The 72,089-nt window shown below is 44.0% G+C and overlaps 2 protein-coding genes across 3 annotated transcripts; both read left to right on the plus strand.

Moving 5' to 3' along the window:
* Window positions 1–3,305: 3,305 nt before the first annotated feature.
* LOC122934944 (apolipoprotein L3-like) lies at window positions 3,306–11,012 on the plus strand. The gene is made up of 3 exons (XM_044290620.1): window positions 3,306–3,336; window positions 8,836–8,883; window positions 8,975–11,012. Exons 2-3 carry the CDS (start codon window positions 8,860–8,862, stop codon window positions 9,746–9,748), a joined length of 798 nt encoding a protein of 265 aa, XP_044146555.1. The 5' UTR covers window positions 3,306–3,336; window positions 8,836–8,859; the 3' UTR covers window positions 9,749–11,012.
* A 35,874-nt stretch (window positions 11,013–46,886) lies between these two features.
* LOC122935025 (apolipoprotein L3-like) lies at window positions 46,887–53,408 on the plus strand. 2 transcript variants are annotated; one of them, XM_044290744.1, is made up of 4 exons: window positions 46,887–46,938; window positions 49,225–49,288; window positions 51,597–51,672; window positions 51,753–53,408. In XM_044290744.1, exons 3-4 carry the CDS (start codon window positions 51,604–51,606, stop codon window positions 52,509–52,511), a joined length of 828 nt encoding a protein of 275 aa, XP_044146679.1. In that variant the 5' UTR covers window positions 46,887–46,938; window positions 49,225–49,288; window positions 51,597–51,603; the 3' UTR covers window positions 52,512–53,408. The 2 variants fall into 2 exon arrangements, with proteins under 2 accessions (XP_044146679.1, XP_044146680.1); XM_044290745.1 differs by having other exon boundaries at window positions 46,895–46,934.
* The last annotated feature ends 18,681 nt before the right edge of the window (window positions 53,409–72,089 follow it).

The following is a 72,089-nucleotide window of genomic DNA, read 5'->3' on the forward strand; positions in this document are numbered from 1 at the left end:
CAGGAACCAGAAGGGTAGTCAGACGAAGCCTGGATCAGGAACCAGCAGGGTAGTCAGACGAAGCCTGGATCAGGAACCAGCAGGGTAGTCAGACGAAGCCAGGATCAGGAACCAGCAGGGTAGTCAGACGAAGCCAGGATCAGGAACCAGAAGCAGCAGCAGTCTTAGAAGCATGTGAACACAGGAGGACCAAGCAAGGAACTGAAGCCACAGACCTCCTATATATATGAGCTAGGCATCCAGCTCCTCCCAGTGGGAAGGAGAAGCCGCAGGGTGGGAGGCTACAAGAAACCCAGAAACCAAGATGGCCGCCAGCACATGTCAAACGAAGGAGAACAGCAAGAAGGTAAGACCATGACACTTTTTTCTTATTGGCCGATGCTGGGGAACGCCTCCGTTGCCTAGATGCTGTGGCATGTCCTTGAGCATGCGCATTGTGAAGGAGGGGACGCCAGTGTCTGGCATGTTACCGGGACTAGCGTGGAGTGCAGGGATAGCATGGAGATCCTCATACACAGGTGATATATAGGGGAATATGTCGACTTCATCACTTTATATGCTGTTTAATTACTTGATGACAATGAAGTATTTGTTGAATGTTCAGTTAATTGAATCATGTTTTGTGTAAATGGAAGTATACTCCCACTGGGGGGCGGAATTATATACACCCATTACTGTATCCACCCATACACACTATTTAAGGCACACTGGGATATGGTCACTCACTGCTTGATAAAGACCAACTGAGGTCGAAACATCGCTGTATACTGGCTGCTTGAGTGAATAAATCACCACTATTTTCATCATTTACCGGCGAGTGCTGCGGATTATTGAATTGTCTGGATGAGTTGGGACCCCCAGCCAGGATCCCTATCTGCGCGCACCATTTGGCTTGTAAGCCATTTCCTGGTCAGTACTCAAATGAGTGGGATGAGTAGTGCTGCCAACCCCTGAATTTTCTATATTTAGGAAAACATAGGATACAAATTGGGTGATTTCTCTTTTATTACCTTTTATCCTGTGAAAATAAAAAATTTGGGGCTAAAGCAACACTTTCTTAGAAGTAATGACATGTTTAATTTTCACAGCAAAGTGTTTCTGAATTCTTTAAAAGCACTTACTATACCTCTTGATAAATTCCTTGAGGGGAATAGTTTCCAGAATGAGGTCACTTATTGAGGGTTTCCTCTGTACAGGTACCTCAGGATCTCCTCAAATGCAACATGAGGTCCAAAAACCATTCCAGCAAAATCTGCCCTCCAAAAAAACATATGGCGCTCCTTTCCTTCTGAGCCCTGACACATATGTGCCCATACAGCAGTTTATGACCATATATAAGAAGAATCAGGGAAATATTGACGTTTGTTTCGCTGTTAACCATTGCTGTGTTACAGTACAAAATGATTAAATTGGATAGTTTAAATACATTAAAGCTTTTAATTTCACCTTAATTTTTATGGAACACATAAGGGGTTAACAAAGTTTCTAAAAATCAATTTTTGAATCATTTGAGGGGTATAGCTCAGTTATAGGTGGTTGCTATCATGTAAGTCCCTCAAAGTCACTTCAAAACTGAATTGGTCATTAGAAGAGCAACAGTTTGTACCTATTAAATTGGCGGACCTGTTACATGTGTGCTTGGCAGCTGATGGCATTGGTCTTGGTCCCATGTTGATATGTGCTCACATTACTGAAAAAAATGATGCTTTAGTATATGCAAATGGCCCACTGGGAGCAACAGGGGTGTTGTCATTACACCTAGAGGTTCGGCTCACTCTGCAACTGCCGCGTCCTCTTCACTTTGACACGTCTAGGCATTATGTTGTTCTAACTGCCTGGACCTGTCATCTAAAGTGGAGGGGGCATGGAAGTTGCAGAGGGAGCAGATCCTCTAGGTGTAATGGCAATGCCCCCATTGGTCCTAGAGTCTTATTTGCATATATTAAAACTTAATTTTTGTTAGCAATGCGGGCACATATGAAGATGGGACTAACACAGATGACTTTAGCACATGTAGCAGGTCAGCCAGTTAGGTGCAAACCTTTGACACATGCCTTTTAAAAAAGGTTTTGGAAATTTTCCGGAAATTAAAAAAATTGTCTTTTAACCTCCTAAAATAATATGACATTAACAAAACGATGTCAACATAAAGTATACATATGATGAAGGTATCACTATCTGTCTTAAGAGCAGAGAAATTCAGATTTAGAAAATTGCAAGTTTTGCAGATTTTTTGTGTGTAAATTTTTGATTTTTTTTTTCAATTTTTTTTAAATAACATTTGCCACTAACATAAAGTACAACATGTCACAAAAAACATTCTCAGAATTGCTTGGATAAGTAAAAGTATTCAACAAAATTAGGCTTGGTCAGGAAAGTGAAAGCCTGTTTTTCTGAAAGTGGTTAAATATTCTTCTTTGGTAGCGCCCCCTGCTGTTCATCCTTGTGGTCCACCTCGCACATTTAGAGGTAGACTAACACGCTCAGTATCTTTACTGAACGCTTCCTCCTACAGGTGTAATGATCTCTTAGGCTATATGCACACGACAGTGCAGTTTTTTGCAGTCCACAACCCACGGATCCCCAAAAAACGGAAGCCGCCCGTGTGCCTTCCGCAATTTGCAGAACGGGCAGCCCATTGTAGAAATGCCTATTCTTGTGCGCAAAACGGACAAGAATAGGACCTGATTTTTTATTTTTTTTGCCGGGGCCACGGAACGGAGCAACGGATGCGGACAGCGCACAGAGTGCTGTCCGCATCTTTTGCGGCACCATTGAAGTGACTGGGTCCCCATTCAAGCTGCAAAAACTACGGTCATGTGCATGAGGCCTTAGTAAAATAGCACACAGACTTTTCATTTATTCGTTCCTAGTTCTAAATTCATAGAAACATATGGCCATATCTCTAGAAAGTGGTGAAGCAAAAATCATTGCCTGTGGGACATAGCTGGATTAAAACCTCTGAAGTAGAATTTAAGTAAATACCTAATTTAATTACATGAGCCCAAAAAAATAGCATGAGCCAAAACTCATTTATGTTCATAGATTTTATTTTGAGATTGGCTAATCGGCTGGGGTGCAGAGTGTTGGACCCCCGCCAATCAGGGCTATCCTGAAGATGGGCCTTCTCTAACCAAGGCTGGAAAATCCCTCTAATGTAAGCTGGATGTTTAGATACCAAACGTGAAAATTTTGAGGCTATTAGCACTTTTAAAAGTGGGCAGTAATAAAATGAAGGGTGGAGTACTAATGTTTTTATTACAAGCACATTATACTTTCATTTTCAGTTTACAAGGACGCTCCAAGCAGCTCAAATCTCTTTTTGACCAAGTCTCAGTAAGTAACGTACTGTGTATTTAATATACTGTACCTATTATGTGCGCACTTATTATATTGTACTTATTATGTATTCCCATATAATATTGTATGTATTTATTGTCAGTCACTTATATAGGAATGCTTTTTGAGTAAGACATATTCATGGTTTCATTTTGTACAGAAGGATTGTTTCCGATCAAATCTACTTCTTTGTGGTTACCAGAGTACAGATATTTAATACCTTCCTCGGTGTTCTCCCACAGATTCATAAGAAAATTTTGACTAGAACCTTCAGAATCACAGGTGCATATCCATGAAGCAAGCATGATTATAAAAAGAAAATGGCTGCACACCATTATACTGTACATACAAACAATAGAGCTAAGAAATGGGGATCATTCTAAATAAAAGTGGTATTATACCTACTATAAATGGATCAATGGAAGCTCTTAGTGCACATTTTGATCAAATGTGTGTCGGGCCCATCTACCAGGCATCAAGGTGGCTTTTGCAGATGGGTCCCTAAAACTAATATACTGCCTCTCTTTGGACTTACCTAAGCCTACAATATCCAGGGCAGTGTAGCAACCAGCTACATACCTACTCTGCTTGGAAGTCCCAGGTAGATGGGCCCATCTGATGCCACTGATGGGTTCAGTGCAGTTGCACTGTTCGCTCTCTGATTAATGTGGCCCCCTTATTAATGTGGCCCTATGTATAATTCCTAGATAGATGGAAATAAAGTTGTTTTCCACTGCTGGTTGTTTTGTGAAGTCTGTCTCTAGCAGCAGAGAAATTAAATTAACCCCTTAAGGAGCCTGCACTTTTTCACCTTAAGGACCAGGCCATTTTTAGCAAATCTGACAGGTGTCACTTTATGTGGTAATAACTTTAAAACGCTTTTGCTTATCCAGACCATTCTGAGATTGTTTTCTCATCACATATTTTACTTCATGACAGTGGTAAATTTGAGTCAAAATATTTCATTTTCATTTATAAAAGAATACCAAATTTACAAACAATTTTGAAAAATTAGCAATTTCCAAAATTTCAATTTCTCTGCTTTTAAAATAGATAGTGATACCTCCTAAATAGTTATTACTGGATCATTTTGTAAATGACATTTTCTTTTTTTTGGGACGTTAAAAGGCTTAGAAGTTTGGAAGCAAATCTTGAAATTTTTCAGTAAATTTCCAAAACCCACTTTTCAAGGACCAGATCAGGTCTGAAGTCATTTTGTGAGGCTTACATAATAGAAACCACCCATAAATAGCCCCATTTTAGAAACTACACCCCTCAAGGTATTCAAAACTGATTTTACTAACCTTCTTAACCCTTTTGGTGTTTCACAACAATTAAAGGAAAATGAAATTACATCTACAATATTTCACTTTTTTGGCAGATTTTCCATTTTAATCAATTTTTCCAGTAGCAAAGCAAGGGTTAACTGCCAAACAAAACTCAATATTTATTGCCCTGATTCTGTAGTTTACAGAAACACCCCATATGTGGTCGTAAACTGCTGTATGGGCACACGGCAGGGCACAGAAGGAAAGGAACGCATATGATTTTTGGAAGGCAGATTTCACTGGGATAATTTTAAGTTGCCATGTCACATTTGAAGACCCCTCTAATGCACCTCTACCGTAGAAACTCCAAAACAGTGACCCCATTTTGGAAAATACACCCCTTAAGATTTCTGCTGTACACTGCCCCTCCAAATGAAATCCACTATGGCTCTGACTTCACTCTGCACATACAGTACATTCAGAAGTATAGCCTACTTGGGAGTGATGGATATGTCCAGAAAAGAAACTAGAGCAATGAACTGAGATAATGAAGTGGAGGATCTGGGGGAGAGAGCTGTAGAGAAGACAGTGGTTAGTGATCTCACACACTGACAGCATAGAATAACTGCTAGCAACCAATAGGAAAGTTGCCAACCCTTTACTATATAAGAAACTCCCCAGCAGCCATTTTCTGCAGTTTTTTGCAGTTGTGAAAGAGTGAGAAGTGTCATTATTGTGCTCTGTGCATTGCTGAGTCATTTACATTGCTGAGTCAATTACATTATATAGTTAGATCATATATATAATACAGATAGTTAGTGGGAGATAGTCAGTGTAGGTTAGATAGTGATATAGTGTAGCTGTCCATACATACATGCTACAGACATAGTGCTGTGATGTCACAACAATACTTAGTGCACCAATCAGTAATATCTACTCAGACCTGATAAAATGCGAAGTTGCACGTATTGCGTAAAAATATGCGCATCATTAGTGCCGATTTTATATTGGAGCACAGTGCTGTAATATAAAATTACTTATAGTCATCAGGAGTCCCGAAAGTTGCTGCCAACCATTTTCTCCAGTCTCAGGAAACTTCTAGCAGTTTGAAAAATGTAGAGAAAGTGAGCCACGCCAGTATTGCCCGCGTAATATGACTGGAGAATCCGGGAATTTATGGCGAATATTCGCCCAAAAATTTGTGAGATATTGCAAATTCAAATATTGCCTCTGACGCTCATCAATACTGAATACTTGTGTAATTGCATGTAATTAAAAATTTCGTATAGCCACTGAGTTATTCAGTAAACTGTATGTTTGTAGTGCCACTTAATTTCTTATTTCTTTGACCTGCTCACTGAGAAGGCCGCACATGCTCAGTTTCATCTATCAGCTACCTCCTGAGCTGTGATAGGGAGAGCTTAGACACGCCTCCTGAGCTGTGATAGGGAGAGCATAGACACGCCCCCTTAGCTGCAGCAGAAAAGACACTCCCCTTGAGCTGTCAGCTTGATATAAATCTAGCAGAGCATTGAATGGGGAGATCTCTGGATCCACTGTGGATTGTACGGGATCTGCTCCTGAGCCCAAGCCATCCCTGAGTCATACATGTGTGACACTAGTCATTAAGTATACTATAGTAAAAAGGCACCAGCCTATGCGCACTTCCACTATCCCAGCCACCAGAAAGGCTAGTGCTTCTTCCTATAGTGTGCAAGCATGTCCACTGCTGCTGAATTGGAGAGTGGTAGTAACCCCTGGATACAAGCAGTTTATAATGTGATGGAAAAATGAATCAAGCCAGCAAAGGACACAATATGGACAATCACAATACATTAGTAAGTGCCTTGTATTAACTTTGTCTACATGATAAATGCCAATTGCTGAAGTGAGACAACCCCTTTAAGGTCTCATGTCCACAGCAGAGTCCCTATGAAAGAACAGAGTCTCTGTGCTTCTGTACTGTAAGCTGTAGGCACTCAGTGTGCCCCCATATAGTGTGTCCGTACAGCAGGTTTATTTTTAAATCCTATCCCAACATTTGACGCACATGTACAGTACAGACCAAAAGTTTGGACACACCTTCTCATTCAAAGAGTTTTCTTTATTTTCATGACTAGGAAAATGTGGAATTATATACATAACAAAAAAGTGTGAAACAACTGAAAATATGTCATATTCTAGGTTCTTCAAAGTAGCCACCTTTTGCTTTGATTACTGCTTTGCACACTCTTGGCATTCTCTTGATGAGCTTCAAGAGGTAGTCACCTGAAATGGTTTTCACTTCACAGGTGTGCCCTGTCAGGTTTAATAAGTGGGATTTCTTGCCTTATAAATGGGGTTGGGACCATCAGTTGCGTTGTGGAGAAGTCAGGTGGATACACAGCTGATAGTCCTACTGAATAGACTGTTAGAATTTGTATTATGGCAAGAAAAAAGCAGCTAAGTAAAGAAAAACTAGTGGCCATCATTACTTTAAGAAATGAAGGTCAGTCAGTCTGAAAAATTGGGAAAACTTTGAAAGTGTCCCCAAGTGCAGTCACAAAAACCATCTAGCGCTACAAAGAAACTGGCTCACATGCGGACCACCCCAGGAAAGGAAGACCAAGAGTCACCTCTGCTGCGGAGGATAAGTTCATCCGAGTCACCAGCCTCAGAAATCACAGGTTAACAGCAGCTCAGATTAGAGACCAGGTCAATGCCACATAGAGTTCTAGCAGCAGACACATCTCTAGAACAACTGTTAAGAGGAGACTGTGTGAATCAGGCCTTCATAGTAGAATATCTGCTAGGAAACCACTGCTAAGGACAGGCAACAAGCAGAAGAGACTTGTTTGGGCTAAAGAACACAAGGAATGGACATTAGACCAGTGGAAATCTGTGCTTTATTCTGAGTCCAAATCTGAGATCTTTGGTTCCAACCACCGTGTCTTTGTGCGACGCAGAAAAGGTCAACGGATGGACTCTACATGCCTGGTTCCCACCGTGAAGCATGGAGGAGGAGGTGTGATGGTGTGGGGGTGCTTTGCTGGTGACACTGTTGGGGATTTATTCAAAATTGAAGGCATACTGAACCAGCATGGCTACCACAGCATCTTGCAGCGGCATGCTATGCCATCTGGTTTGCGTTTAGTTGGACCATCATTTATTTTTCAACAGGACAATGACCCCAAACACACTTCCAGGCTGTGTAAGGGCTATTTGAGAATGAAGGAGAGTGATGGGGTGCTGCGCCAGATGAAGAACCTAGAATATGACATATTTTCAGTTGTTTCACACTTTTTTATGTATATAATTCCACATGTGTTAATTCATAGTTTTGATGCCTTCAGTGTGAATCTACAATTTTCATAGTCATGAAAATAAAGAAAACTCTTTGAATGAGAAGGTGTGTCCAAACTTTTGGTCTGTACTGTATGTCATCAGTGGGAGGTAATTCCCGCAAAATTCTGCACATCATAATGACTGCATAGAGCCCGGCTGTAACCATCTGACATTATTCCGATTCTGTGAATTTACTGTAAATCCTTAGATGCCAGGGTCAATAGTGATCGTGGCATCTAAACATTTAGGGGTTCTTTTTGTTAACCAATGGTCCTAACTAGTCCAGGAGAGAGTTTGAAATTCTTAGTAGCTAGGCAACAATAACATCCTTAGATATCTTAGCTTTGTGAGGATATTGACTACCTGACTCATGGGATTTGTCCAGCAACCATATTGATTTCATTAGTTTCTAGTCTGTATTAAAGGCGTTATCCAGCCCATAATATTGATGACCTATACTCACAATAGGTCGTCAATATCTGATCGGCAGGTGTCCGACACCTGGGACTCCCACCGGTCAGCTTTGAGACGAGGAGGCGGTGCTCCATGTGAGCATGAGCACTGCTTCCTCGTCATCACACTATGTCTTGTCTCCAACAGAGCGGTGGCATAGTGTAATTACAAGCACCCTCTCGATTCACTTGAATGGAGTGTATTACACCACACTTCCAAGACGAAGTGCAGTGTCCCGAAGAGGAAGCAGGGCTCATACAAAGCGCCACCTCCTCTTCAAGCATCTGATCGGCGGGGGTGCCGGGTGTCAGACCTAAGGATATTAAGGGCTGGATAACACCTCTAATATTTCCTAAAACTCATGGCATAATGAAAAATAGGCTTATGTAAGTAGAATAATTGCTGCTTGATATTTTTGTTCTAAAGATTTTTCTTGAATGCTTGTTTCCAGAGACTGAGTAACACTTTAAAAGCTATGGACGTGGGTCAATTTAAAAAGGTACAGTATTTATTAATTTTTTTGTCAATATGTAAATAAAAATGTTTTTTTCAAGTGTACTAAAAAGTATATTATTTACGATTGTGAACAGGTAAAAGAATATCTTCCTGATTTTATAGACACAGTGGGACTATTAATTGGAATAATTGGAAGCTGCATCACAGAAATGACCACGATTGCAGATGAGTTGGACAAATTCCACCGAGGAGCCACCATTGCCAGTGTTACAGGAAGTTCATTTGGCATCGCTGGAGGCATCACTACTATTGTCGGCCTGGCGCTGGCCCCTTTTACACTTGGTGCATCATTGATTGTCAGTGGTGTCGGTATTGGTGTTGCTGTAGCTGGAGGAGTCACGGGGGCATCGGCTTCTATCGCTGATATTATCAATACAAAAAATAAATGCAACAGAGTGCAAGAGATTGTAGATCAGATTGATGAAAAGATGAAAGAATTGAAGGAGCTTTCTGATAATATTAATTTAGTAATTGTAAACCTTCAGAGTTGTTTAGATGCGGAAGAAATCTTTAATTTGACAAGACTATTGGTAAGAGGTACAATGAGTTCAGTAGAGATCAGCAGATTGGCTCAGCTGGGCAAAATAACGACAATGACTTCTCGAGGGGCCCAGTTAGCTGCTCGGGGGATCCAAGCAGCTGGAGTCATTTCTGGGGTTTTAGCAGCCCTGTTTATTATACTAGATGCAACTTTTGTTGTTAAGGGAGCAATGGACCTGCACAAGGGGAGTAAGACTGAGGAAGCCGCAAGGATAAGAGCATGTGTTAAGGACCTGCAAACAATTTATCAAGAATTGCAGGAGATTTATAACCTATTTGAAGAGTTGAGTGATTTTGTTAAATACTGAATAGCGGCCCAGATTTACTAGTCCTGTCTCATTTGTAGACAGAGAAAACTTAGAGGCCGTCCTAAAATGTGCCAAATTTGTTATAGTAACTGATGTTGCACATCTTTAGCCTATCTGGTGTAGTTTATACCACCTATTTGTTGGCTTAGCTTACTCCTAAAATCTTCCATATACCCTGAAAATGTGTCCCAGTGCCCAAACAATCTGTCTCAAAAATCAGTCCCAATGCACCAGTGTTCTGTCCACCAAAACTTGAAACCATCTCTAAATTGGTCTAATCTGCTCCCCTTTCAATGGGACCTATGCTTCTATTATTCTCATACAATGGAGCAGAACAACGGAAATAAAAGCACTGATGCTAATGTGACCTAAGACATGCAAGTTTCTTGTCATAATAATTTTTTACTGGAGCTGCTGTTATCCTAGATCAGGGATGCCCAACCTGCGGCCCTCCAGATGTTGCAAAACTACAGCTCCCAGCATGCCTGGACAGCCTACAGCTATCAGTCTACAGCAGGGCATTGTGGGAGTTGTAGTTTTACAACAGCTGGAGGGGTGCAGGTTGAGCATCCCTGCTCTAGATACTTCATCTATAAGATTATTTTAACAAAATTACAGTTATTTCTCACTAAGTCTTTATGGCAGGACTCCATTTATGACCCTATGCACATGGAGGCTATACGGCATCATACTAAGTCACATTGCTACCATATTATATACCTGTACAGCAATAGGCAATTTCTTTGAAATGGGAGATGCAGTGATTAAATCAAAGGTACACAGAGTTACAGTATAGACCCTAAGATGTGATTATAGAGTAGAACCGCCTTTCAGCACCATCCATTTTACAAACAGATGAAAATTTCACCAAATTACAGGCATAGCATGTTTATAGACAATTCATATCTATAATCACAATTCTGCAGTATCTTACTATAGCTCAAAATATCTAATATTCTGTCTGTTCATGGTCTGCATGTAGAAGCCTGAGAGGTGGGTCAAAGTTGTTCAATCATTTGACACAAATTATTAGTGTACTGTATATAAACTATTATATAATGTGATGAAGAAGATCAGTCTGCACTTAGTAGAACTATCATGATATATTAGAATACCGTTGCGTTATCTCTACTAGATCATTGGCACCTAGGGTCATGCACACGACCTAATGTATTTTACGGTCTGCAAAAAACTGATCCGCAAAAAATATGGATGACGTCCGTGTGCATTCCGTATTTTGCGGAACGGAACAGCTTGCCCCTAATAGAACAGTCCTATCCTTGTCCGTAATGTGGACAATATAATAGGACATGTTCTATAATGTGGACAATAATAGGACATGTTCTATTATTTTTGAGGAACGGACATACAGAAACGGAAAGCACACAGAATAACTTCCGTTTCTTTTGCGGACTCATTGAAATGAATGGTTCCGCCTACGGTCCGTAAATAAGAACGGAACAAGCACGGAAACTAAATACATTTGTGTGCATGAGCATAGGATGCATGGAATTTTTATGCATGGGATGGGGTATCATGTACAGGTCATACTGTATGAATTGCATTATAAATGTCACAATATAAAACGCGCTGCCTTACCAGACCAATAGTTTAATAGTCGCTGCTGGGTTCCTGCCTATAATCCCCCTTTTTAAAGTGTAAACTATATGTATATAGATAGGGACCCGTGCTGACTCCTACACAGGCTGGCTATCTGCCTTGAGTTTGATCCTAGCTATGTGACTGACCCCCTATTGATTTAATGCATTAACTCTTTCTACCCTGCATGTTTTTTTGTTTTTGCGTTATCGTTTTGCGGTCCCTGCCTTCCCAGAGCCATAACTTTTTTATTTTTCCATTGACATAGCTGTATGAGGGCTTTTTTTTTTTTTTTTTGAGGGACAAGTTGTACTTTCCAACACCACCATTTAATATTGCATATGATGTAGTGGGAAGCAGGAAAAAAATTGGGTGGAATTGGAAAAAAGCTATTCCGCCACAGTTTTACAGGTTTTTTATTTATGACTTTCGATGTGCAATAAAACTGACCAGTTACTTTCATTCTACAGGTCAGTACAAATCCATCGATACCTTATATGTATAGTTTTTCTTGTATTTTTATACTGATAAAAAAATTAAAAACTTGGGGGGAAAAAAATCTGTTTTAGTTGCCATATTCTGACCCTTATAGCTTGTTTGTGTATGGAGCTGTGTGAGCATTCGTTTTTTTGCGGCGAAATCTGTACTTTTCATTGATACCATTCTGGAGTGTATACAGCTTTTTGATCACTTTTTTTTTTTTTTTTGGTGGGAAATGAAGTGACCAAAAACAGCGAATTGACCATATTGAATATTTTTTTCCGTTTCGACGTTTGCCATATGGGAAAAATATTCTTATAGTGTATGCGTTTTTGGACGTGGCGATACCCATGATGTACCGTATTTTTCACTTTATAAGACGCACTTTTTGTGTTGTGTCCTCCACAGATCCCCCATAAGAGTGCGCCACCCACAGACCTCCCATTAGTTCAAAACCCACCAAAAGCACACCATTTGGTCAAAATATTTTATTTTCTTAATTTCCTCCACAAAAACATCATCATCAGGTGCGTCTTATAAAGCGAAAAATACGGTATATTTTATTTTATTTTTGTGGGGAAAAGGGGTGATTTGAATTTTTATATTTTTAAAAAAGGTTGTTTTAAAAAATAAAATTATAGTTCCCATAGGGAACTATAACAGGCAATCATTAGATTGCTATTCTAATAGACTCCAATGCATTAGCACTGGAATCTATGAAAAATGTACTAGTTTCCTATGGAGCCCGGCTACAGACAAGGGCTCCATAGGAAACACTATGCAGCAGTCTCTTGTTATTCTCTATGACAGGGGATGCTGCATACAAGCTCCAACTTTTCCAATCTTAGAGTCTCTGGATTCCTTTGTTGCAGAAAGGTGTCATGTTGATCCTCCAATGTTAAATAGGCTCCAGTTCCGGTTTACATGGTTACCCGAAAGGGGGACCAGGTTTGCACCATGTTTTGCTAATTTATAAATGGGTAGGTGGGAGTGGGAGGACCTTTCCATCTACCCTCAAGGGGTGCTTCAGGTGAACCTGGTTCTCTGGAAACGTTTTATATATGACATTATGTTTATTTGGGATGGGAGAGAAGATTCATTGCTGGAATTTTTAAAAGGAACTCAATAAACTTTTAGCAGAAAACAAATAAACTCTCTGGATTTAAACATTTTTATGAAAGATGGACAATTACAAACCAAAAATATTTAAAAAAAACAACAGATAGTAATGCACACACAGCTAGGAGTGTGGAATATGTCTGGGACTTGGACACTGTAAAGTAACGTGAATTCAAAAGATATGAGAACAAATAAACTTACTCAGGCTAAGTGAATAAATATATTTACTAAGTGTGATTAAATATACCATAACACAAACAAATCACATACAGAATAATAAATAAAGAAACATCCCTTGCTTAATATGTGGTAGGAATCCGGTCGATCATGCTATACCACATGGCTGTCTACCACATTATAACACATGACTAACACCTCAGGGTGAACAAGAGATAGGGCAAATCAATACTTACATCCTACCTAGGATGAAGTGCCTGGTGGAATCCCAATTAATTGTTACTGCAGACCATAGTTATTTTCATTAGCCCCTCCTCCAGTGTACATCATGCATGTCTTTGAGATCACTCAGGAATGTGTTCTTATCAGCACAATGGGGGATCGGTTCTATCTCTAACCCACATTACAAGGGACATCATTACAAAGAATGGTAATAATAAAAGGGAACAGAATTAAAGAGACAGAACCAATCAGTACTTAAAAAATACCCTTACACTACAGACACACAAACCGGCCACGGAAAGTAACACACAAGTATGCTGTGTACTAACAACGGTGCCTTAATGCATTAGATCAATTGGGGGTCAGTCACATAGCTAGGATCCTACTCAAGCCAGATAGGCAGCCTGTCTAGGAGTCAGCACGGGTCCCTATCTATATACATATGTATTATAAATGTGGCAACAGACTGCTCACTCTCTTGCACCTTGATTTGAAGTTGTATTTTATATATTCAGTTTACAGTTCTATGTATCCAGTTACTAGAAATAATCTGTAATATATTGGTTGATGGAACACTGTATTCTGTAACCATCACTGGAAATTACAGTACTATCAATAAAATGTTCTTAAATTACACAAAAATCTTTAGAAATTCTTTATAATAATATTCTGTAAAATACTGTACTTAATCACCAACTCACAAAGATTCTTGCATTTTCACGACACTCCCTGGTGGGCAATGTAGATAACTGCAGAACAACCATCTTAAAGGGAATAAGTCACCAAAAATTTGTTTTTATTTTCTGATTACAGATTCATTTATTCAATTTTCTGAACATGATTATGGGGGCGGCCATCTTCCCTGACCTGATCTTAACAGCATTTAGAAAGCATTAAGAAAATTATTTTACGGCAGCCCCCATGGGCCATAGACACATTGGTCAGTGGGAGACCTCATTGACTTCTATGGGAGAGTTTTCTAGGCAGCTCTGTGACCCGTGCAGAGGACATTGTACAAGGAAAGAATTGATGTGACAATCACCTATTGTGAATGGCGGATCCTGTCTTATCTATACACAGAGGTGATATCATTACAGGCAGGATTCGAGTTAACTGCAGTAAAGTGATCTGTACTGACCAAAAATTGGCACCTATTATTAGGCAGTGGGCAGTGCAAAAAATGATGGATTTTAATCGTTTTTGTTTAAATATATGGAGTACATGGAAAATTAAAAACATCATGAAAAATTATTTAAAAATATGTTAAACATAAAAAAAAAATATTTAAACGGGTCATTTTCTGATGATACATCTCCTTTAAATAAAATGGTAAAATACTGTGACTGAATCACAAAGAAGAGCAGGGGGCGCCATAACAAGTACAGTCATGTGAAAAAATTAGGACACCCTTTGAAAGCATGTGGTTTTTTGTAACATTTTTAATAAAAGGTTATTTCATCTCTGTTTCAACAATACAGAGAGATTAAAGTAATCCAACTAAACAAAGAAAACTGAAGAAAAGTCTTTTCAAGATCTTCTGTAAATGTCATTCTACAAAAATGCCTATTCTAACTGAGGAAAAAGATAGGACACCCTCACATGTATTCCCTCTTAAATTGGCTCAGATCTCACACAGGTATATCACACCAGGTGCACATAATTAGTAGATCGTTACTCTGCATGTTGAATGAGGCTTGCCCTATTTAAACCTCAGACATTTAGTTTGGTGTGCTCCTGACTGTTGAAGTGAGAGTGAGCACCATGGTGAGAGCAAAAGAGCTGTCAGAGGACTTCAGAAAAAAGATTGTAGCAGCCTATGAGTCTGGGAAGGGATTTAAAAAGATCTCAAAAGATTTTGAAATCAGCCATTCCACTGTCCGGAAGATAGTCTACAAGTGGAGGGCTTTCAAAACAACTGCCAACATGCCCAGGACTGGTCGCCCCAGCAAGTTCACCCCAAGAGCAGACCGCAAGATGCTAAAAGAGGTCTCCAAAAACCCTAAAGTGTCATCTCGAGAACTACAGCAGGCTCTGGCTACTGTTGATGTAGAAGTACATGCCTCTGCAATCAGAAAGAGACTGTACAAGTTTAACTTGCATGGGAGGTGTGCAAGGAGGAAACCTTTGCTTTCCAAGAGAAACATCGAGGCCAGACTGACATTTGCCAGAGATAAAGTTGACAAAGACCAGGACTTCTGGAATAATGTTCTTTGGACAGATGAGTCCAAAATTGAATTATTTGGACACAACAGCAGAGGACATGTTTGGCGTAAACCAAACACAGCATTCCAAGAAAAGAACCTCATACCAACTGTGAAGCATGGAGGTGGAAGTGTCATGGTTTGGGGCTGCTTTGCTGCAGCAGGACCTGGTCAGCTCACCATCATAGAATCCACGATGAATTCTACTGTGTATCAGAAGGTGCTTGAAGAACATGTGAGACCATCAGTTAGAAAATTAAAGCTGAAGCGGAACTGGACCATGCAACATGACAATGACCCAAAACATACTAGTAAATCAACCAAAGATTGGCTGAAAAAGAAGAAATGGAGAGTCCTGGAATGGCCAAGTCAAAGTCCAGATTTGAATCCCATTGAGATGCTGTGGGGTGACTTGAAAAGGGCTGTACGTGCAAGAAACCCCTCAAACATCTCACAGCTGAAAAAGTTCTGCATTGAGGAGTGGGGTAAAATTTCCTCAGACCGATGTCGAAGACTGGTAGATGGCTACAAGAACCGTCTCACTGCAGTTATTTCAGCCAAAGGAGGTAACACTCGCTATTAGGGGCAAGGGTGTCCTATCTTTTTCCTCAGTTAGAATAGGCATTTTTGTAGAATGACATTTACAGAAGATCTTGAAAAGACTTTTCTTCAGTTTTCTTTGTTTAGTTGGATTACTTTAATCTCTCTGTATTGTTGAAACGGAGATGAAATAACCTTTTATTAAAAATGTTACAAAAAACCACATGCTTTCAAAGGGTGTCCTAATTTTTTCACATGACTGTATATAGCAGAAATATCCAGACACAGGTGAATTATCCGAATTGATGGAATGGAGACCTCGTTCTCGTGATAGATGAGGATTCCAGCGGTTGGACCTCCAACAATCTAACAGTTATCCTCTAACTAGAATACTCCATTTAATCATGAGACTCCCCTTTCATACCTCCCAACTTTGAAAATAATTAAAGAGGGACACATTGTGCGGTGCACCCAAAACATAACCATACACCTAATCCCACCCAGTCCCCTTAATGCCCCACATAGTAATTATTCCCCCTTCATGCCACCGAACAGTATTTATGCCCAAATTGTGCCTCCTTCGCAGAATTATGCCTAGCTGTGCTCCCAGTAATATGCCCAGCTGTGCCCCCAGTAATATGCCCACATTGTGTCCCCAGTAATATGCACACATTGTTCACATTGTGCCCCCCAGTAATATGCCCACATTGTGCCTCCTTCGCAGAATTATGCCTAGCTGTGCCCCCAGTAATATGCCAAGCTGTGCCCCCAGTAATATGCCCACATTGTGTCCCCAGTAATATGCACACATTGTTCACATTGTGCCCCCCAGTAATATGCCCACATTGTGCCCCCCAGTAATATGCCCACATTGTGCCCCCCAGTAATATGCCCACATTGTGCCCCCAGTAATATGCCTACATTGTGCCCCCCGGTAATATGCCCACATTATGCCCCCCAGTAATATGTCCACATTGTGCCCCCCAGTAATATGCCCACATTGTGCCCCCAGTAATATGCCCAAATTGTGCCACCCAGTAGTATGCCCGCATTGTGCCCCTCACAGAATGTAAAAAAATATGTACCTCCTTCTTAGCAGCAGCATGACATCGGCTGCTCTAGTCTGTGAAGGAGGCAGAGCCGAGGCCGCACAGACCAGAGGTGTGGAGAGCTGGCCGGAGGGAAGGAATGATGAAGCAGGGAGCTGATGCTGGCTCTCTGCTTCATTATGGCAACTGTTTCTGCGTCCTATGGACGCAGAGACAGCTACCAGGAAGCAGGACATACCGGGACAGCGGGACACCCACTGAAATCTAGGACTGTCCCGCCGGATCTGGGACGGTTGGGAGGTATGCCCTTTTAAATGCAGCAGTCATTATTTGTTGCATTTATCTCTGACTTTTCTGGGTAAAACACATAAGAAACAATTAGTAAAGAAACCGGTGCACCTTGTGAGATGGATTCAGATGACTCCTGTTCTAGAGATAAGGGTGGGTCCCAAAGATAGCCCCATCTATTAGACATTTAACCGCTTCAGGAGATCTTCATTTTTCATTTGTTTTTGTCTTTTACTCCCAGCCTTCCCAAAGCCATAACTTTTTTATTTTTCCATTCACAAGCCGTATGAGGGCTTGTTCTTTGTGGGACAAGTTGTACTTTCTAGTGGCTCCATTTACGATTGCATTCATTGTAGTGAGAAGCAGGAAAATTCCAAATGAGGTGGGATTATTAAAAAAAAACACAATTCCGCCAGTTTTATGGGTTTTGTTTTTACAGCATTTCATATGCGGTAAAACTGTTTATACTTTAGTTTCAGTACAATTGACACAACTATAACACATATGTACATTTTGTCTTGCGTTTTTATACTGAAAAAAAAATAAAAAGTTTGGCAATTTTTTTTTTTCTTTGCGTCACCATATTCTGACCCACATAACTTTTTTTATGCTACATGTACGGAGCTGTGTGAGAGCTCATTTTTTGCAGGGCAATCTGTACTTCTTATTGATATCATGTGCAAGACTTTTTGATAACTTTTTATTCTTTTTTTTTTTTTTTGAGGTGAAGCGACCAAAAAACAGCAAATTGTCTGTTTCGCCATTTGCCATATAGGATAAATATTATATATTTTAATAGTACAGGCGTTTTCAAATTCAGCAATACCCACAATATTTTATTTCGTATATAATTATTTATGTATTTTTTTTATTTTGGGGAAAAGGGGGTATCTGAATTTTTATATTTTTTTAAATGTTTAAAGGGAACCTGTCCCCGGGATTTTGTGTATAGAGCTGAGGACATGGATTGTTAGATGGCCTGCTAGCATATCCGCAATACCCAGTCCCCATAGCTCTGTGTGCTTTTATTGTATAAAAAAAACTATTTGATACATATGCAAATTAACCTGAGATGAGTCCTGTCCCTGAAATGAGTCCTGTCCCTGAGATGAGTCATATCTTACTAGTGTGACCAGAGAAGAGTCATATTTTCAAGCTCTGACTCATCTCAGGTTAATTTGCATATGTATCAAATCGGTTTTTTTTTACACAATAAAAGCACACAGAGCTATGGGGACTGGGTATTGTGGATATGCTAGAGGCCATCTAGCAATCCATGTCCTCTGCTCTATACACAAAATCCTGGTGACAGGTTCCCTTTAATTTTATTTACTTTTTTAGTTTTTAAAAGTACCCTTAGGGATCTTGAACAAGCAATCATTAGATTGGTTCTCTTCTAGACTTCAATGCATTCGGCAGGCAGATAGGCTCTCCATAGGAACCTAAGTGCCGCAGCCTCAGATCATTCAGGAGGACCGAAGCTGCACACTACATCTGGCTCCCCTGATCCTTGGTAGGAGGAGCCAGTGCACCTCACAGATGCATTTTACCACAGCATCTGAGGGGTTAAATGTGTGCAATCGACTCATCTTTAAATACCCGACCACTAACATAAATTTACGTCAGGTGGTCAGGAAAGGACTAAAGGGGCTATTCCAGCTAATAATAATTATGACCTATCCTCAGAATCTATAGGGTATTGTCAAGAGGAAGATGAGAGCTACCAGACACAACAATGCAGACAAGCTGAAGGTCGCTATCACCTTATGCGCAACACTGCATTATGAGCTAGAGAAGGAGGAACGGAAAGAAATACCTATCAGAACCCACTGTTAAAGATTATAGGTAGGAAAGCTGCATTGACAAGTGACTTATGTGGTTAACAGTAAGTACGCAGGTTATACGGTATGTGCCTATTGGATCTAGTGGGGACCAGAAATAGTGTGCTTTAATTAAAACAGGAAAGCGTATGGTAATACTCATACAAACAGCTAGAGCGGTAGCACCAATGTATATTGGAGATGAAGATATATTTATTTCCACTGATTATTTCATGTAATAATGTTTTCTTTAATTTATTGCCCCATGTACCAATAATTGGTAATTTGATGGTTTGAAATGTTTATCCATCTCAAGTCATGATGCTAATTGTTATAGTTATGATCGTGATTCCATGGACATGTTACTCTTATCAATTCTCTCACATACTTTACATTACTGGTCTTTCTACATACTCCTTAATAACACAAAAGATGAAGGAAAAGCAGTGCTATTTTTAAAACAAAACAACCAAAGAATGCCAAGTATTACCACACACAGTACATTACTAGGTATGCGCCAAAAATACAGCCATCTGACGGTAAAACAAGAAATGTTATTCTTATCCACTACTTACAAAAAGTTAGGGATATATGACTTGTGGGTGAAATTTCAGGATGAACCTAAAATGCACTCTAACCTTTACAGGTGAACTTAATGCGACCTTCTCTAAACTTTTGAATGCGCATGACCTACTGTTCAATGTTTCAGTACTTTTTGCACAACTTGCTGTTCTCTAACAAGGAGCTTAACAGCAAAATTCAGAACAGGTGTTTGATCCATGAATCGCCTCAATAAATTTCCTGGTTCAATTAGAATTGGTATTTTAACAGTCCTCCTCATCATGCTGTTCACATTTTGACATTGTGAGACCAAGACGACACCTAACAATTGATCGAAATTGCAAGGCTTCAGTAGGATGTTCTCAGACGGAAGTGGCCACTGAGCTTAGAGTGTCAAAGAGTTGCAACAGAGATACAGAGAGACTGGAATGCCCCGTGGAACTGAATGATGAATGCCACACAACTCCAGGCACATTTAAGGGAGGTGAGAGGAGCCCAAGTGTCACATGAGACCATTTAAAACCATTTACATCAGCATGGTCTGCGTGCTAGACGACCTGCAAGGGTACCTGACCACAGGTCTTGCATGGGCCAGGGAGCATCTACGCTGGATGAGGGACCAGTGGGCCTCAGTGCTGAAAGTCGATTCAAGCTGAGCAGAAATGATGGCCGCCAACAATGTTGAAGTCAAGGAGAGCGCTATGCATCAGCCACTGTTGTCACCAGATAAGCCTTTGGTGATGGTGGTGTTACAGTGTGGGCAGTTGTGTCTAGTCAATACAAAACCGCCCTACACTTTGTGAATGGTATAGTGACAAGCCCATACTACTTGAATAACATCATTAATCCAGTCATAGTGCCTCTTCATGAACAACACAGGCCTAATTTCATTTTCATGGATGACAATGTGCCTGAGCTATAGACCTCTGCAGCTCCTCCTGAGTGACCATGGGCCTATTGGCTGCTTCTCTAATTAGTGCACTCCTTGCCTGGACTGTCAGTTTAGGTGGACGGCCATAGTCTTGGTAGGTTTGCAGGTGTGCCGTACTCCGTCCATTTTAAGATGGATTGAAAAGTGCTCTGTGAGATGTTCAGAACTATTTTTTGTAACCTAACTTTAACCTAACTTTAAACTTCTTCATAACTTTATCCCTGACCTGTCTGATGTGTTCCTTGGTTTTCATGATGCTGTTTGATTACTAAAGTTCTCTAACAAACTTTGGAGGTCTTCACAGAACAGCTGTAGTTATACTGAGAATAAATTACACACATGTGGACTCTATTTACTAACTAGGTGACTTCTGAAGCCAATTGGTCACACTGGAATTTATTTCAGGGGTATCAGAGTAGAGGGACTGAATACAAACGAACATCACACTTTTCAGATTTTTAGTTATTAATAATTTTGAAAGCCATGTACATACTACATTTTCAACTATACACTGTGATGCAGTATGCCTTCACTTTTGTGTAATGTGCATTACAGATGTAAAATGCGGTACAATTATTAAATTCTTTTTTTCACAGAATAACACACGTTTACTAAAACTCATGCAATATATTTGCAGGGATGATACACGACACGTCTTTTCAACTGGACAGTGTGATTCAGTATGCCTTCACTAACACAGTTCCAAAAAATTTACTGTTTTGGCAAGAATTTGTAATGTAGAACTAGTTGCCAGAAGATGAGCTGACAGTAGCCTGCCAGCAAATATTCCTGATAGTGACCAGTTCTCACCCCTCCCCTGATTACACCCAAACATTCTCCTCCTATAATCTTATACTGTACTTCCCTATATATAAATATTTATATATATATATATATATATATATACATATACACACAGTGGAATGCAAAATGATGGGCACCAGTGGTCCTAATTACAGTTAGGCCTCATGCACACGACAGTTTTTGTGGCTCGGGTGCGGACCCATTCACTTCAATGGGGCTGCAAAAGATGCAGACAGCACTCCGTGTGATGTCCGCATCCTTTGCTCCGTTCCGTGGCCCCTCAAAACAAATATAACATGTCCTGTCTTGTTCAGTTTTGCGGACAAGAATAGGTATTTCTACAATGGGCCGCCCGTTCTGTTCCGCAAATTGTGGAAGCCACACGGGCGGCTTCGGTTTTTTAGTGGATCCAGGGTTTACGGATCGCAAAAAACGGTACATTTGTGTGCATGTAGCCTTACTGTGAATAGTTGTTCAAGTTGAAGATGAAATGATCTCCAAAAGGCATAAAGTTGAAGATGACACATTTCATTTGTATTTTAAGAAATCATATTTTTTTTATCTATTACATTTTCTAAATAACAATAAAGGAAAAGGGCCCGAAACTATTTTGGGAACCCTGCATGGTGAGTACCAATTTAGCACCCTCTCTGGCCAGTGTCACAGCTTGTAAATGCTTTTTGCAGCCAGCCAAGAGGCTTTTAATTCTTATTTAAGGGATTTTTATCCATTCTTCCTTGCAAAAGTCTTCCAGTTTTGTGAGATTCCTGGGCCTATGGGGCAGACAGGCTAGTCAGGGGTGCAAGATCACCAGGAGTCAGCCACACCTCTAGCTTCAGTACAACCTCCTGTTGGTCTTCCACCCCTGACCAGCCTGTCTGCCCCATAGGCTGATTTTAAGTAGAGTAAGTATAAAGCTCTAGCCTGCTCTCATTGTATTTATTGGAAGCCATCTGGCACCATGAGAAGTGTAGAGTAGGCTCAGCATGCATGTTGGTATGGATGTTGTAGGACTCATGTTTTATGAGATGTGTTAACTAAACTAAAGTTAACTAAACGCTTTAAGCAATTGCTATTCAATGTCTTTTGTTTCAATATAACGTGATGAGATAATGAAATTTGAGTTACCCCTGCTACATCTGTACCTCCATCCCTGGCCGTTATGGCACCAAAAGTGGTAAAAAGCAGAGTGGCCCCAGCATGCATGTGGAACCTGCACTCCCTGAATTTTTTGCTGGCAATGAGGCACACAACAGGTAGGATTTAGTGTTAGGTTCCCGCCTGATAAGAGATCGCCTTGACGTTTGGGAGATGGGCACAAATAATTTTGTACAAAATGTATTTGCCAAGAATCTCAAATTTGCTAAATGAGCGTAGCATTGGCACCGAATTTTTTTTATAGTTATGGCATTGCTGTACTTTATTTGTGTTTACAGAGTGCTGTTGCATTGTCTTTTTTCTTTGTGTTTCTAGCCATGGCGCCGTGCACCTGCACATTGGGATGTGCTGGCTGCCCCCATTTTATTCCTTGAAGGCTATATCTGTACAGATATTGCTGAAGAGTAGAACAATGTACCACAACTCCGGAGTCAGCAAAATCGTCCTGAACATCTTTTGCAGCCAAGTGAGGGTCTGATTTGCCTTTCTAGTAATCCTATGAGCAGCTGTCTCAAAAAATGTTCTTGGTCTTCCTCCACTGTTCCTGTTAACTGCCATTTCTTAATTACAGTTCGAACTGAGGTACACTGCTTTGTGGGCCTCCACCATTTTCGAGTGTTATGCAACAGCTTAGAAGAAACCATGGCTGCTGTTTTTTTAGAAAAGGTTAGAGAAGACTAGGTATTTATAAAGCTTTAAAATTTGCATCTCCTGGCCTTTCCTAAGGATGACTGTGAACAAGCCTTAACCCTAACAGGCTCTTTAAGGTCTAAGACCTCAGTCAAAGTTATCTAAGCTCTCACATCTCTTTGGGTTCCCACAGTTTTGCAGGGTACTCCTTTCCTTTTGTTCACTCTAAAATTAAACAAAAACCAAAATATACTGTTATATTGCTTAAAATGTTGAAAACTGCTCATTTTCAACATGCTTAGCATTTGACATTGCCACTGTGTGTATACATACATATATATATATATTGTGAGGTAGTGATCGGCCTCATGGCTGCTAGGGGAGATTCATGGCAGAAGTTTCCTCAATTTTGAGGCAGCACCAGGTGACACAATCAGTCTGGGATAAGTGCCCAGCCCAGACTGTCAGTCAAGGGAGAGATTCTTGGTGCAACAGAGTCCTGCTGGAGGCTCTGTAAGAGTGGTCTCAGACGGGCTGGCTGAGGGACCACAGGGCTAGGTGATAGCCTAAACATTGGGGGACTCCGCGAGGTCAGGGAATTAATGGTCGCTAGGCCAGAGTCAGGCAGACTTCTGGGCCACAATCCCCCAAAAGTACTGGACTTTGTTACAGCCTGGAAGTGCTGAAGTATAGGCTGGAAAAGCTGTATGTTGGTAACGCGTGTGAACGAGTGCTACAAGTGAGGTAGGATTATTCCTGTTTAGTTAGAGCCCAGATGGATAAGTTTTTTTTTTTTGTTTGGCTGTTGTGAAAATAAACCTGACGTTTGGACCTGCAAACCGGCTGTTGTGAAGATAATTGTGAGAATGACCCCTGGAAAAGAGCTAATCCCTCACAATTGGTTGAGGATGTGGTCAGGCGTTCGTGCGGAAAAGTAAAAAGTAGCGTTGTTGCTAGAGGCAACGACAACTCAGGAGCCTGTTTGTTCGTGGAGCAGGTGCTGCTGGTGATAATCTGGACTTTTTTTTCTGTGGTGTAAACTGTGTGGGATTTGAAGGGCCAGTAGCCCTAATTTACAGAGACTGACCAGTGGAAATTTTTTGTCAAAATGGCGACCTGGGTGAAAGATGGTCCGGTGTGGCGGAAACCGCTCATATCAAAAGGGAAGTGGCCCTGTTTGGCGTTAAATCAATGCCACAGAGGAAGTAATGGAGCAGCTGGTGGAAACTAATTCTGTGTTGAGGAAGCCGAGTGCTGCACTTAGAGAGGCTGCTCTGAACTTGGCTGAGAGTCGAGTGCTGGAGGAAAAGCAGATGTATGCCGTTGTCGGGTAGACAAGAAGATGGAGAACAGTGCAGTTTTCCGGAGTTTCTATATTACCTGCGACTGTGCACAGAGTCCTAAAGGGTGCGGCTGGAGTGACCGTCCAGGAAAAGTCAGGACTCCAGGTCATGCGTTTCCGGTGGCAACGGTTGCAGTAATGAGTCTGCCGGTGTTCGGGATACCAGGAACCAAGAGAAGGCTGGTGATCTTGGTAGAGATGTCCTGGGAATATCATTGTCTCCCGAATCCAGGACGTCAGGTAATAGTTTGTGGCAGTCCCAGTGACGGTGAGCCGGCCGCAGTGGAAACCGGCTGGGTCGGTGACTGAAAAATCACTAAGGCGAGAAACCGTCTCCGAAGTGTATGACATTGGGAAAAACGCAAAGTCTGAACAGGCGGGCAAGCCTGTAGCAGTTACTCCCTCGCAGGAACCTGCGGGGGAGAAGTTTTTTTCACCCAAAGAGCCTGTGATCAAGCTAGATTTGGGGTGGTGAAAGTCAGAAATCCCATGCTATCCCGGGTAAGAGGTAGCATGATAGCCGTCCGAGAGACTGATAGAATGTTAAATGTTCGGGACAATTATGTGGATAATACAGACTATCAGGTGGTTCTCACTGAGGGAGAGTCTCCAGTGAGAACTGGGACTTGTGAACCTGATGTTACAAATACGCTCATACATGAGGGAATCGTGGGCCGTAATTTTCCCTTATGCTTGGAGGTTTTGAGTAATGGAGACACTTTTGCAGTGACAAAACTCCTGCAGAACCTGTATCTGTCCCTTTAAATGATAATCTGAAGGAAGCTGCACATTGAGAACAAGGGTGCAGATAAGATGCAAAGTGAAAGTGTCAAGTTACTTGTACAGCATAATGACAATGTGGATTTTTGCAAAAGATGTGAACTTGATACATGAGGTGAAATGGGGCTGTGGTTTCCTTTTGGTATGGGGACTATAGGGAAACTCCTGCAGAAGTGGTTTCTAGCCCTTTAAATAAAGTGACCATTAGAAACAATGGTCCTGATAAAGTGCAAAATAAAATGTGACGTCTTGTGAAATAGGTGATGATAATGACAAGCCTTTTCCGTTGCAGGATGTGGTTGTCACGGATGGTGTACAGAAAACTAGAAGACACAAAATGAAGATCCGACTGACTGGATCCAAAACTAAGGAACAAAAGGGAGAGCCCTGCATCAGACCTGGCTCTCTCCCTAACTGCTCAGCCTATGGGAAAATCCCAATGGTAGATGATCGCATATCCTCGTACCTCGACTGTATAACACCTGAACACCCTATAATAGTGAGGGGACACGACCACCGGCTCCCTACACTTGATACGGAGGGAGTCAGGGTCACCTGGGATCCAGCAAACAGGAAAACACAAATGAACAAACAAAACTTATCTGTAGAAGACTCACTAGTAGCATCAGCATGCACACACTCCAGGAAGTAATATAAACCGCAAAGTGATGCAGTATGGGGAGGGATTTAAAGGCATGCAATCAGTGCAACTACATGACAGCTGAGAGAGGCTAACGAGATGAGAAAATGAAAGCAAAACAAAAGGAACCTCAAGAAGGAGGTTCTGAAGGACGTCTGTCAGAGCTTCTCAGATGTCTGGTGGTGACAGTGGTCAGGGGAATAGCGCCCCCTGGAGGCAGAAGGGTTAATAAATATTGTGAGCACAGAGTGGAGCAATCCTACTCTGGTGAAAGAGCAAAAAAGGGGTGCAGTCCTCACGTGCCAGAGGTGGATATGCAGTCTCCACAGTGTTCTATGGTCAATAAGGTAATGTCCCAGGTAGGGATTAACTCATCAGTGCCCCTAGAGGTCAGCGTTAATAATAACACGAGCAGCATAGGTGACGTATGTGCTGTGACCATTAGCAACTCTGAGAGGCAAGCTACTAGGTCGAAGTCTTGCGAAGTTGAGGTGGTTACTAGTAGCGACCAGATAACAGTTGTTTCTGACATGACGAGAATTAGGTGGGGAGACGTCAGCCTAGTGTCTGAGACCCATACCCAGGCCGTGGTAAATGACCTGCCAGGACAGTACAGCTACAAACTTAAAGATGTTTTCGCTCGCTCCACACAGTCCCTAGATACACTAAAGAAGGGACTAGCTGGTTTTGCAGAGCAACTGGAGAAAGCTCCGGAGGAGTCAAAGAAGGAGACTCAGAAAGAGATGAATGAACTGGAGGATCTAGAGTCACAAATAGAAGCGTAAATTCTCCAACTTCAAGAGGAACTTGCAGCTTCATGCGGAGCCGGAAAGGGATGAGCTGGCTGATGAGGTCTCAAACAGCATTTCTGGAAAATCGGCTCTTGTGAAGGAAAAAAGACTTTTGGAAGCCAGGATTGCTCAACTTAACCAAGAGTTACGTGATTGAATGGTGGACCTGGACCACCAGAGACAAATTGTGTCTAAGTTAGAGAATAAACAGAAGAAGTTTGACCAGCTCCTGGCTAATGAGAAATACATCTCGGCTCGATATGCCGAAGAACGTGACCGAGCGGAGGCTGATGCTCGGGAAAAGGAGATCAAGGCTCTTTCCTTGGCTAGAGCCCTTGAAGAAGCGCTTGAGGAGTGAGAAGAGTTTGAGAGGCTGAACAAGTAACTTATAGCAGAGATGGAGGGTCTCATGGGTACAAAGGATGACATCGGGAAGAACGTCTATGAGCTGGAGAAGTCTAAGACAGATCCTGTTAAGAATGGGTCTGGAGATGGTGGTGTTGCAGTGCCGACCGAGTCAGAGAAGATGGAAGAGCTTTCTGCTGAACCCATTGATGGGGCTAACATGTATGCAGAGGCCAAGAGGCTCATGGCAGTGTGTAGCCAGGACCTGGCAGGAAAGACGTCCCCTTCCGCCTATAAGCCTTCCAAGTAGCTAGCAGCATGCTGGAGAAGAAGTATGAGGAGATGGACGACCAGTATGTGGATCCTGTTTACTACGATGGGCCGCCTCTCCTGAATGCTTCCTGAAAGGAGAACTATGTCCTAAGTGAGAAGGAGATCAAGGCTCTTTCCTTGGCTAGAGCCCTTGAAGAAGCGCTTGAGGAGTGAGAAGAGTTTGAGAGGCCGAACAAGTAACTTATAGCAGAGATGGAGGGTCTCATGGGTACAAAGGATGACATCGGGAAGAACGTCTATGAGCTGGAGAAGTCTAAGACAGATCCTGTTAAGAATGGGTCTGGAGATGGTGGTGTTGCAGTGCCGACCGAGTCAGAGAAGATGGAAGAGCTTTCTGCTGAACCCATTGATGGGGCTAACATGTATGCAGAGGCCAAGAGGCTCATGGCAGTGTGTAGCCAGGACCTGGCAGGAAAGACGTCCCCTTCCGCCTATAAGCCTTCCAAGTAGCTAGCAGCATGCTGGAGAAGAAGTATGAGGAGATGGACGACCAGTATGTGGATCCTGTTTACTACGATGGGCCGCCTCTCCTGAATGCTTCCTGAAAGGAGAACTATGTCCTAAGTGAGACTCTGGAGAAAATGCCAGAAGTCGACGTGTCTGGTGAAGTCCTTGGGGTCCCCGGTACCTCCTAACTCAGTGAGAAAGAGAAAAAGGACTTAAGAGGGCAAGTATAAGATGCCAGGTCCAAGAAAACCAAGGCTGAAGAAGTTAAGGCCGAGGTGTGGGAGGACGTGTAGTCCTCGGGTGCTGCAGTGACCGAAGGAACGGCTACAGACGTGGAAAAGACCACTAAATAAGCAGAGGTCTCTGAAACTGCCGCCAAAGTGGGAGAAACCACTAATGGAAAAAAGGAAGATGTGAATCGGATGCACGTAAAAGAAGCGAGTGCGGATAAGCCTGCTCTATGACCATGACTGGATCTGTTTGGTCCAGAGTTGCAGTAGCCTAAGAAAGGACATGAGGAGCATGTGCAGAAGCCAGAAAATCTACAAAGAGAGTATCGGCTCATGAGATGGGCAAGAAAAGCTCATTGGTCTTTTCGGCTCTGTAATAAATTCATGAGGGTGACAAACCAAGCACAGGGCTAGGTGATAGCCTGAACTTTGGGGGACTCCGTGAGGTCAGGGAATCGACGGTCCCTAGGCCAGAGTCAGGCAGACTTCTGGGCCACAATCCCCCAAAGGTACTGGACTTTGTTACAGCCTGGAAGTGCTGGAGTATAGGCGAGAATAGCCGTATGTTGGTACCGTGTGTGAAAGGGTGCTACAAGTGAGGTTGGATTATTCCCTGTTTAGTTAGAGCCCAAACGGGTAAGGTTCTTTTTATTTTTTTGTTTGGCTGTTGTGAAAATAAATCTGACGTTTGGACCTGCAAACCGGCTGTTGTGGAGATAATTGTGAGAATTACCCCTGGAAAAGAGCTAATCCCTCACAATATATATATATATATATATATATATATTTGTGGGAGGAGCTAAGCAAGGAACAGAATAGGCATGCCTACGGACTGTCCTAACCCAACTGGCTGGAGTGTGCCCGGCGCCAGTGACGAGGTAAGGCCTGAATAGTGGGCCACCTAGGAGGAGAGTATGAGAAAAGGGGATGGGAGGGAGGGGCAACAACGGGCGCCCTCCTGCTTGTAGGAGGGGGTTTATAAGGGTGAGCACGCTCCTCCCACAATTACAGGCTGCAAGCAGCCTTCAACATTTGTGGGAGGAGCTAAGCGAGGAACAGAATAGGCATGCCTACGGACTGTCCTAACCCAACTGGCTGGAGTGTGCCCGGCGCCAGTGACGAGGTAAGGCCTGAATAGTGGCCAAAAGAGAACCGGTACGTAGCAGGGAGTGAAGCATTTATGGAAATATAGTGTGACCTGATAATGCCAGGAGATCTCCGCCCGTGGACTCGGAATGTACCTTGTGAAGCAGGACGACCGCCCACGACCCATCTTGCGGATGACATGCGCCGGAACCTGGTGACTTGATGCTGCGGATGCGGCCCCTATGCGGAAGGAGTGCCCGAATATCGTGCTAGGGTTGAAACACAGCCCTGCGGCCAGGGTACGGATGTTGGACATGAACAGGGTTGAAGACAGGGGCCTACCGTTGATCGGGAGCAACGGGTCGTCTAGGTCGGAAGATTGAAGGGAGGCCGTGAGCTCCGTGAGCACCTTGATAGGACATCAGCGGTGGCCGTAGGGAAAATTCCACCTCTGTGGGAGGACCGGTCTGACTGGTCTTGAGGATGGGATGGATAGGATGAAGTGATCAGAGTGCCAGGTGAGATGTCGCCTGAGCAGGGTTTGTGCGGGAGATGGCGCTGCAGGTGAACTCCCCGGGCCTGAGGAACCCATGGAGTAGGGTGCAATGTGTCATTGGAGCATCGCGGACCCATGAAGCCCAGAGAACGAAAGGCTCTGACAATCTCAATTCGCGGATTGGGGATGTGCCTAGCGTAGCAGGACGACCGCTAATGACCCATGCGGATGACGTGGCCGATACCTGATGACTGGATGCTGCGGGAGCGGCCCCTACGTGGGGGGAGTGCCCGGATGCCGTGATCGGGAGCAACGGGTCGTCTAACGCGGGAGACTGGAGTGAGGCCAGGAGCTCTTGGAGCGCCTTGACGGGACACCAACAGTTGGCCGTAGGGAAGAACTACCTCGGTGGGAGGACCAGCCTGATTGGACTTGGTGGCTGGGATGGACAGCATAAGGTGGACCGAATGCCAGACGAGATGTCGCCTGAGCAGGGTTGCCCGGTTGACCGTGCCGCACGTGAACTCCCCGGGTCTAAGAATCCATAGGACCCTAGGTACATGGCTGCTTTGGTGATGATGCTTGCTGAGTGCCCAAAAAGGGAGACCGTCTAGGGCTACGGACAATCTGCGGACGCTCGCCTGACACGGGTTGCCTACGCACCTGGACCGCCGCGCTAACCCTGAGGGTGGCTTTGAGGCCTGATGGCCTCGTCCACCTCCCCCTGAGGATGATCGTAACTGCACAGTTGAGGAACCCTAACAGGGACTGGAGCTCCCACTGGACAGGACCCTGGAAGAAGTTTGCGGAAGAACGGCGGCCTGGATCTTAGCCAGCTTGGCGGCCGCCACGGGGGCCTCAAGCCTGGCGAAAAGCTGGAGCAACTAGCCCAGACCAAGGGGACGCCCTGAGGTCCCCTGACGATCAGGAATCAGGGTGCAGACTGCCCAGGTGAGACTGAGCAAACCATGACGTGGCAAAGAACAGGAGAATGCCGCTTGAGTGGGAGCAGAGTACAATACCTGATGTAATAACAACTGTCAAGATAATGGGTGACTATGTCCAACCCCCGTGGTGCACCCGGATCCCATGCAATCAGGGATTCACACATGCGGAACCCGAACCGGGTAAAACAGGAACCACTGGATACTGCTGGAAAAACCCAGAGCGTTTCAGGCAAATATAACGGATCCAGAGTGATTCAGGCAAATGTGTACCACCAGTGGAAAAAGACCTGAGCGATTCAGGCAAATGCGAACAACCTGCGGGAAAAAGACCTGAGCGATTCAGGCAAATGCGAACAACCTGTGGAAAAAGAGCTGAGTGATTCAGACCCATGCGACCAACCTGTGGGAAGAAAGACCTGAGCGATTCAGGGAATACGTAACCTGAGCGAATCAAGAAAAACACACAACCTGGAAATACCGCCAACCTGAAAGAGACAGGAAAATACAAAACCTGAGTGATTCAGGGAAATACGTAACCTGGGTGAATCAGAAAACATACCACCTGGAAATACCGCCAACCTGACAGACAGGAAAATACAAAACCTGAGCGATTCAGGGAAATACATGGACCTGAGTGTTTCTAGGGAAATGCATGAACCCGAGCGATCCAGGAAACACGTGAACCCGCGCGACTCCGGGGAATTAGACCTGGGTGAATGGGTAAATACGTGAATTTTTGAGCTAATCCGGGAAATACATGAACCTGAGAATCAGAAGGAAACAGGAATGAACATGGTATAGAAAGGATCGCAACCTAACCGAATCAACGGACAGCGCTGCCGACTCCGGCGATACTGAAGACCTAGGAATGGCGGCTCGTGAAGAACGAAGGAAGGCTCTGAGCTGCGGAGAAGCGTCACGCCGCTACTCGGCTGGAACTTACCTGAAACCCAGCCCGTGGAGTGACCGGGCATGGAGGAGCCCTGCGACACAATTGATGATGGATCGAAATTCTGGTGGCCTGAGGCCTTGCTTACCCGAAAATAAGCTGGCGTTAGTACGAGTCCCGGAGAGAGGTGCGATCTGGTGGCACTGGAAAGAGGCGACGGAGAACCGGGATGCAGCCTGGGCGCCACGGCCAACTGCTGGGTAACCCTGGACAGCCAGAATAAGAGCCCGAAGTCGCGCTGCATGCAACAAACCTGCGGAAAACAGAAATCCAGGGAACACACAAGACCCGAGCAATCCAGGGAACATTACCCCTAAGTGAGTAAGGGGAGGCATGACACCAGAGCAATCCAGGGAACCTGGCCCCTGAGTCACTTAGGGAAGACATGACACATGCAATTTGGGAACATGACACCTGTGAATTGGAGAAAAACATAACCCTGAGCGATTCAGGGAAGACATGACACATGCGATTTTTGGGAACATGACACCTGCGATTTGGAGAGAAAAAAAAAAAAAAAACATGACGCCTGAGCGGATCCGGGAAGAGAACCACGCTACTGACTTCTGCAGTAAGATGAAGACCTATGAACGGGAGCTCGTGAAGACGAATACTTAACGCAGTGACAGGGTGTAACAGCAGCCTCGTGGCTGGATCTTACCTGGACAAGGAGGAAACTTTGGCGCAACGACAGTGGCTTGCTTGCAGCTCTGGTGGCCGAGGCCCTGTTTATGTGAAGAAATAAGCTGTGTTCGGACCGATACCCGGCGAGGGATGCGAACAGCTAGTCCCTCATGCAGCGAACGGGTGCGTGACCCTGACCCATACAAACCTGGACCGGAACCGTGCCCGAGGGACTCAGGGAACACATGACACCCGGGTTTATACTGCACATGACACCTGACCAACACGGGGAACACATGCCCCCCGAATGAACAGGGAACGCATGACCCCCGAACGCACAGGAAACACAAGACGCCTGGCCAACCAAGGGGATCCATGATACCCGAGCGAACAGGGAACACCCGCCCCCTGAATGAACAAGGGACACATGACCCCCGAGTGACCCAGCGAACACGCAACACCAACACGAAGCCGGGCAGACGCCGCACCTGAATGACTTGAGGGAAAACACGATATCTGAGCGATTCAGGGAAGACATCAACGCCAGAGCGAATCAGGGCGGATACCACCTGAGCAAACCAGAGAAGACATTACACCCGCGCGAACCAGAAAGACATTACACCCGCGCGAACCAGAAAAGACATTACACCAGCGCGAACCAGAAAAGACATTACACCAGCGCGAACCAGAAAAGACATTACACCAGCGCGAACCAGAAAAGACATTACACCAGAGCGAACCAGAAAAGACATTACACCTGAGCGAACCAGAAAAGACATTACACCTGAGCGAACCAGAAAAGACATTACACCTGAGCGATTCAGGGAGACATTGCACCTGAGCGATTCAGGGAGACATTGCACCTGAGCGATTCAGGGAGACATTGCACCTGAGCGATTCAGGGAGACATTGCACTCGAGCGATTCAGGGAGACATTGCACTCGAGCGATTCAGGGAGAGATTGCACCCGAGCGATTCCGGGAGACATTGCACCTGAGCGATTCAGGGAGACATTGCACCTGAGCGATTCAGGGAGACATTGCACCTGAGCGATTCAGGGAGACATTGCACCTGAGCGATTCAGGGAGACATTGCACCTGAGCGATTCAGGGAGACATTGCACCTGAGCGATTCAGGGAGACATTACACCTGAGCGATTCAGGGAGACATTGCACCTGAGCGATTCAGGGAGACATTGCACCTGAGCGATTCAGGGAGACATTACACCTGAGCGATTCAGGAAGACATTACACCTGAGCGATCCCGGAAAACATTACACCTGAGCGATCCCGGAAGACATTACACCTGAGCGATTCCAGAAGACGTTACACCTGAGCGATTCCAGAAGACATTACACCTGAGCGATTCCGGAAGACATTACACCTGAGCGATTCCAGAAGACATTACACCTGAGCGATTCAGGAAGACATTACACCTGAGCGATTCAGGAAGACATTACACCTGAGCGATTCCGGAAGACATTACACCTAAGCAAACCAGGAAGACACTGCACCTGAGCGATTCAGGAAGACGTACAACCAGAGCGAATCAGGGAGACATTACACCAGCGCGAACCAGAAAAGACATTACACCAGAGCGAACCAGAAAAGACATTACACCTGAGCGAACCAGAAAAGACATTACACCTGAGCGAACCAGAAAAGACATTACACCTGAGCGATTCAGGGAGACATTGCACCTGAGCGATTCAGGGAGACATTGCACCTGAGCGATTCAGGGAGACATTGCACCTGAGCGATTCAGGGAGACATTGCACTTGAGCGATTCAGGGAGACATTGCACCCGAGCGATTCAGGGAGAGATTGCACCCGAGCGATTCCGGGAGACATTGCACCTGAGCGATTCAGGGAGACATTGCACCTGAGCGATTCAGGGAGACATTGCACCTGAGCGATTCAGGGAGACATTGCACCTGAGCGATTCAGGGAGACATTGCACCTGAGCGATTCAGGGAGACATTGCACCTGAGCGATTCAGGGAGACATTGCACCTGAGCGATTCAGGGAGACATTGCACCTGAGCGATTCAGGGAGACATTGCACCTGAGCGATTCAGGGAGACATTACACCTGAGCGATTCAGGAAGACATTACACCTGAGCGATCCCGGAAAACATTACACCTGAGCGATCCCGGAAGACGTTACACCTGAGCGATTCCAGAAGACGTTACACCTGAGCGATTCCAGAAGACATTACACCTGAGCGATTCCAGAAGACATTACACCTGAGCGATTCCAGAAGACATTACACCTGAGCGATTCAGGAAGACATTACACCTGAGCGATTCAGGAAGACATTACACCTGAGCGATTCCGGAAGACATTACACCTAAGCAAACCAGGAAGACACTGCACCTGAGCGATTCAGGAAGACGTACAACCAGAGCGAATCAGGGAGACATTACAACCAGAGCGAACAGGGAGAAATTACACCCAGAGCGAATCGGGGAGGCATTACACCTGAGCGACCCGGGAGACCCGTACTGGAGAGATGCAGGAATCAGGGAAACGGCCCCCCCCCCCTATCCTCCCCTGGGTGACTTAAGGGCGGCCGCACCGGCGGGAGGGCCAGGCACCGCTGGACCCCTGACCCCAGGAATGACCGTCCCCGATCACCCAGGGGGTGAGACCGGACAATGCACTGGTGTGGGCGGCAGTTGGCCGGCCTGGCATTAGAACAATTAAGCTGTTTAATTCCTTTTTTTTTTTTTTTTTTTTTTGGCCTTGCGGGGGTTAACACGAGCAACCACCTGCTAAAACATCCTTACTCCATTTTTTTTTTTTTTTTTTTTTTTTTCAGCAGCGCGAGGGTTAATGCAGCCGGCCGGCACCCGGCGCCCCCGACCCCCGCAATGGGCTCCTGGCGCCATTGGGATAGAATTTCAGCATTGCATTATACCAGCCTCAACGTACTTATGGTGAAATTGGCCAGGGTTTAGGCATCTCTTGCAGCTTGCTGCTTCTCATCGGTAAGCATTGCTGATGCATTAGAGTGTTTTACTAGTGCTCCACAAATAACCTTGTCCTGTGCTGTAACTCGCCTCGGCTGGGGGAGCGATTCCCCAATACAGTACAACAACACAGAGGAAGCATCGGCCAGCATGGTTAAACACCGCGTGGATGCATGGGCCCAGTTGCCGTGAGCCGTCTCCGCCAGCCGGCCAGCCTCCCCGCCCTCCCCCCGCCCCCAGGCGGCGCGTCATCTCGCGACGCCAAGCGCCGGAGGAACAGCGCAGGGGGCGGGGAGCCCCGCAATGAGCACGGACCGGGGCTGCAGCGGCGGGCAGAGCGGGGCTTGACGGGCAGGGCGCTGCCGACCCAGGGGACGAGGTGCCGGAGGAGGCGCGCCTGGCCAGCCGCAGAGCGGCTATACTTACCACAGGGAGTGCGGCTGGTTGTATGAAGACACGCCGACGAGACGACCGGAAGTGATGTCAGGCGCTGGGCTGCTGCTGCTGCTCAATCAATGAAAAAGTAAGCAACAACGGGCGCCCTCCTGCTTGTAGGAGGGGGTTTATAAGGGTGAGCACGCTCCTCCCACAATTACAGGCTGCAAGCAGCCTTCAACATATATATATATATATATATATATATATTTATTAGAGTTGAGTGAAATGAGCTTCAGATGCTTAATCCGAAGTCGCTTCATTCAAAACTTCGGAATAATATTGTATAGAGATTTGTGTCCGTATAGTATTAGTAGTATTAGAATATATGGGCTCCGATGTGCCGAAGTAAGTTATTCACAAAGACGCACGTGACTTCGTTAAATAACTTCGGTAGTTGATTTTTAAAGTGGAAAACTTCAGTTCCGACTAGTACCTCGGAACCAAAGCAGAGTTCCCTTTTCAAGTTTCTTTTTGTGTCTAAGAAAACGGATCCAGCACAATTGACTTACATTGTGTGTCATGCCAGATCCGTCTTGCTCCGCATCCCATGCTGGACGTAAAAACGCTGCTTGCAGAGGTTTTCTGTCCGGTATGGGAATGTAAAAAAATTGAATAGAATCGTTGGTGGACAGCTATTTTTAAGGTCTCTCCAGAGATGTTAAATTGGGTTCCAGTCAGGGCTCTGGCTGGGCCACACAAGGACATTCACAGAGCTGTCCCTAAGCCACTCCTGTGTTGTCTTGGCTGTGTGCTTAACATCATTGACTTGTAAACCTTCAGCCCAGTCTGAGGTCCAGAGAACTCTAGTTCAAGTTTTTATTAAGAATATCTCTCTACTTTGCTACATTCAGTTTTCCCTCAACACTAACCACTCTCCCCGTCCCAAACATGTCACTTAGCACTGAGGACAAAACAGTTCAATCTTGGTTTCATCAAACCAAATAATCTTGTTTTCTCACAGTCCCAGTCCATTAGGTGCTTTTTTGCAAACCTTCATGTGTCTTTTACTGAGGAGAAGCTTCTTTTTGACCACTCTGCTATGAAGCCCAGATTGGTGGAATGCTGCAGTGATGGTTGACCTTCTGGAATTTTCTCCCATCTGCACAGAGAGTCTTCAAAAAAATATCTGTTTTTACTCTCTCACTATGGGGTACTGAGTGCAGATTTATGGGGGGCAAACTTGATTTTTTTTTCACTTCAGCACAAGGCTACAACATAAAATATATAAAAATTAAATGGTCTGAAGATTTTCCAAATGTATTGTTCACATATATGTGAAAGGGGCCAGCCTTTTTTTAAGAATGTTGATTAGTTCTGTCGAGCCATTGACATACCACTGTAACTGGAATATATATTGTTGGAGTTGGAGGTCTATAGAATAGAATGGTTTGAGTGACTTGAATCAGAATATTATTGAGTAGCCTCTGGGGTTCATTATTGTATTATGGGCGTTCCGCAAGTCAAATAAGAATGAAATTCTTTTTTATTTTTATTGATGTAATTGATATTGATATAATTATTCTCATGTGCTGTTTGGTCTACAGAGCTTAATCCTCTTAAGGGGCCGAGAGGTAGTAGCTAATTAGTGTTGAGCACGAATATTCGAATAGCAAATTTTTTGCTCGAATATTGGAACTTCGAGAATTCACGGGCCAATAAGTCATTTGCCCACAAGTAACTTAAGCAAGGAGGAATAATGACTTTAGATGGAAAATTAAGAATATTCTAAAAAAAACAAATATATAGCACTAAATCGAATATATTAGTTTTTTTTTTGATATTCGTTTTTAATATTTTTTTTAATATTCGTTCAATCTGTACAGTTGTTCCACTTTGGCATACTCCTCCCCGACAAGCATCCCTATCACCATGGGAACGCCTGGGGTTTAGAATATACTATCGGATCTGAGTTTTCACGATCTACTGAGATCGTGAACTCTCATATCCGATGGTATATTCTAATTCCCAGGCGTTCCCATGGTGACGGGGACACTTGTCTGGGAGGAGTATGCCAAAGTGGAACAACTGTACAGATTGAAAAAAAAAGATGAATATTCTAAAAAACTAATATATTCGATATAGTGCTACATTCTAAAACAAGAATATATAGCAATATTGCGAATATTTAAAAAAAAAACTAATGTAGAGCAATTTAGCTAATATAGTGCTATGATCTTCTTTGTCTAATAGTCGTAATTTTTTTTCTCATCATAGAAGTGCAGATTTTAAAAAAATTACTACTATAAAAAAAAAGATTATAGCACTATATTAGCTAAATTGCTCTATATTCGTTTTTTCGAATATTCGCTATATTGCTATACATTCTTCTTTTAGAATATTACGAATATTCTGAAAAACGAATATAGCACTATATTAGCTATATTATATATATAGTCACTATATTGGTATATTTTTTTTAACATATTAGGAATTTCCTAATATTTTATTATAAGGATATATACCAATATAGCGAATATTATAAAAAAAATAAAGGACTTCCGGTTCCGGCGCTGGGATGCTAGCAGCGGAGTGAAAGAGCTCCGGCACCCGCTCGTCTGCAGACCGATTCCCTGCTGCTACATATACGCAGGGAGCATCAGAACAGAGTGCCTAAGGCTTGCCGTGGAACCCTGAGCTCCGTACATGGAGCGGTACCTTCTGCGGAGCGGCAGCAGTAAACCTACGACGGGGGTCAGCGCGGGAGAGCTGCGCAGTAAGATGGCGGAGACGGGCGTCCCTGTGCAATGTCCTGTAGCTGAATCGCAGGCGGCACATGAAGAGGGTGAGTCCCATACAGTTCACCAGGCGGTGATATCGACTACAAGTCGCTGGCAATCGAGGTGGCTACCTACCTGGCTCCTGATATCAGGGACACGCTGCAGAAGACGTTGTCAGCGTCCCTGCAACAGATACACGAGGCAATCCACCAGCATGATGCCAAGCTAGAAGAATTAGAACAGAGGGCTCAGCTGCTGGAAAACGAGAATGCTAATCAAGCGCGCACCCTGAGCGAGCTGTCCAAGCAGAATATGATATTGTTTGACAGGGTGGAAGACCTGGAAAATAGGTCGCGGCGGAGCAATCTCCGTTTGATTGGTTTGCCAGAATCAGTGAAAGCAATTGAGTTAAAAGAACTCTGTGAGGTGGATCTGCCGAGAGCCCTGGGCCTGGATGGCCGGCACAAAGTTGAGAGGGCTCATAGAATTGGCCCTCAGGAAGATTCAAATCTGAGAAGAGCGGGAGGGCCTCATAACCCGACCGCAAAGCCGCGCCAAGTGATCATGAAATATTTGGACTACTGTGATAAGGAAGCCATATTGAGAGCTTTCAGGAATAGGAAAAGTCCTCTTAAACTACGTGGAAACACTATACTGTTGTTTGCGGATTACTCGGCGGCAGTGGCCAAGAAGAGGAAGGAGTTCAGCCATGTCTGCTCTCTGCTGCACCAAAGACATATCAGATTCCAACTAATGTATCCGGCGAAATTGCGAGTCACGCATACCGATGGATCGGTGGTCATTTTTCATGAGTCGGCGGAGGAAATGGTGGAGACCTTGCAGAACAGAAGACAGGAGAGGGAAATAGAGAGCAGTCAGAGGCCTATATCGCCGCGCCAGAACAGGAATGAAGGAGAGAGGCGAAGGGCGGATTCGCAAGATCCTGATCGGGAACGACAAGAGAGAGGGCCGATCAAGGATGACGGCCAATCATTCTTCCAAGAGAGAAGTGCAGTCATACCCGAGAAGGTGACATTTTCGTATGATAATAGGCGCTGAGACGCAGCGCGTGTACTGGCCATATGCAAGGGACTCAAAAGTTACTGGAGAGAGTTTCCCTTAATGCGCCACTGATAAAGAGGAATTAGGGGGGTTGGTGAGATGGAAGTTAACGGTTCATGATTGTGACCAGTTGATATTGTTAATGTTTGATCAGTGTTACAGGCGGCTTTAGGCCCATAAGGCCATTGTTTAGGAAGGTGAGCGGGTGTCGCAACCCAGAAAAAAGGAAGTCTAAACAGAATTAACATAGTTAGAGGCTGCTCTAACAGTTGGGGAAAGGGTGTGGGGGGTTTGGGAGGGGATTTTTTGGTCAGAAGTATTGTAGTTTACTTATTCTGCTATTTTTGTCTAATCTGAACATCTATCTTTGCCGGTTACAGGGATAGTTTCTTGTGAGACAACAAGATGAGAGTCATTTCTTAGAACATAAAAGGTCTGAGGTCGCCCCACAAAAGATGGATGATCCTTAGGCACTTAAAAAAACTCAAGCCTGACATTGTTCTCCTTCAGGAAACCCACCTGGAGGAGAAGGATTTCGATAGAATGAAAAAATTATGGGTGGGCTCAGTTTTCGGGGCACCAGCCTGTAATAGGAAAGCGGGTGTTATAACGATGATAAACAAACAACTTAGCTGTACTGTTGTGAGTCACACTGCAGATACACAGGGCAGGTGGGTAGAAGTACTCATTCAGGTCCAGGACACTCAGTATAGCATTTATAATGTCTATGGTCCTAACACGAATAATGGTCCATTTTTTAAAGAATTGGAGACCAAGATGTTGGGAGATGCAAACCCTCACAAGATTGTTGGGGGGGATTTCAACTCTGTGGTCAGGGGTGGTGAGGACAGAAGACGAGTAGGAGACAGGACTGGGATTGACGGACCCCAAGATAAAAAGATGCAACCTCTTATGGGAGGGGCTGGTCTGGTAGACCCATGGCGCCAATTACATCCGGATGATCGGAGTTTCACTTTTTACTCAAACTCACAGTCCTCATGGTCACGGATTGATTATATTCTTATTTCTCACTCACTGTCACAGAGGGTGGAGGGGGCCGAGATTGGTGCTGTGGTTATATCAGATCATGCTCCTATAACACTAGATCTTGCTGAGACATTTCCAAAAGGAGTAGACTATATCTGGCGCTTCCCCTCGTATTTGTGTACGAGAGAGGACTTTGTGGAGAAGTTGTCTATTTGGTGGGAGGAATTCAAATCTGATGAGGGACATTTGGGAGACCCGCAGTTGTTTTGGAACACGGCAAAAGTGGTGATAAGAGGAAGGATTATGGGATATGTGAGCAATTTTAAGAAACAGGCACATCTTTCCTTTAAGGAAGCGAGCCAGAAGGTCAGGGAGGCCTATTCGGAATTTTTGAGTAGCCCGTCGGAGGCTCACAAACAAAAATGGGTCACTGAGCGTCAAAACTTTGAGAAATGTGTGAAAGAAAGGGAGTCCCTGAGGCAATCAGAAATGGAGGCGAAATTGTATAAATTTGGTAATAAGTCAGGGAGGTTACTAGCTAACCTAGCCAAAGGGATGAGGAGTCCCCAGTATATAACTTGCTTGGCTGATAAAGACAGAATATTGAGTCATGACCCAGCAACAATTAGTGGCATAGTGGGCTCATACTATGAAGCATTATATAAGGAGGAGGGGACGGGTGACTTGACAAACACTATATTGGACAGGGTAAAACTACCGAAACTGTCTGAGGAACAACTCCTTACTCTAAATTCGGACATAACGTTACAGGAATTGCAGGAAACCATGAGACACCTGAGTAATTCCAAAGCTCCGGGCCCGGATGGATTTACCGGGGAGTTCTACAAAGCTGTGTTACCCCAGGTGTCTCCGGTTCTACTGGAATTATTTAATGGAGTATTCCAGGGTCGTATGAGATTGGATAATGAAAACATGTCGTATATAAAGCTGCTACCCAAACCAGGGAAAGATCCCATGTCACCGGGTTCCTATAGACCCATCTCGCTAATAAATGTAGACGCGAAATTATTGGCAAAAATTGTAGCGGACCGTTTGGCAACAGTCCTCCCCCAGTTGGTGGGGAGGAAACAGGTGGGATTTGTGAAAGGCAGGTCGGCAGTAACAAACATAAGAACTGTCTTGACGGTCCTGGATCGGGTCCAGAATCTTCCTGTTGAGGGGGAATCTCCAGCCATGCTCACCTTGGATGCGGAAAAGGCATTTGACAATGTGCGGTGGGCATGGCTGGGAGCAGTATTGGATAGGATGGGGTTCCAAGGGGCTTTCAGGACGTATTTATCCCAAATGTACCAGAACCCGAGAGCGAGGGTGTATACCCAAGGTTTTTTATCTAAACCCTTTCAGCTGCAAAAGGGCACTCGACAGGGATGTCCACTGTCCCCACTCCTATTTAATTTAGCGCTAGAACCACTGGCCAGGAGATTATGTGATTCTAGTGTCTTTGAGGGTATCAAAGTGGGGGGATATCAGGCAACAGCGGCATTGTTCGCAGATGACATAATTCTATTTATGGCCCGCCCGGAACAACAAATAGGAAGGGTGATGGACTTCCTTAGTGAATTTGGGAAATACTCGGGGTATTCAGTAAATAGGACTAAATGTGAAGTGCTCCCCTTGGCACGAGGAGATGATGGGAGAAATATTGACACTAGGAAATTTGGTATAGCCAAACCATCGACCCAAATTACCTATCTGGGGATCAAAATAGGGAAGTTGCCGCATTCCTTATATAGGTTGAACTATCCACTCTTGTTTGCAAAAATTAAAAAAGATTTGGATAGGTGGAAGGATTTGCCCTTGTCTTTAATGGGCAGGTGCCAATTGATAAAGATGGGGGCGTCGAAGCTAATGTATCCCCTGCAAGCGATTCCGGTCCTCCTAAGTCACGCTGATATAATGGATCTGGAGAGGAAATTTACTCAATTCCTGTGGAGGGGTAGGAGGGCGAGAATAGCGCTAAAAAAGTTAAAACTTAGGAAGGAGCAGGGGGGTCTCAATTTTCCAGATTTGCGAGGCTATAATCTAGCATGCCTTAGTCGGCACATACTGGATTGGGTCAACAAGACTGCTTTTTATTCCAACTTACGAGTGGAGAGTCAGCTAGCATCACCGTGGAATTTGGCAGCACTAATGCATACTAAAATATCGAAACTGCCAGTTATAGCGAAGAGGTCTCTTATTCTTAGGGACACAATTATTACATGGAAAATTGTGAGGAAATTGTGGAACTTGCCATATTTGTTCTCCAAGCATCTACCGTTACAGGGTAATCACAACTTTCCTCCTGGTTACAGTGAGAAATCCTTTCAAGAGTGGGCGCATAAAGGAGTGACTAAGGCAGGAGATTTGTTCCATGTGAAGGAAACTAGATGGGCATCGCTGGGTGAGCTAACAGAGAGGTGGAATCTTCAGAAGCCGGCACAGTTCCAATATATACAGGTTCTTAGCTACGTGAAGAGTGTTATCAGTGATTTGGCCAAGGAGGGGCAGAGAAACAAATTTGATTCCCTTTTAGGGCATAAGTGTAGAATGTCCATTTCAGAAATTTATATGACACTAAGGACAACCTGGGAGGAACAGTTAGCAGTTAATTTGTTTAAAAAATGGGAGAATCAGTTGGGGGTTGAGGAACTGGAATCGATTGCCAGAACAGGTATTCAGGCGCTCTATAAAGCGGTACCAAGCGAACAGATGAGAGAAACCCACTTCAAGATTTTACATAGGGCTATCTATGGATTTAATTTACCGCACTCCCCAGCTAAACCAGATAGAATGACTGCGTGCCCAAAGTGCAACACGTCGGGGACAGACCTGTTCCACGGAATTTGGTCTTGCCCTAGTCTGAGGAGCTTCTGGTCTCAAGTGCTTACAACTCTGAGAAAGCTAGGCAATAAACGCAGGGAATTATCGCCCCTTTTGGTTATATTTCAGGCAGAGGGACAGCAATCATCTGAAGAGGGAGGAGACAGCGAGAGGAAGGGCCTGAATGTACTCGAACATAAGATGATGTTAGAGGCTAAGAGATGCATATTAACACAGTGGCTATCGGCAGACATCCCTAGTGTGGAGATGTGGTTGAATAGAGTGAGACGCTTATTTCATCTGGAGTGGTGCGAGGCTGTGACCAGGAAAGAATTGCTGGGAAAAAAAAAAAAAATTGTACAAGGTATGGAGGGGGTTCATGCTGCAGTTCATTCCCAATTCAGAATATCCTCGGTTGATGGGACCCTTCAAACTTACAGCGTGGTATCTGCAAGAGGACCTAAAGAGCCAGCTAGGGGTTTTGAGAGTGTGAAAAAACTGAAATAAAAAGGTTTTAAGTGAAGATAGTGAGATGTTCCTGGTGACCGAGATGTTCAGATTAGACAGAAAAAGAGGATGGGAAAGGGGGAGGGGGAAGGGGAATACAGGTGGAGGGAGTAAGGAGACAGGGGGAAAAGGAACTAGGCAGTGTTAAAGCAAATTGATGTGCTATTGATTTGTTGTGACAAAGATTGGTCTCCAGCCAGATTGGCTATTTGTAAAACCGAAGTGTCTAAAGGTTAAATGTTAGCTTTTATGTATATGGAATATTTTGGCTATTATGGGGGGGGGGGGGGAGGGAGAGGGAATTAAAGGGGAAAAAATGGGAGGAAAGAGAATGCATACGTGTCATGATCAGAATGTCAAATATATGTCTGTATGCATGTATCTACTTTTTTTCCCAAAATAAAAGTTTATTTAAAAAAAAAAAAAAAATATATAGCACTATATTCTATAGTGCTATATACAGTCAGGTCCATAAATATTGGGACATCGAAACCATTCAAACATTTTTGGCTCTATACACCACCACAATGGATTTGAAATGAAACGAACAAGAAGTGCTTTAACTGCAGACTGTCAGCTTAAATTTGAGGGTATTTACATCCAAATGAGGTAAACGGTGTAGGAATTACAACAGTTTGCATATGTGCCTCCCACTTGTTAAGGGACAGAATGATAATCATAAATCAAAATTTCACTTTTTAATACTTGGTTGCAAATTCTTTGCAGTCAATTACAGCCTGAAGTCTGGAACGCATAGACATCACCAGACTCTGGGTTTCATCCCTGGTGATGCTCTGCCAGGCCTCTACTGCAACTGTCTTCAGTTCCTGCTTGTTCTTGCGGCATTTTCCCTTCAGTTTTGTCTTCAGCAAGTGAAATGCATGCTCAATCAGATTCCGGTCAGGTGATTGACTTGGCCATTGCATAACATTCCACTTCTTTCCCTTAAAAAACTCTTTGGTTGCTTTTGCAGTATGCTTTGGGTCATTGTCCATCTACACTGTGAAGCACCGTCCAATGAGTTCTGAAGCATTTGGCTGAATAGGAGCAGATGATATTGCCCGAAACACTTCAGAATTCATCCTGCTGCTTTTGTCAGCAGTCACATCATCAATAAATACAAGAGAACCAGTTCCATTGGCAGCCATACATACCCACGCCATGACACTACCACCACTATGCTTCTGTCTACCAGAGCTGTTGCCCATGCAATGAATGTTCATTTCTCTACCATAAGTCGTCTCCAAAGGCGTTTCCGAGAATTTGGCAGTACATCCAACTGGCCTCACAACCGCAGACCACGTGTAACCAAACCAGCCCAGGACCAGGACCTCCACATCCAGCATGTTCACCTCCATGATCTTCTGAGACCAGCCACCCAGACAGCTGCAGCAACCAAATAATTTCTGCACAAACTGTCAGAAACCGTCTTAGGGAAGCTCATCTGCATGCTCGTCGTCCTCATTGGGGTCTGGACCTGACTGCAGTTTGTTGTCGTAACCGACTTGAGTGGGCAAATGCTCACAGTCGATGGCGTCTGGCACATTGAAGAGGCGTTCTGTTCACGGATGAGTCCCAGTTTTCACTGTTCAGAAAGTGTTGCGATTATATTTTTGTTCAGTGTATATATCAATCTGCTCAGCTCCTCCTGCTCTATAGCATACTGCCTGCCGCTTACATTGCATTTTCAAGGTGACAAGTTTCCTTTAACATTACCCAGTTTTGCCAAGGCAAGTACAAAAATACAAATAGATTTGTCAACAAAACAGATGTTATAGAAATATTAATAGTAGAAATCCGCTCTCATCAGATTTTGTGCAAGGACAGGCAAATCTCTCAACCGCAGTCAGACAATGGTGTTTTCATGTTGAATTCTTGCTGAGCACTCCCCTCCTCCACAGTCTGCTCACCTTTTATTTAGTCACAGTAACAATAGAAAAGGGGCCGGCCCATCACCTGACCACTTACTTCATGTAACAAGGATGCAGGAAGTGATGACATACAGGAAGTGATGACATAGGAAGACAAGACACCATCATTTAGAATAACATAGCCAGCTAACAAACATATGTACCGCATGCCGTGGAAACACGCAGACCGGCTATCCAGCTTGACAAAGGGCACCAAATGGGCCCGAAACGTTGCACATAGCAATAAATGTCATAAGAATATATTGAGAATATACCACTGGTAAATAAAGGTTCAATATAAAGCTACATTGGTGTGCTGTCTCTGAAAAATTTGAAAGCTACTATTTCACTCCGCGGGTGGAAGGAGGCTATCAGGAGACGAGCACCCACAAAAGCCATTTAATTAGACGTGTGCTGAGGTCTCACTACGATTAAAAACATATAACCACTGGAGTTAAGGTTATCCAGCCTTGCTCAGTTATGAATGCCAGATAAAGTTACTATGATCCTCATGCGTGTTTATTTAAAGGACAACGTCAATATCTCCAGCGGCTGATCAGGCGAACTACAGACAACAAACGCACGTTCCTTTCATATATTGTTCTCTTAACAGATGCATGCACGCCAAGCCAATAAATCCGCGTCTCACGCGGGGGCCCTAGCCAGCGTCCATACATCATCCAACAAAACAGTGCTCTGCTGAACACATCAGTCTCCCCCGGCCCACAGCCCAGTGCATAGCACATTAGGACCATTCGCCGGCGGAGACCTCTGCGCCCGGCAGCTATGTCTTCACATACACAGGAAGATATCCACTCCAATGGTTTACCCTGACACTGAGAGACATGATGAAAATACACAATATATTAGAAACACATCCTAATAAAATTTCCACAACACAGAGGATAATATTCAGGACTTAATGTCTATTCTGCAAAAAAATAAATAAAAATCCCACCAATGTTCTTACCTTTGTTAATAATTACCTGTAAGTTAATTTTCTAGATACCGAACATTAAACAGTTTTTAAAGGTGTGAGTACTTTAAAAAGTGGTCAGAGGTTAAAAAACAATGAAAGGTGGAGTATTAACATTTGATACTGTATTAACAGTAAATTCTCCTTTCACTTTTCAGTTTACAAGGAAGCACCAAGCAGCTCACATCTCTTTTTAACCAAGACTCGTAAGTAAGTTCTGTATTGTGTATTTCACATATTTTATTAATTTTTTACTCAGGTATTACTTATTATATTGTGCTTACTATTTATTCAAAAGTTAATGGCAGTCACTTGATATAACTTTTTAAGTAAGATATTATACATGATTTATTTTGTACAGAAGACTTTGCTGCCAATAGGCTATTCAGCTTTCTTGTGGTTACCAGAGTATGGACATTTAAATCTGCTTAAGTGTTCTCCTAAAGATTACAGCTGATTGTTGGGGGATATCCTGAACTTATCGCCTTTCCCAGAACTGAACGTATCTTTAAGTAACGTGCAATCAATTTTTGATCATTAAACACCCAGATCAGAAGCTATTACTCTCCGTGTTACTCCTGGTCTTTCCTCTTCTAATTTTAGATAGTTCCTCCTTGTTCTTCAGTTCATGAAATTAGAACAACAGAATGACCAATAGTTTTATCTTGCTTTTGTCATGGCTTTGCCCTAGATTTCTTCACGACTACAATGGAAAAATGAGTAGTATTAAAACCATATTAAAAAACTGCCATACAGTTTTCTATAGGCTCAGTTCTAAAAAAATTTACCCAAAAAATTGAGATTATGGAAAAGCACCGATAAACACATCAGCCACAATTTATACTGCGTAATAACACTGCTCCTTTCTGCCACACCCTACTACTAGAGTAATAAGGTAGCAACAAGGTAAAGTTTTGGGAGTTATTAAACCCCCAGCTGTTTGCCATAAACTGCAAGGGAGATAGCCATGCTTATCCATGGCCATATGGACCTCCTCCTCCATTCTCCAGATAGGTGGAAGTTTCAGAACTGGAAATCTCACCTCCATCTCACCAATCACTCAGGCATGTATGTCATATGTGTTCAATATAACTAAAATGGATATACCACTTAAAGTTTTATTGAGGTCCTTGGGAGTGGTACGATCTGAAAATGTGATCTTTGGTGGAAAATATAGTGTCTACCCCTGGTCTAGCTAAGAGAACATTATTGGGGATGTCACTAGGATTGCACTTCTCTGACAGAAAACCTAATACATTTAGAGTCAGTACAGGGTGGCACATGGAGCCTTTTCCATCCTGTATTATGACACTGATGGAACTTTATTCTGTTTGATGCCTCCACCAAGGCTTTTGGGGGACAATACCTCCATAATACAGCACATACGACAAGCTTTTTTTAGATGCCCTATAAATCCAAAAGGAAAAAGTTTGTGTGCCTCTGTATAAAATCTAAGGCACACTGAAGTACAATATGGGTACACAGAAGTCCCTGGGAGCCACATAAAGTACAATATAGGTCTGTATGTGTATTTTGCATCCTATACATTGTGATATCACGGGGAATAGCGTTAAAGAGAATCTGTCACCTGGTTTGACCATATTACGCTCACACCATTGCCATGTTTAATAAAATACCTTATCTCCTGCAGTGGTTTTCTTTCTTATATTCATGCTTTCATTTTGCTAAAAAAGATCTTTGTATTATACTAATTAACCCTGAAGGTGCCCAGAGGGGCGTTATTCTTCACCCTCTGAGCCCAGTAACCTTAGTTTAGAGCCTAAGCAAGCCTCCTCGCTATGTAGTATCATTCCACAGCCTAGTTTAACAGCGCCGCCCCCTCTGCTACGTCAGTTAATTCATTCAATCCACGCACTAGGAATCTTCAGTTAGTCTGGCTTAAATCTTGCGCAGGCGCAGTACTGCCTACTGCCTGCGCCTGTGCGATCCGACCGCTCCTGAGAGCAACAGCAATAAGAAGATGTCACTGGGCTCAGCACATGCCCAGTGACACTTTTGAGGCTGTTGCCCTCAGGAGCGGTTGGATCGTACAGGGGCAGGCAGTAGGCGGTCTAGGCACCGCAGGGGGGTGCATTACTGGGCTCAGAGGGTGAAGAATAACACCCCTCTGGGGATCTTCAGGGTTCATTTGCATAATACAAATATAGCTTTTTTAGCAAAATTATAGGATGATTATAAGAAAGAACACCACTGCAGGAGATAAGGTTCTTTATTAAACATGGCAATGGTGAGAGCTTAATATGGTCAAAACAGGTGAACAGATTCCCCTTAAATCTAAACTATAATTATAATTCCTTTACTTATATAGACATTGTTTGTGCGCTGCTTAACATTTCAACAATTGACAGTGGAATCAAATTTTACTCAGCGATTTGCTGGACACAACTGCATTCATCAGAAATTCTAATAAAATTTTATGATCAACCATGGTATAGTAAATTGTTCTTTGTATCCTTTTCTCTTTTTTTATATTAGGCGTATAGCCCAGAAACATCTGACCAGATCTCATATACAGTATACTGTGCTGGAGAAAACGCAGGTAAATATTGACAAGGACGCAGTGCCACTACCCCTTTAAACTGCTGATTGGTGGGGTTGCTGAGTCAGCCTTCCCAGGTCTGATATTTATGACCTATCCTGAGGATAGGTAATCAATATTAAACCACTACATCACACTTTTAATATAAAATGTTGTGTCTACTTTGTGTGGCCACTCCAGTCTAAAGAACTTCTATGACAAAAGCCAGGAGAATCCATCCACACTACCTATTTCAGTCCTGCCCATGGACCATACAGCTCTATGCAGGAGCCAAGTTTGCACTGGTTTGTTCTGTAAAGCTAATAGACAATGGCGGGTCACATAAACCAAGAGCACCTTGAATCCATTACCCAGCTGTAGTGATCCACAGATACCGCTTTCTTAATTTTATCATCACCTACCGACCTTGACAAAAAAAACGGTAAAGCAGATGCTTCATCTAGGATTTTTTCTGAGCCTACACAGAAAGACAAAGGCCAAACCAAAATTTTATCTGAAAAGAACTTCATAGGGGCCACTCATTCAATGGAGCTCTTGAGTTTAATCAAGAATGGATATGAAAATGATTCCTTCCTTAGTCATCCTACAAGGAATGTCAATCTCTGCTTAAAAAATGGTTACTGGTACAGTGAATGCCTAATATTTGGGCCCTGTACTCCACTGGCCTGCAGTAAAATTGTTATCCAATGACCGTCTAATATACCATCAGCCACATAATCGCTTGATCTTTTCTGTCCGGTGAATGCCTAATGTTTGGGGCCTGTACTCCACTGGCCTGAAGTAAAATTGATATCCCATGACCATCTAATATACCTCCAGCCAGATAATCACTTGATGTTTTCTGTCCAGTGAATGCCTAATGTTTTGGGCCTGTATTCCACTGGCCTACAGTAAAATTGATATCCAATGACCAGTCTAATATACCTCCAGCCACATAAATGCCTAATTGTTGGGGCCTTGGAGGAATTCAACACCTGTGATGACCACATGTTATCGAATTTTACCCATTATGATATGTGGTTTATTCAAGAAGGGGGATTTTGTTAGCCATGTTTTTAATCCAATTTATATTATTTAGTTCTTTTAAACATATGTATTTGACATGTATTTGTACTGGCCTGCTGTAAAATTGTTATCCAATAACCGTCTAAAATACCTCCAGCCACATAATTACTTGATGTTTTCTGTCCGGTGAATGCCTAATGTTTTGGGCCTGTATTCCACTGACCTGCAGTAAAATTGATATCCAATGACCGTCTAATATACCTCCAGCCACATAATCACTTGATCTTTTCTGTATGGTGAATGCCTAATTGTTGGGGCCTCGGAGGAATTCAACACCTGTGACGACCACGTGTTATCGAATTTCACCTATTATCATTTGGGGTTTATTCAAGAGGGGGGATTTTGTTAACCATGTTTTTAATCCAATTTTATATTATTTAGGTCTTTTAAACATATGTATTTGACATGTATTTGTACTGGCCTGCTGTAAAATTGATATTCAATGACCGTATAATATACCTCCGACCGCATAATCACTTGATCTTTTCTGTACGGTAAATGCCTAATGTTTGGGGCCTGTACTCCAGTGTGCTACAGTAAAATTGTTATTCAATGACCGCATAATGTACCTCGAGCCATATAATCACAATTTATTTTATGTCAGGTGAATGCCTAATTTTTAGGGCCCATACTCCCGTGGCCTAAAACAAAAATTTTCTAGGCTCCAGCAGGGCACATTTTTGAGAATTTCCCTTTAAGAAGCATACAAAATTGCCGATGATTAAAATACATATTTCTTGTGGGAATTTTTGTCATTGATCCCCCTCTAGTATGTCACTGTCCATGTTGTGGGACTATTTGTGCAATTCTAATAAGTATTTGGTGGCTGCAAATATGGCCTGAAGGTTTCTCAGGTTCGCCTGCCATTAAAGTGAATGGGGCCCGCCGTGAACTTGCGGTACACAAACATTTGATGGCGTCTGCGAATCGTCCCGGCCGATGTTCGTCTATCACTAGTCAATAGTGATCATGGCATCTAAGCGTTGAGGCTAAGGTTCTTTGTGTTAACTTGCAACCCCAATCAATCTAGGAGCTAGTTTGAAATTTTTATGACAACAATGACTTCCTTGTATATCTTAGTTCTGTGGGCATATTGGCTACTGTGAGTCCTGGTATTTGTCCAGCAGTCATATAGAGGTTATTAGATTCTAGTCTGTATCAACTATTTCCTAAAATTCACTATGTAAAATTAAGGTTATGTATTTAATGTAAACTCATTGCTGCTTCATATTTTCCTGTCCAGATTTCTCATGGATCATTTTGCTCTGGAGACTAACCAAAACATCTTAAAATCCAAGAACATGGGTTACTTACAACAGGTAATTTCTTTTTATCAGTATGTAGTGAAAAAAGCCCTACAGGCATATTAAATACTATTTTCTTTCATCATTGTGAACAGATAGAAGAATATCTCCATGATTTTAAAGACACATTGACACTTTTGATTGAAAACATTGGAAGCTGCATCACAGAAATGACCACGATTGCAGATGAGTTGGACAAATTCCACAGAGGAGCCACCATTGCCAGTGTTACAGGAAGTTCATTAGGCATTACTGGAGGTATTGCTACTATTGTCGGCCTGGCGCTGGCCCCTGTTACACTTGGTGCATCATTGATTGTCAGTGGTGTCGGTATTGGTGTTGCTGTAGCTGGAGGAGTCACAGGGGCATCAGCTTCTATCGCTGATACTATCAATATGAAAAAGAAGAGCCAGAGAGTACAAGAACTTATAGATCAGATTAATGAAATGATGGCATATTTGAAAGAAATATCTGAGAATATTAACTTAAAAGTTGTAAACCTACAGTGTAGGTCAGATGGGGATGAATTACTTAATTTAGCAAGAGTGGTGGGAAGAGGTGCATTAAGTACAATGGAGCTTAGCAGAATTTCTCAGCTGGGCAAAATAACAGCAGTGGCATCTCGAGGGGCTCAGTTAGCCACTCGGGGAGTCCAGGCAGCTGCAGCTATTTCTGGGGTTTTAGCAGCCCTGTTTATTATACTCGATGCAGTTTTTATTATTAAGGGAGCAGTGGATTTGCACAAGGGGAGTAAGACTGAGGAAGCTGCACGGATAAGAGAATGTGCTGCTGAGCTGCAATTGATATATCAAGACGCTGATAACTTATTTCAAGATTTGAAAGTTTTTTTTTAATACTAAATAATTTTTTTGCTTCTGAAATGAGAACATTGCTTTCCTGCTTGTAAATCATTTTTTGCTGTGTTGTTATCCTAGAAGAACGCAGTGCTTCTAAATACTCTAGATGCTTACTGGATTTGAAAATTTTTTTTGCATTAGCAGCACATTCTTAGCTTCAAATTACTTGCCGTGGAATACAAAGTCCACCATCCACAAATGCCAAATAAGACCCTCGCAGAGAGTTTTGTTCAGCATGCTTGACAAGGACCACCGCAAGAACTAAAACACTGCATGGCTTTTTTATGGGATAAGTAAATAAGAAGACTTTTTGGTAATCACATAAGGCACACAGCATGTACTTGTTATAATGCTTTAATTGATGTATTGCATTGTAATTGCATACGATATATATGTAAATTGTCACATGTGTGTATGGTATGGGGTAGACGGTGGACAGTTGAGAAAGGATGCAGACTGTTATCGTAAGAATGTACTTCTCTAAACACTAATAAAAATTATAACTAAATATATAATATAGGTTTTTATACATAGGATGTAGTAGTAGTGTCACATACAGGCCATCCCCCCTATTATCCGTAATATGTCTCCAAATGTAAAATATTTATGTATGAAAAATATATCAAGCTGATTTGGTAATCCTCTCCAAATCTAGTGTATGCTTATTTGGAGTTATGAACACCCGGAGGACTATCACCAGGATTCAACAAGAGTTATATAAAAAATGTATAATGCGATTTATTTTCAGTCTTCATAAGAGTTGATTACTTACAGAAATAGCTTAGGAAAAGTCTTAGTCTAATTGTCCACAAGGGGCAGCACATTGAACACATTTTATAAGTGGTCAGAAACTTATTAATAACTCATGAAAGAATAAAGTTACATTAAAACCAAGCGCACCATTGTTTTTCTTGTGAAATTCCCAATAAGTTTAATGTGTCACATGACCCTCTTCCTATTAAAAAACAAAAGTTGGATTCAAAATGTCCAACTTCAAAACTTACAAAAACATGGCAGACAAGATCTGACACAGCCTTCCCTGCTGGACCCAAACTCACCATCCTGGCAATAGCGAAATTGAGGCACACAGATTTTTAGTGTTGCAATCAAACTTTTTTTGCTCCTTCCTTAACCCTGAGTCAATTAAAATGCTAGTACATGCCCTAATTATCTCCTGCCTATACCACTCCTCTTCTGTGGTCTCCAATTTAACAAGCCAACAATAATCCTGCTGCCACGACACAGCCATATGAGCAGCTTCTACCTTCAACTACTGTTGACTTTTCCCTTCCTTACTAGATTAGCCTTCTAGCCTGTGCCAGTAACTTCACAGAATACACTACAGAATGCAGTTCAAACTTCTCACCCTCACCCACAAAACTCCCCAAAGTGCTGCCCCTCTGTACCTATCCTCCCTCATCTCTACCACCCTATTCATGCTCTGCACTCTGCATTCTTCTAATAATCTAGGACTAGAGATGAGCAAATTTCTCAAAAATTTTAGGAGTCCACAGAGTGGCCCAATGATAGAGTGTTGAGGTGGCAGCAGCATGAAGAGACCACAGAGTGGTGAAGTGGCAGCAGCATGAGGAGACCACAGAGTGGCCTAGTGACAGAATGGTGAGGTGGGGGGCAATACCAGCACCAGCTGAAGATGGTGGGTGGCAGTAGGAGCACCTAACAGCAGCTGTGTGGTATCAGGCGGGTGGCAGCATCAGAATAGTAGGTGTGACACCATGGATGATCTAGTCTGATGCATCAGGCACTTGTGTGTGGAAATCCTGGCTGATCGACGCCTGAGTAGTTCAGTTTTCCCTCCCTATCAGCGGGTGGAAAAAAGGTCCCATTGAGGGGTGAGGGTCTAACATGGTGGAGAGCCAGTAGTCATCCCTCTGCCGAATGGTGACAATTCAGCTGTCACTACGCAAGCAACTGAGCATGCATCTGTCCATTTGTGCAAGTGACTCGGAGGGATTCCCTGCCTCCATCTCCACTGCATACTGCTTCTGTCACGGCAGGGAGTAGGGGAAACCCCCCACCGTACAATATCAGTCGCTGCTACGCTGGATATCAGGGAACAGGGAGCAGGTCACCTCCTAATGCGACCCTGAAGATCTCCCTAAACTCCTAATGCATGAGCCGCCTCAGAAAGTAAGGGGGCTCATGCTCACCAACCTAGAACCCTAGGTATCCCTGCTATGCCCTAAGCCTGAAGACAGGGCAGAGACCACCCATTCATCCTACACAAGGGATGCATGGTGTCTCCAGAAGCCCAGCAGCTGGCCACCAACTAGACAGGGTTCACAGCCGAACAACAGGTAAGTAACAGAAGGCAACAGACAACCTAGGTTACCAGAACCTACCTGCCGCCGACGAGATGGACCGGAAACGCACTGTCTAGATGTTTGCTTAAACCCCTCCGGGAAAGCAACCCCCTTTCGGAGGAAACACACCACAGCACAATAACCTCCAAACAAGGCCCACACCACACCATAACAACATACAGCAGGTGGGAGAGGGAAAACAGAAACACGCTAGAGGGGACACACAGACAGAGCAAGGGAAACAATATAACAAATAAGGGTGGCTCACACAGACTAAAACATACAGCCAGGGAGCAGAGCTCCTACACAGACTGACAAGCAAAACAAACTGACCTCAGGTTCCACCACCCCAACATATAAGGAGGCCTGAGGTCACACACACCACACCTAGCAAACATCCCTTAACCCCGTGCACACCAGGATGGCAAGGGACACACAACTTAAAGGGGAAGTGTCAAAACATGCAACAACAGCAAGTATGCATGGCAAAAGTGTCATGGTCCACAATGCCAGACCATGACTCAGCCGTGAGAGCCACGGTGTGTCTGGGTCATCTGCCTCATCTTCCTCATCGCCCTGTAGCTCCTCCGGCTGCTCCTGCTCCTCCTCTCCTGTCACCTGTGTAGAAAAACCACCCATTTCTCTACACATTGCTTGTGCTTGAATGTCTTCCTCCTCTAGTTCAGCCCCCACATAGCTCATGTGGCTGTGAGATGTAGTCGCCACGTCTCCTGTCCCCTGGCCAGCCAGATTTAGCAGCATCTGCTCCAGGACATGAATCAGTGGAATGACATTGTTCATCCCATAGTCCTGGTGACTGACAAATAACGTGGCCTCCTCAAAGGGCCTGTGCAAATGGCAGGTGTTACGCATGAGCTGCCACTGGCTGACATCAAAGTTACCCAGGGGAGTACTCCTGTCCGCTTGGATCATCAAGAAATCGTTTATGGCCTTTCTCATATAATCGGTCCAACATATGGAGGGTGGAATTCCAACAGGTGGAAAAGTCGCTTATCAGCCTATGTTGGGGGACGCCGTTCTGCCGCTGTAGCTCAAGGAGGGTGTGCTTCGCGGTGTACGAGTGGCTGAAGTGCATGCAAAGTTTCCTGGTCATTTCCAGGATGTCTTGCAGAGGGAGTGAAGACTTCAGGAACTGCTTTACAACCAGATTGAACACATGTGCCATGCAGGGCGCATTGCTCAGCACTCCTCGACACAGCACCGATACCATGTTCTTCCCATTGTCGGTCACCATGGTTCCAATTTTGAGTTGTCGAGGAGAAAGCCAGTATTGGATTTTTTGAAGAAGGATGAGGAGCAGTTCCTCCCCTGTGTGACTCCATTCGCCCAGGCAAACTAGGTGCAGAACAGTGTAACACCGCGGTGCCCTGCACACGTGGTATGCTGGAGGAGCAATGTGACTTGTCCCTGCAGTGGAGGGTGAGGACATGGTGGAGGATGAGGAGGCAGAGGCGGACATTGTCGCAGGACCAACGGCGTGAGAACATGGAGGCGGAAGCGGCGTCACCTGACCAAGTTGCTGGTGTGGCTGGGCAGGAACCACATTTACGCAGTGCACCGTAAAGGACATATATTGTCCTTGACCGTAGTTACAGCTCCACACACCGGCGCTGTGGTGCACTTTGGCAGACACCGACAGGCTCAAGGACTGGCCCACCAACCTTTCTACATATGTGTACAGGGCTGGTACTGCCTTTATCTCAAAGAAATGACTGCTTGGGAATCTCCACCTCAGCTCAGCACAAGCCATCAGTTTTCTGAAAGGTGCAGAGTCCACTTGGAAAGGGAGGGACTGCAGCACCAGCAACTTGGCCAGGAGCACATTCAGCTTCTGCGCCATTGGATGAATGCAGGCATACTGTTGTCCCTTGGCAATCGCTTCGGTGATCCATTGCTGACGAAATGACTGACGAGGAGTAGGAGGACGAGGAGCAGGAGCATCAGGACCAGTAGATGATGGGAAGGACAGACAGCTCCCTTCGGCTGAGGTGGTGAGCCTTGACTGCATGAAATCAGGTGCGTGCCACTGGGTGATGCAGCGATTGCTGAATCACCACATCGGAGCCACTGTTCTCCCAGGCCACTTTATGGTGACGCTGCATGTGTTGGTGCAGGGCCACGCTTCACCTTCTGCCCACAAATTTGGCAAATGGCCATGTTCACCTCCGTGAGCGCGGTAAGCACAAGACTGCCGCTCTGCCCATCCATCCGCCTGCTTAGTTCTGCTCTGATCTGCGACTCGCACACTGGCCAATCAGCAGCAGGAGCTTTGCACCACTAAATGCTGATTGGCCAGTGCAGTGCGAGTGCCCAGCAAACAGAGGAGAATGAGCGGCGTTGCAGTATGTCACTGGCTGGGTTGGATGGGGAGCCTGAGCAGAGGGAAAGCAGGGCCTGCCCAAGCTTCAGATAAGGACTTGGGACCGAAGACTGTGGCAATAATGAATACATAATTACAGACATAGGGGCGGGGCCTTCCATGCACTCAGGGTCCCCCCTTGCCACGGGCCCCATAGCAGCTGCGTGGGCTGCCTATATTGGCGGTATGCCACTGACTATGAATAATCTTTCCTTATACTTATAAAATGATTTTTCAGCACAATAAAGTTTTTTCTACCACTGTCCCTAGCGCCTGCTGATGTCTCTCCCTGCACTAAGTACACTGGAAAATGGCAGAATCCAAGATGGCTGAGGCTATTTATAGGGCCGTGACATCATAGGGACTGGCTGGCTGCTCTTTGCTCTATGTCCTAACACATGCATCAGTTATTTTAGGAAAAAATTTGATTCGTTACCACGAAGCGTGAGTGAATTCTGCTTCAGTGCGAATTACATTTTTCCCAAAATTCGGATCGAATTCCACTTCGTCAACTTCAATTCGCTCATCTCTATCTAATAATAATATCCTCCATAATTTGAACCTCTCATTCCCATCTTCAAGACTTTTCTCAAACTGCATGTGGTCCCTGGAACAAACTTCCCCAAACAATCAGGTTAATTCCCAACTTCCTTAGTTTCAAACATGCCTTAAAAATACAGGCAGGCTTGACTACTCCCTTAATAACCTTCTGACAGAAATCCCCACACCGAATGCACTTGCTCATGCAGCTCGGCCCGCACAACGCTATTTGGTTGGACAGCCAAAACACTCAACTTTACCTTTTGTTTCACCCCCATTCCCTCATAGCTTGTAAGCTCTTGTCAGGGGGGGGCAACTCCTCGTGTTTATGTATATTAAACTGTAATTTTGTGATTCTTGATTTGTACTCGAACCCTCTAAATTGTAAAGCACTGCAGAATATGGTGGCGCTATATAAATAAAGATTATTATTTTTATTATTATTAGTCCTCATGGGAACAATTCCCTCCTTCTCCATACAAGTCTGCTAATAAGGCTAGATGCACATGACCGTATGTGTTTTGCGGTCCGCCCAAAAAACGGATGACGTCCAGATGGCATAATTTTTTTTTTGCGGATCCATTGTAACAATGCCTATTCTTGCCTACAAAACGGACAAGAATAGTACGTGTTCTATTTTTTTGCAGGGCTACGGAAAAGAGCAACGGATGCGGACAGCAGACTGAGTGCTGTCCGCATCTTTTGCGGCCCAATTGAAGTGAATGGGTCTGCACATGAGCCTCAAAAAATGCGGATCGGATGAGGAACCAAACCACATTCGTGTGCATGTAGCTTAAGTTTATGTTTAATGTTTTATATCGGTAAGTATACCACTTTTTATATGTACAGCGCCCTGAAATTGATTGCACTTTAAAATAAATATTGATAGTATAAATTGTATTATAAATGGGACAACAGACTGCTCAGTATATTGTATAAATAAAAACAACCGGGTGCCTGCTCTTTCACACAGAAGGCCCCCGTGGCTAATGTCCGCTACCAGCGGTAATGCCGATCGCAGACATTTTACCTGACCATAGCATCTCAGCGCGCTATTTACCAAAAGCGCACCCTTCCGGTGCAGCGATTGTGTGCAGCAGCCCCTCTCATAGTGAATGACAGAAAGCTGCTGCACAGTGTTTCCTATGGAGCGGTTGCCTATAATAGGGCTCCATATGAAACTAGCAAGATCATCATAGACTCCAATGCTAGTGCATTGGAGTCTATGACAATAGCAATCTATTGATTTCTTGCTACAGTTCCCTATGGGAACTATAAAAAAAAGTGTAAAAAAAAAATTCCAAAAATTCAAATCACCCCTTTCCATAAAATGAGAACAAAAAATAAAAAAAAATAAGAAAATACATAGGTCTAGTATTAATTCCATACGGAAAAAGGTGAAATGAAAAAAAGGTTAAAAATGGCCAATTTGTTTTTTTTTTTCATAAAAAAGTGTTTAAAAAGTTGTGCACACCCCTATGGTATCAATGAAAAGTACAGATCATCCCACAAAAAATGAGCCCCCATATGCTCTGCACACATAACTACTGCGCTAAGAGCTTCCATTTTTCCATTTATAGTAGGTATAATACCATTTAGAATTATCCCCCATTTCTCAGCTCTATTGTTTGCATGTGTAAAGTTGTGCAGCCATTTTTTTTATCAACCATGTTTGCTTGATGGATATGCACCTGTGACTATGTATATGAATGTGCTAGTCTAAATTTTCTTGTAGCCAAAAAAAATTAAAAAAAAATGCAAATGTTTAAAAAAAAAATCAATGCAAGGAAAACTATACAGTTGCAAGAAAAAGTATGTGAACTCTTTGGAATTATATGGATTTCTGCATAAATTGGTCATAAAATGTGATCTGATCTTCATCTAAGTCACAACAATAGACAATCACAGTCTGCTTAAACTAATAACACACAAATAATTAAATGTTACCATGTTTTTATTTAACACACCATGTAGACATTCACAGTGCAGGTGGAAAAAGTATGTGAACCCCTATACTAATGACATCTCCAAGAGCTAATTTGATTGAGGTGTCAGCCAACTGGTGTCCAATCAATGAGATGAGATTGGAGGTGTTGGTTACAGCTTCCCTGCCCTATAAAAACACACACCAGTTCTGGGTTTGCTTTTCACAAGAAGCATTGCCTGATGTGAATGATGCCTCAAACAAAAGAGATCTCAGAAGACCTATGATTAAGAATTGTTAACTTGCATAAGGCTGGAAAGGGTTATAAAAGTATCTCCAAAAGCCTTGCTGTTCATCAATCCACGTTAAGACAAATTGCCTATAAATGGAGAAAGTTCAGCACTGCTGCTACTCTCCCTAGGAGTGGCCGTCCTGTAAAGATGACTACTGCAAGAGCACAGCGCAGACTACTCAATTAGGTGAAGAAGAATCCTAGAGTGTCAGCTAAAGACTTACAAAAGTCTCTGGCATATGCTAACATCCTTGTTAGCGAATCTACGATACGTAAAACACCAAACAAGAATGGATTTCATGGGAGGATACCACAGAGGAAGCCACTGCTGTACAAAAAAACATTGCTGCACGTTTACAGTTTGCACAAAAGCACCTGGATGTTCCACAGCAGTACTGGCAAAATATTCTATGGACAGATGAAACCAAAGTTGAGTTGTTTGGAAGAAACACACAACACTATGGGCCAGATTTATCATTAGCTCAGGTCAGAATAATGGAGTGAAAAAGTCCCCAAAAAAGTACCAAACGCTAAAACTGCGCACAAATTTGCGACTTTTTTCTGCTCTGCACTATGCTCGCCAGTTTTCTGAAAGTGGGCGTGTTTTCTTATGTAAATGAATCTCTAGACAGATTTACTATTGGGACTATTTAAAAAGTCGCAAAAAAGTCGCAATTTCACTCCAGTGAGGACCATGCTTATCTTATGAGACTTTTTAATAGAACATGCGACTTTTTCATAAAAACGTGTGACTTTTTCGCAAAGATGTGCGACTTTTGTAAAGCTGCTTACTGACGGATAAACTGCTACCGTTAAACCACATTTATTACAGTCTTAAAGGGCAGATCATAAATCTGACTTGGCTAAAACTGACTTTAGCCATATGTGAAAGTGGAGTGAGCTGTCAGAGTCATGATTAATCTGGCCCTATGTGTGGAGAAAAAGAGGCACCACACACCAACATCAAAACCTCATCCCAACTGTATGGTGGTGGGGGCATCATGGCTTGGGGCTGCTTTGCTGCGTCAGGGTCTGGACGGAATGCTATCATCAAAGGAAAAGTGAATTCCCAAGTTTATCAAGACAGTTTGCAGGAGAACTTAAGGCCATCTGTCCACCAGCTGAAGCTCAACAGAAGATGGGTGTTGCAACAGGACAACGACCCAGAGCATATAAGTAAATCAACAACAGAATGGCTTAAACAGAAGAAAATACGCCTTCTGGAGTGGCCCAGTCAAAGTCCTGACCTCAACCCGATTGAGATGCTGTGGCATGACATCAAGAAAGCGATTCACACCAGACATCCCAAGAATATTGCTGAACTGAAACAGTTCTGTAAAGAGGAATGGTCAAGAATTACTCCTGACCGTTGTGCACGTCTGATCTGTGACTACAGGAAACGTTTGGTTGAAATTATTGCTGCCAAAGGAGGTTCAACCAGTTATTAAATCTAAGGGTTCACATACTTTTTCCACCTGCACTGTGAATGTTTACATGGTGTGTTCAATAAAAACATGGTAACATTTCATTCTTTGTGTGTTATTAGTTTAAGCAGACTGTGATTGTCTATTGTTGTGACTTAGATGAAGATCAGATCACATTTTATGACCAATTTGTGCAGAAATCCATATTATTCCAAAGGGTTCACATACTTTTTCTTGCAACTTGTACATGTGGTATCACCAGATTCGTACTGACCTGGAAAATGAACGCTGTAAAAAAGCTCAGTAAAACTGTGGCAAAATTGCATTTTTTTTTCTAAGGCCTCTTTCACACTTGCGTTGTCCGGATCCGGCGTGTACTCCACTTGCCGGAATTACACGCCGGATCCGGAAAAACGCAAGTGTACTGAAAGCATTTGAAGACGGATCCGTCTTCAAAATTCTTTCAGTGTTACTATGGCAGCCAGGACGCTATTAAAGTCCTGGTTGCCATAGTAGGAGCGGGGCGCAGGGGAGCGGCATACTTACAGTCAGTGCGGCTCCCGGGGCGCTCCAGAATGACGTCAGAGCGCCCCATGCGCATAGATGACGTGCCATGTGATCACGTCATCCATGCGCGTGGGGCTCCCTGATGTCACTCTGGAGCGCCCCGGGAGCCGCACGGACGGTAAGTATACTGCTCCCCCGCTCCCCACTACACTTTACCATGGCTGCCAGGACTTTAGCGTCCCGGCAGCCATGGTAATCATTGAGAAAAAGCTAAACGTCGGATCCGGCAATGCGCCGAAACGACGTTTAGCTTAAGGCCGGATCCGGATCAATGCCTTTCAATAGGCATTAATTCCGGATCCGGCCTTGCGGCAAGTCTTCAGGATTTTTGGCCGGAGCAAAAAGCGCAGCATGCTGCGGTATTTTCTCCGGCCAAAAAACGTTCCGGTCCGGAACTGAAAACATCCTGATGCATCCTGAACGGATTTCACTCCATTCAGAATGCATTAGGATAAAACTGATCAGGATTCTTCCGGCATAGAGCCAAGACGACGGAACTCTATGCCAGAAGAAAAGAACGCAGATGTGAAAGAGCCCTAATTCTACCACCTTTGGAATTTTTTCTCACTTTCAACTACATTCTATGCAATATTAAATGTTGGCGTTTTCCCCCCCAAAAATTAGCCCTCATATGGCTATGTGAACTGAAAAAGTAAAAGGTCTGGAATGTACTGGATAACACTGACATAATGCTATGTGACCCCGGCAGTGCTGCAAGTCCCGAGTGTGACACTCGCTCGTGTGAAACCAGCCTTTGTCCAGCAGGTAGAGGACTGCATCCTCAATTCCAGTGCCATCCTGATATGCAAACTGTAGGAGGTCGAGGGCAGTACCTAGTGATTACAGGTGGTCCAATATCAGTCTTCATCAAGTGGGAGGTCAAGGCAACTGGACAAATATTATTCAAGGCAGCTGGGTTATTCCTCTTGGGGACAGGAACAAGACAGGAACAATACAGAAAGTTTTCCACCTGACAGGGACTCTTGCCTGACTGACAGCTCAGGTTGAAGATGTGCTGAAGAATTCCACACAGCTGCTTAGTACAAGATTTCAATGTCATCCGATCCTGCTCCTTTACACAGTTTGAGTTTCTTTAGTTCCCTCTTCACCTGGTCAGTGGTGAATATTAGTACTCGGGTGTTGGCTTAGTCCCATGTGGGGGAAAGGGAAGGAACATTCATATCAAATAAGATGTAGATTCCCATGGTGAGGAATGTATGGGATGTAAATGGTGATTGTTCGCTTGTTAATCGGGTACTCGGCAGCAGTATTACACTGCCAGATCATCGCTAATGAACGTTACTACAAACGTTCGTTAGTGATAGTCTGGCACATAATCAGCCTGTCTAATACACCCTTATGCAAAAATGAAACCCAAACAACAATGATGAATTTGCATTTTCACCCCACAACAAAGATTTTTTCCCTTATTTGTCAATACATGATATGGCAAAAAAACAAGCCGTCATTTGGCTATGTGAACTGAAAAGAGAAAATGTTATGGATCTTGGAAAATGGAGTTGGGAAAATTACAGCACAAAATTTTACAATTGTAAGGGGTTAAACATATACGGTAACTCATTTGTCATATTCTCTTTGTTAAATTTAGCAAAACTCCTGCAGATGAAAATTGCTGCATCAGATCCCATCAGACATAATATCAAATTTTTCATAACGCCCTTTTTTGTTTTTTGGCAAAAAAAATCTCTCAATTGTTATGTTATGCGTCTCTGAGAATATTTTCTAGAGAATGATTCTCTATGTAAAATTTATTATAACACTTTGATACTGAACATTTTGTCACGGCTGTATTTTCTAAACATTTTTCAGAACAATGGCACCATCTTTACTGTTAGATATCTAAAAATCATGAAAGAAGATCATCTACACGTTTTCTGCCTATCTGGTAAACACTACTCAGTCAATATGCAGCTAAGCCCATGATAGTTTAGATGGGATTTCTTGTGACATGAATAAGCATAAAGAAACAATGCAGTAAAGAACACATCTACATTTTTGAATGAAACATGACCACACGTTTTTTTTATAAATATCATTTAATAGATTATCTTCTAGAACCTCCAACAGTTTTGTCCGAGTTCTATTTGCAGTTTGAGGAAAGAACAGTTCAGCCGAGCAAAACTCGGGCAGCAGGCTATAGAGGGGAGGGCTCATTTAACCCTTAATATCTCTGGCTGTGTAGTTGCTAGAGATGTGAGCCTGGTCTCGTTTGAAAGCTGACAATCTAAGCCCATAAAGCTGCATGGCTTGTAGGGTATGTATGTGTCCTTGCTTTGTGGTTATTTGCTTCTCCATAAGAGGTCATTTTGGCTGTATTTCATTAAAAAAATTACAGAATTTTTTTAAATAAAAAAAGCAAGAATGCCGCAAAACTTAAAGTATGATATTCTATCTGTTGTTTTCATGAATTCCCAGAAATATTTAAGGGTCTCAAAATGTCTTATAAAGTGTTTGTAAAAAATACAATTGACATTTTAAACCATAACTAATATAAAAAACACAAAGGAAAGAATTGCATGGCCCCCTTTTTAGCTTAAAGAGGACCTTTCACCGCTCCTGACATGTCTGTTTTAATAGCTACATGCATTCTCCATGTAATAACAATTCTGGAACATCTATTCTTAAGGCTCTGTGCTGTGCCATTCCTTTATTATTTCTACTAGAAGGTATGAATGAATTGCTATCAGTCTGCAGTAAGGGTACAGAGGGGAGGTAACTAGTGATGATCAAGCACCAAAGCACCAAAGTATTCGGGTGTTCGGCCCGAACACATTGCTATATTCGTAGTGGAAGTCAATGGGAGACAACCAGGCACACCCTGCTCTGAAGAGGGGAGGGGGCCTGGTCCATTGGAAAAGGTCAGAAAGTGACAAAAACCATCAAAATGAATCGGGAACAGCGTGGGGACGATGTCTGGATGCATTTTGAACTCCCAGGTCGCTGCTGGGAACCATGTTGTCCGAGTTGTAGGCAACTTTTACAGACTGACAAAAATACGCACAAAACCCCCCAAAAAATCTATTTTACAGGGAAAATTGTTATGGAAACATTCTTTCCTGTATATTCAATTGTATATAAAGTGCAAGTGCTGCAAAAAATTACAAGCAAGAGGCACTCCAAAATAGCCTGTATATCACATAAAGGAGGGCCTTATTCACATTGTGGTACAATTGTTCAGGTAGTGGGACTCCTACACTCATAAAGCCTATGCACTAAGTGAAAGTGCTGCCAAAAATTACAAGGAAGCGGCACTTCAAAACACCCTTTGTTACACATAAAGGTGGGCATCATACGCACCCTTGAAAAATTATGATTGATGGCGTGCTGGTGACCCTCAAAAACATTTGGAGCAAGGGCCTGCTGATCTGACCATCTAAAACATTAGAGGCGAGGGCCTGCTGCCGCATTGGTGACTCTAGATAACCTCTGGGCGATTGCACGTCCCCGTGACGGCAACGATCCATTTGGATGTCAACTTTCGATGTTCTTTTCTGCGCCTAACATGGTAGAGAGGGAGCCTGAGAAACGGCTAACACATCCAAGGAAGGCAAGCGGGTGTCACTCAAATCACACACTACCAACTCATGGAGGTAGTGGTCTTTCGCACAGCACGACCCGGATTTCGCATGTAGCTTCGTCAGGGGCGAAACCCGGGTCTGGCTGTGTGAAAGACCATTGTTGTAATGACATGCTGAAAAATTACTTTCTTTCTGTGAGTATAATAAAACGGAGGATTTTAGAGGCTCTATCCTACATTTAGCAACCCCTTTCTTTTATGCCACCCCCATTCCTGTGGCTAGTAAAGATCGCTCTCTCAGACCAGGGCCAGCAGCTGTTCCATTCGTTTTAAAGAATGTCTATACTGTCACTGTATATAATTTAATTGTGTAATACTGTTGAGGGGGCCCTGACCAAATCTTTTAGTCCTCCTGGATGGACCCCTCCTGGGTCAGAGCCCCAAAGCTGCAGCTTCCCCTGCTTCCCCTATAGCTACGGCCCTGGTCTGCATTAATCTGCAGGTGAACGTGATACAGCTCCACAGGTTGTTTCCATCTGCATCTTTCTAAACAATCTGTGGCCTTAGTCTTTTATCCAGACTTAGTCATTGTGCCACTATGTGGCCTCATCAAGCTGCCATCTCCACACCATGTCACCTTGACACTAATTTTTATCACCATGCTGCTGCTGATGCTGCTTAAAAGGCCTTAAAGTGATCACCATGCCCACAATTGAATTAAGGTTTTACGCACAAAACCAAAGTAAAAAAATCGATGTTATAGGAAAAATTTACTGAAAACATTCTTTCCTGGATATTTACTTGTATATAAAGTGCACGTGCTGCCAAAAATTACAAGGAAGAGGCACTTCGATGCAACCTGTATATCACATTGAGTTGCGGGCCTGCAGGTGAGCTGACCCTGTATAAGATTTGAGTTGCAAGCCTGCAGTTGTGCTGACCCTGTAAAAGATTTTAGGTTTGGGCCTGCAGGTGAGCTGACCCTGTAAAAGATTTGAGTTGCGGGCCTACAGGTGAGCGGACCCTGTAAAAAATTAGATATGAGGGCCTGCTGGTGAGCGGACCCTCTAAAAAATTTTATTGGAAGGCCATATATGCGAGGGCATTATATGTGACAACTAAGCAGCATGTTGATATGACGGAAGAGGAGGAATATATTCAACCATATACCCTTGTTTGTGGTGGAAGGGGTGCATGGAAATACAGTCTATTAACTACATTAAAAACAACACATGTAAAGTGCCTTTATGTTCATTAGCATTCATCTGGTGGAGTCGAGAAGTCATGGGCAATCCAGGCCTTGTTCATTTTTATATGAGTCAACCTGTCAGCATTTTCAGTTGACAGGCAGATACGCTTATCTGTTATAATGCCACCAGCAGCACTAAATACAAACTCAGACAAAACACTGGCGGCAGGGCAGGCCAGCACCTCCAAAGCGTAGAGCGCAAGTTTGTGCCACGTGTCCAGCTTGGACACCCATTAGTTGTAACCGTTGTAAAAATTCCCATTGTACAGGGCTACACAGGGCCAGACAGGGTAGGTACGGGGACAGGGTGACCCCACCATCAGGGATCATCCCTGGGCAGAGGATTATTATAGGGCGGGTACAGGGAGAGAATCATCCCTAATACCCTTATCTATGTGCCCTACTCTCCGCCCAATTCCCAACCTCAATATACAGTTACAAACTCCCTGGGAATTTATATATACCTTTATTATCTTTAAGTTATCTATTCTCCTTCACCATTTCACGGTGGTAGCTGGGCAACATCTTGTCCTATTATTATTTTGGACACCCGGTTATCAAAGGGTGTTTATATTTATGCTTTTTAGATTAAAATTAATAAAAGCTATTTTTTTAAAAAGGGTCCACTTCCAGGTTAAAATATGTATTCCTTCACCATCTTCCAAAACCTTTCCCTCCTTGTACCACTAGGACGCGCTTCAGGGAGAGGATGCTGGTGGGGTGTCATGAAAGTGTCCCATGCCCTGCCTTTGTTGGAACTGCTGCCTAAGGAAGTACGGACTCTGCCGGCCGCGTTGTCAGATGGAAGATTTTGGAGCAATCTCTCAACAAGTACCTTCTGGTATTGCACCGTTTTACTCGTCCTCTCAACCACAGGAATGAGAGATGAGAAGTTCTCTTTGTAGCGGGGGTTGAGAAGGGTGAACACCCAGTAGTCCGTGTTATCTAAAATGCGTATAATGCGAGAGTCACTGAAAGGCACCCTAACATGAAGTCAGCCATGTGTGCCAGAGTACCAACAGGCAAGAAGTCGATATCGACATCAGGATGACTCTCCATCTCCTCATCCTCCTCCTCTGCTGCCCATCCATACTGAACAGATGGAATTAAAGTTCCATGGGTACTACCCTCTGTAGCAGAGGCAACTGTCTCCAGCTCCTCCTCCTCTTCAGGGTCCAATTCGCACTGATAAGACAAACTGAGGGTGGACTGGCTATAACCCTGTGTAATGTCCTCCCTCATTTCCTCGTCTGCCACATTCAGAGCGTTGTCCTTAATTGTGAGCAGCGATCGTTTGAGTAGACACAGCAGTGGGATGGTTACGCTGATAATAGCGTTATCGCCACTAATCATCTATGTGGATTCATGAAAGTTTTTTAAAACCTCACAGAGGTCTGACATCAATGCCCACTCCTCGTTTGTGAATAGTGGCAGTTGACTCGAAAGGTGATGACCATGTTGCAACTGGTATTCCACAACTGCCCTCTGCCGCTCACAAAGCCTGTCCAACATTTGGAACGTAGAGTTCCAGCGCGTGCTCACGTCACACAACAGTCGGTGAGCTGGAAGCCGCAAGCGCTGCTGCAGCGTTGACAGATGGGCTGAAGCTGTGGACGACTTGCGGAAATGGGCACCTTCACTAGTAGCTCTAGCTAATTGGGGTAGTTTTTTATAAACAGCTGAAACACTAAGTTTAAGACGTGGGCAAGACATGGGATGTGTGTCAGGTTACCGAGCTCCAAAGCCACCACCAAATTATGGCCATTGTCAGACACAACCAGTCGCGTTGCTAGGGCTGGTGTCACCCGGTGCAGTAGCAATGATTTTTTAGCCATATATGGGGACTATGGGGGTGCTACTGCCATAGGGGGGCATCTGTTTGCTCAGCAGACACTCCCCCAAAGCTTAGAGCCCCAGCACCCCCTTTCCCCCCTGCTGGCAGCAGCTCATCTAGGTCAGGTGCACCCCACTTTCGCTGGATGGCTGACCGAGACACCAAATGCTGTTCAATTTCTTCTCGTGACCGCTTCATACAGATGACTATGGAGACGAGCGCTTTCACAATGGAAGCACTCATCTCCCTGTGCCCTGCCGCCGCCGCCATCAGACTGGTGTCACCCCATCACTGGTGTCACCCGGTGCGGCCCGCACCCACCGCACCCCCCTCGCAACGCCACTGGACACAACCATATCGGGTTGTAGGTTGAGTGGCGAGAACCACAGCTCGGTCTGGTCCCTTATACCCTGCCACAACTCTGCGGCAGTGTGCTGCTTGTCCCCTGAGTAGATCAGCTTCAGCACAGCCTGTTGACGCTTATCCACAGCAGTGTTACACTGCTTCCAGCTAGCGACTGATGGCTGACTGCTGCTGGAGGTGGAAGTGGAGGAGGAGGCGGCAGAGGAAGAGAAGTGGGGGTTGGCGCCAGTAACATAGCTGCTGGCGGAGACCCTGATGGACGTAAGGCCCGCAATCCTGGGCGTGGGTAGCACCTGTGCCATCTCAGGGTACGACTCACTCCCAGCCTCCACAACATTCACCCAGTGTGCGGTCAGGGAAATGTAGCGTCCCTGGCCACCAGCACTTGCCTATGTGTCCGTGGTTAAGTGGACCTTCCCAGTAACTGCGCTGGTCAGGGCATGGGTGATGTTCTGGGACACATATTGGTGTAAGGCGGGCATAGCACACCGTGAAAAATAGTGGCGGCTGGGGACTGCGTACCGAGGGACGGCCGCCAATATCAGGCTGCGGAAGACCTCAGTGTCCACAAGCCTAAATGGCAACATTTCAAGGGCCAGTAATTTCGAAAGTTGCGCATTTAGTGCTATGGCCTGTGGGTGGGTGGGTATTTGTGCTTGCGTTTAAATGACATTTGGAATCTGCGCTTGGACAGGGATGTGGATGTTGTTGCTGATGGTTCATGCGAAGGTCCAGGTGCAGAGCGAGGGGCATCTGGGCCTGCGCCTTCGACAGAGGATTGGCCAGCAGTGTGTAACACAGAGGAAGAGGAGGCAGTGGTGTGATCCGCAGACACTGATTGTGGACCCAGGCGTTCGCCCCACTTTTTAGGGTGCTTGGATGCCATGTGGCGGATCATGCTGGTGGTGCTAGTGTTCACGCCCCAGCTCATTTTGGTACTGCACAGGTTGTAAATTACCACTCTTTTGTCGTCTGCACTTTCCTAAAAAAAAAGCGCCATACTGCGGAACAACTACCCCTTGGCAAGGTAGATTTACTCATAGGGGTGCTCGGTGTAACGGTTACCAGCCTGTTTGGTGTGGGTCGACTTCTCCTTTTTGCAACCCCACTGCCTCTTCCAGCCTGTTGCGGTGCTGCTGATCCCCCCCCCCCCTCTGTACTGCTGTCCTCGCTCAGCTTTTCACCTTCCCATGTTGGGTCAGTGACCTCATCGTCAACCACCTCCTCTTCCACTTCCTAACTCTGCTCATGCTTCTGACTTGACCTAACCACAACCTCAGTGATTGACAACTGTGTCTCATCATCATCCACTTCATGAACGAATGATTGCCGTTCACCAACGTCATCTTCTTGAGACTGTGAAGGCTCAAGAGGTTGGGAATCAGGGCACAATATCTCAGGTCCCTCTTCAAGCGTGCTGGGCGCGAGGACCAAATGTAATAGTGGCGCTGGAAAGAGCTCCTCTGAATATCCGAGTGTGGGATCACTTTTTTGGCAAGCCTCTCTATGGTAGGAGAAAGGATGATCAGAGAGAGGATTCGGTTGACCTGACTCTTGGCTACAGAGACTGGACGGTGGAAGAGAGGGTGGTGCTTAACCGACTGGAAGCATTATCTTCAGCAATCTAACCGACCAACTGTTCGCACTGGTCCGACTTGGACAGTGTTGTCCTGCGCCACCCAGCGAAGTTGAACATAAAGCTGGATATGGTGGATGTTTTATTTTTCTGGAGCACTGGCAGCAGGCACAGTTTCATTACACCCAGGGCCACGGCCTCTGCGTGCACCATCAGCATCACGCCCACTTCCCCGTCCCTTAGTGCTCGCCTTCTTCATATTAATGATTTTGTCACTAGATGTGGCGCAGACTGTTTTACAGTCCACTAAAGACACCGTTTTCGGATGCAGGACAGTATATGTCACAGAAACCCACACACTTTGGACACTAGATTAGGCCCAGATTATTGGAATTTGCCCTAAAGAAACAGTTTTCGGATGGAGTACTGTATATGTCATGGATGTGTATTACAAGCACACACTACAGGGACAGTAGATGAGGACTGGCCCCTGATTATTTAAATTTATGCTAAAGTATATAAAAAGTATATATAGCGATGTGCATAGAGATGCTCAATTTGAACCGGTATTTGGCCAAGCATGCTCGCTTATCACTAGTGGTAACAAGTTGGGGGGTGTACCTGCACAGACTCACTCTATACAATCAGTGCCGCCATTTTCAGACTGTGCAGGTACGCGCCTTCCCCCCCCCCCCCCCCAACTTGTTACCTCCTCTCTGTACCCTTACTGAAGGCTAATAGCAATTTATTCATAACTTCTAGTAGAAATAATAAAGGAATGGCAGAACATAGAGCATAGAGACATAAGACTAGATTGTTGTTACATGGTGAATCCGTGAAGCTATTAAAACAGGCATGTCAGGAGCGGTGTGAAAGGTCCTGTTTATGGCAACAAGGGCTGAATGTATGAAAGGATTATTTATATCTTAAAGGGGTATTATCATCTTAATGATCACTGTTAAATCTGTTAATGATTTAACAGTGATCATTTTTCTAAATATATTCCATTAACAAATCCCCACCCCTTAGAAAAAAATAAACCTATACTCACCTGACTGTTGTCTTCCGTCTCCGCTGGTTACGGCCACCGCTCTTCTCAGGAATCGCGGTGGCCACGCGTGCACAGACGTCTTATTTTCTTCTCCCGGCCGGCCACGCGCTGTACTGAACGCGCACGCCGAGTCCGCGCATGCGCCCTGGTGACTTCTTCCTGGCAAGTATACTATACTGGCCAGGAAGAAGTCACCAGGGCGCATGCGCAGACTCGGCGTGCGCGTTCAGTACAGCGCGCGGCCGGCCGGGAGAAGACATCAATCAAGATGGAGCCCGCCCCCTGCCGAGTGCCGAAACCAGGAAGTGGACGGTGCGCCGGGAGCAGGTAAGTATGAAATAGCGTGTTGAGAAAACCCCTTTAAGCCCAAATCATAACAATTGGCAAAAACAAGTCATGAAGCTCATTGTTAAAGTTGTGATCTTGATTCCATGGAAATGTTACTCTTATCAATGCACTAACATCCGTCACATTATTTGTCTTTCTCAAAACGCCTTAATAACACAAAGGATG

This window comes from Bufo gargarizans, chromosome 4 (genome assembly GCF_014858855.1).
Source record: "Bufo gargarizans isolate SCDJY-AF-19 chromosome 4, ASM1485885v1, whole genome shotgun sequence".
Taxonomy (NCBI): Eukaryota; Metazoa; Chordata; class Amphibia; order Anura; family Bufonidae; genus Bufo; species Bufo gargarizans.

What these genes read in the sequence shown, in the direction of transcription:
- LOC122934944 (XM_044290620.1), top strand. Translation starts at nt 8,860, where the DNA reads ATGGACGTGGGTCAATTTAAAAAG. An exon ending in ACGTGGGTCAATTTAAAAAG is followed by an intron (nt 8,884 to 8,974) that starts GTACAGTATTTA and finishes GATTGTGAACAG; the next exon opens with GTAAAAGAATATCTTCCTGA.
- LOC122935025 (XM_044290744.1), top strand. Translation starts at nt 51,604, where the DNA reads ATGGATCATTTTGCTCTGGAGACTAACCAAAACATCTTAAAATCCAAG. An exon ending in ACATGGGTTACTTACAACAG is followed by an intron (nt 51,673 to 51,752) that starts GTAATTTCTTTT and finishes CATTGTGAACAG; the next exon opens with ATAGAAGAATATCTCCATGA.